Consider the following 72,089-nt stretch of genomic DNA (forward strand, 5'->3'; position numbering starts at 1 on the left):
CCCACGGCGCCGTGGAAAAGTCCCCCACTGCGCCGTGGAGGACTTTTGCGGCCAGGAGAGAGAAAAGGTCCCTCCCTATAAATAGGAGGGTCCCCTCCCACATTTCTCAAGGAATTTTGGGTAGAGAGACCCTCCCCAAGTGATTCCTAGCATCTTTTTTCCCTTTTCACCCTCATTTCTCCTCCTTCTCTCATGAGTGTGTGAGTATGTGAGGTTTCCCTGGGGTGGACAGATCCTTCGATTGTTCCTCTGAGTATAGAGCGCTTTGGCTCCTTAGCTTTGGTATCTCGTCTGTGCACGGATAACCATCGAAACTCCCTTATTACAGACGTTATTCTGTCTGTTTACTCTTTTCCAAATCACTCGAAAGAGCCGTTACTCTGCCGAGAAAGAAGCAGCGTCGGTCCATTCGTCCATCTCCCCTGAGCCAGGGGCATACAACCATACAGGTATAATTATTGCATTTTGTCGATCCAATGTAGTCCTTTCATATTTTACCGCTTTAATCTGCACTTTCCACATATATAATGTAGTTTATTGTACTTTAGTTTAATTCATAGCACCTGAATGTAGTTCATAATATCCCCCATCCCCGTAATAAGAGAGAAACAACATTCGTCCTTACGTAACATCTAACACAAAGAGACCGGCTTCGGCCGGGCGAGGTGGGTGCCTAACACGTTCCCATACTCGTAACCTGACCCCTTACCCGAACCTTTGGTTGGACCATATGGAGTCACGTAGCCCGATTCCGCTCACCACGGGTAGGGCTACACTTAATGGGTCCTAGGCCCTAACCCTAGGTGGCGACTTCTCATTAGGTTAACATATTTTAATGCATGATCCCAATCCCCTATTTATCATATATTGACAATGTTATCCACATCCATACACACACACATGTATCTCCCAAAACCCTATGTCACCAATACACTAGCAAGAAGGGCTGAGGAAACCTTCATCCCGGAGGACCGCCGTACTTACAATGGCAACTCCACTCGGGAAATGGTGGGCAAATGTCCACCCGAGGTCAAACTCTCTAAATAGGTGCTATCAATAAATGACAGAATATTCTCTCTAAACTTTTATAGAAAGAAAAAAAAATATGATTAAAAAAAAAAATGCAAAACAAAATACAAAAAAATAAATAAATGAATAAATAAATACCATGATATATTTGTCTGGCTAACCTTTGTGTGTACTAACCGCATCATGCATAGTGCTCGAAGTGAAATCAAACGGCGAGGGTACTCCCTGTCGTGCCTTTACCCCCGGGGAGGTGAGGCACGTCATACTAAGTACTCTGAGATTGGATGATAGCCGCTTCCTGTACCACTCTCTTGCACACATACACTGCATGGGAACTCCTCTTACCCTCGTAGTTAGTCGTTGGACCCCATGAGTAGTCATGGGTAATTCACGGCGAAGCTACAGCCCTTGATATTTACTGTACGAGTTTAGAATCACCAGCAAGGGTATTCACTAGTGTTCTGTGGAGTGCTCTGCCACTCAAAAAAGGCACTAGCTCGATTACTCTGAGTTTGTGTGACCTATTCTCCAGGTATATCAAAAGAACCACGTGCCTACAATTCGCGACCACGAGCGATAGGTATATCGGTTCTGTCAAGGGTGGCCTTGTTCTGTCCTATGAAAGCCTACCCATTACATGCATCATGTAGGAAAATAGACCACATATGATTAGGGTACGACACATACTAACCTTTGTTAGCTGTAAGAAAGACCGAGTTTAGGATCATTTGACGATTAACCTGGTTTTGATATGAGATACCGCCAAAGATAAGGAATTCCATAGTCCCACGATGGTCCCTCAAAGAAAAATGGAAATCCACTTCCATATAATGGAACCTTACATGTCCCTCGAGAAAAAAAAAAAAAGAAGGCATCTCATCTTGACTCCAGACATAATCATCAATGACCCGGTAACTAGGATCTTTCTTTTGTTTGTTTTTTGTTGTGTTCGAAAATGCTTGGGCAATGACGGCATTCGAAGTCTGGTCTCAGAAGGAGTCTGCTGAAACTCTGATGACCACTCCGATTACTTGAGTCGAATAAAATAATAAAATGAAACAAATATTATAAAATACAAAAAATCACAAACGAAAAAAAAAAGATAAATAAAATAAAATTCTTGTTTAGCCTTCTTAGGGTCTAAACTAGGTATTCTTCTCTCTTTCGTAGAAGCACGATTCCATCCTTATCCATCTGGGTCCGACGCGACGGAAGGTTGACTCGAGCCAACCCACCATTCTCCTCAAGATCCCTGATTCCTTCTCATTCTTCTAGTTCATCTTCTGAGATATCACTTGTGAGTAACATGAATCCTCCGGAGGATCATTTGTCTGAAAGTCACGTCGAAGATCGAGTGGATAGGCTGCAAGTAGACATGGCCAAAATGCGACAACTCATGGCACAACTAGTTCAGTCGGTCAATGAACTATCTAGGGGCGGATCCATAGCTGGACCAGCAGAGCAAGAAGTCCGAAAAACTAACCCCGCAACCCTTAAGACTCCAATCATCATACCAGTAGAAGAAGGGGAAGATAGCCACCCTATGGACCCTCCTGAGACTGAAAGGGAGAAGAAAATGAGAGAAAAAGTGGCCGAGTTGGAAGTGGTTGTCAAGGGCAAAGTCAAAGAAAAAGATGAAGAAGACCTGGTGTTCTTTCCCGAAGGGAAAATCCCCGAAGATTTCAAATGGAAATGGGATAAGTTCGACGGATCGGGAGATCCTAGGGCTCATCTCAAGATTTTTGCCACCATTGCCAGATCATAGGGACTTTCTGAAAACCAAATGGGACAGGCGTTCTTATATTCTTTGGCCGAATCTGCTTTGAGATGGTTAACCCAGCTTGATCACACCCAAACCCAGTCATGGGCCTCTGTGGTTAAAGCCTTCACTAAGCAATATTTATACAACACTGAGATGGACATTACTCGAAGAGAATTGGAAACCTTGAGGCAAGAACCAAGTGAAGAGTTCTCAAACTACATCATGCGGTTCAGGGAGAAGGCCGCGAAAATGTGGAACCGCCCTACTGAGGAGGAACAGGTCGAGATATTGTTAGAAAATTTGTATGGGGAGTACCGTGAGAAGATATACTACCAGCACATCAAAACATTTGATGCTCTTATGACAATCGGGAAGAAGATTGAAGATAAGATCTTTAAAGAAAGGCAGAATCAGGGTATGACCCGTGAAGCATCAGGAAGCTATTCGGCAAGGAAAAGCCCAAGAGCCAAAGGAGGAAATGCTGTAGGGACAAGCAGCCAGGCGGCAGAAGTCCAGGTGGTAGCCACAGGATCCACCCCTCTCGTGATCCAAACTGAATCTGAAGCACCCAGGAGGAATTTCAACTTTGAAGGAATGATGCCCTTGTTGTTATTCACCAAGCTCAAGAAACAGGGAATGATCAATTCCGTTCCTCCTAAGCCTGTGGATTTGAACAATCCACCTACCTGGTATAAGCCCAATCTGTACTGTCATTACCACGACCAACAAGGCCATCACACGGATAGATGCCTAGCTCTTAAGCATGCGATCCAGGACTTGATTGATGAGGGTAAAATTGAACTTCAGAAGAAGCAGCTGCCAAATGTTACCACAAATCCTCTACCTAACCATGGAGTGAATATGCTTCAAGAGGGTGCCGAGCAAGCAGATCCTACTACCTTGATTCATCCAGTTGGGAAGAGGAAGCTAATGAAGGCACACGTCTATATAGCAATGTTGACCAAGAAACTCATGGAGCAAAAAGAACCACAAATTCGACAAGAGGTGTCTCAGGAAGTGGATCGACCCGATTCCCCTTTCTATCATCCAAAGTCAGAAGGTGCCACATGGGTAGAATACCAGATACCTACATGGAAAATCTCACAACCACTGGTGAAGGGGACCTATTCCCCAGAGTCGTCTACGGGATCAGTGAACATGCTGCAGGAAGAGACACCATTCCAAGATCCTACCACATTGATCCAACCCATCCTGTGGTATTCAGGAAGAGATGAGCAGTCACGGCAAGCACGGGCAGGATGGATGCAGATTTGCGTTTATTGCGCCCGAACCAACTGTGACGGGAATATTCGAACAGGCGGGCAACCATGTGACCAAGGTAGAGGTATAGCATCCATCAACCGGCTTCGAAAGTTGGATTTCTTGGAGTATGGATTAGAGGGTCTCAAGATAATGACACCATTGTGCAAGTATGGTTTCTCATCATCTGAAATATCTCACCTGGTTCCTGAAGAAGAAGGAGGGACTGAAATCACCAGAGTCATGCCTCAGCTCCTTAAAGCAGTTTCAGCACTAGCTATTGGACAAGCTCTGACCAAAGAAGTCTCTCTTGCCCATATAGGGGGAGATATTGACAACAGCTCAGATGAGGAAGATGACCAAGATATCCACGAGGGATGGATAGAGTATGCCGAGCAAAGTCCAACGATGGAGGATGAAGGAGTAGAAGCGATGGATTGGGTAAATAACATCGGAAGCGATGATGATAATGACCCTACCAGCCTTATTCAACCCATATCATCAGATGAGTATGAAAGCAGAGATGATGAGGAGATATCATCTCCAGAGGTTCCTAGAGGCGACTAGACGGTGTCCAGAGAAGATTTCGAGCGTTGGAACATGAGCGCCTTCTATCAGGTCGCAGATATACTCGATGTTTCCACCCATACTTAAGAGATTCTGTACAAGGCTACTTCTCTATTTCCAGATCTGGTGTGTAGTAACTTCGCAGCACGTTGTGAGAGCTTGGTGATGCCAAATGAGAGCGATGAACTCGCTCGAACCCTCCATGAGCTGAAAAATATGACTTGGTTAGTCAATGCTTTGGCCTGTGATTTGTTCGGAACTCCTCCAGAAGACCTGGTCTTGTATTCAGATTCATTCTCCTATCCAGATCCACCCCGAAGAAGTGAAACATGGGACGCATGGATCAATGATATTAGCCTCGGGGAATTTCAGATTGACCCCACCAGAGGTATCTTTCCTATGGACATCGATGATGAAGGGGAAGAGCCGTTGGAAGAAGAACAATCATCTGAAGAAGATGAAAGTGAGCAAGAATCTGCATTAGAGGAATCCAATGTTGAAGTGTCTGAAGGGGAAGAAGAAATGGAGGATGAGGAACCTTGGCAACCAAGGACACGTCTGGAGAAGTATGAGAACATTTGTGGACCCGCACCATGGGAATTATCATTCTGGGTGAACAAGATCCACCGGGACGTAGATAAAATCCAGGAAACACTCATGAGGACGGTGGTCTTGGATGATAAGTACCAGGAGGAGCTTCAACAGCTGGAATCTGTTAGAGAACAGTGGGCGCTCCCTCAAGCAATTCGCCATTTGGAAAACTCTGTAAAGTTAACTTCGGCCTTGACACAAGACCTGTGTGGGACTCCTCCCTCGTCTTCGTATTAAGGTGACAGAGAATACCGCGCATGGGCAAGAGCACATGATGATTTCTATATGTGTCATGTCAATGAGGGAGAAGTAGTAAATGACCCAACAGGGAATATCCACCCAATTATTTCAACCCCAAAAAAGAGGTCTGAAAGTTTAGTTTCTCAAGGAGAAAAGAAGGATCACAGCTTCTATGAGTCATTGACGGAAGCAAGGAAGATGTACCAAGCGGCTTCGGAAGCCTTTCATGCCATTGGCCAATTGATACCAGAAGAACCCCATACAATCCAGCAGGTTGCTGAAAAGTGAGAAACCCTGTCAGGAATCCTAAATCAAGCCCGAAAGTCTATCGTGGCCTTGTCTGATGAAGGAGGTAAAACCTGAATTTGTCCCAAGGGTCCTCTCATCATCACTGATAGTGATGAAGAAGATGGGGACCTTTGCCCAGTCCGGTTGGTCATTAAAGAAAGAGAGTCAGAGGTGGCGGAAACCAGGAGTGGCCGAAACTTCAAGAATAAAGAGTTGACAGTGGAAAAATATCGGTCTAGCCAGTCCACGGCAGTTGTTGAGCTAGAAAACCGGGTACTAGACCAATTGAAGAAAGCCCAAGCCAACATCTCAATCTGGGGTTTATTAATGGCATCACCAACCCACCGAGAAGCTGTTCTGAAAGCTCTTACCAAGGTTCAAGTGCCCATAGAAATGGGGCCTAAAGAATTATCTCACATAGTGGGGGCCACTTATGCCATTCAGTCACTCTTTTTCTCAGAAGAGGATTTACCCCCAGGAGGAAAGAATCACAACCGGGCACTTTACATTACGGTGGAATGTAACAAGAATCAGGTCCCCCAGGTTCTGATAGACAATGGGTCCGCCCTTAATGTGATGCCCCTCAAAGCAGCCAGATGCATGGGTTTATCTCTAGACAAAATGAAGTCGTCCAGTCAAACCATCAGGGCATACGACAATTCCAGAAGGGAGGTGATTGGGATTCTTACCACCAGTGTCAAGATTGGACCAGCCTACTTTACCATAGACTTCCAAGTCATCGACATTCAAGCATCCTTCAATATGTTGCTTGGAAGACCATGGTTACATTCAACGGGAGCCCTAGCATCAAGTCTTCATCAAAAGCTGAAGTTCATATATGATCAGAAAATGATTACCATTTTTGGAGACCCAGAAATGGTACACATTTTGACCAACATTGAAGTAGGTGGTTCATCCTCGCAAGAAGTGCAGCTGGGTGGGTTTGAAATCGGCCACATTTGTACTACCTCTGCGAGTGAAGAAGACCAGAGTCTAGGGAAATTCCTGACAATATGGAGCGAAGCCTCTGTAAAGATTATGAGAAAGATGAAATATTTCCCTGGATTGGGATTGGGTAAAAACCAACAGGGGGTACCGGCGTTCCCGAAGATACCAGCCAATGCCAACCATTGTGGATTAGGGTTTAACCTGAAGAACCCAAGGAAGAAAACCACAAGACAGAAGAATAGTACGACAAATGGTGAGCCATATTTCAAGACTCTGAATGGGTACTTCGTGAAAGAGGGAGAAAACTTCCCTTACTATGGAAATCCAGAACCATGGTTCAATCAAGAACAGGGCGAACGTCTACCAGGACTTGAAATATTCTTTAAGAATGAAGTAGACTGGATAGCCATGGAATTGGATCAAGCCAGCAAGAAAGAAGTCACAGGGGATCAAGGGATCGGCAAACTGTTCGAAGTAGCAGTGATCATTGAAGAAGAAGAAGAAGGACCGGCACCACATCTTCTCATACAACCTCTCCAAGGATCCGTAGAGAATTGGGCAAGAATGATGGAGGATTTCCATATTGATGAATCTGAAGTTGTAACTAGCTCTAGCATAGTCCTGTCTAAGTCTGTATCTGAGTCTGTATCTGAGTCTGTATCTGAGTCCGGTGGAAATGTCCAGTCCATTGGGTCTGTCTGTACTCTTCCCTTTATCATGAATGAAATTACTGATTCTGAGTATGTTTCTTCTTCTTCTTCCTATTCTTCTGATGATGATAATGTCTTAGAACATCGTAATCTGTTAGAACAATTGGAGCAAAGAAGAGCTCAACCCGTTCGAGAGGATACCCACCCCGTAAATATAGGGACCGATCAATGCCCTCGAATAATCAAAATTGGTTCTTCCCTCAACAATAACGAAACATCCCAAATGATCTCTCTCCTCAAGGAATTTGAGGAAGTCTTCGCCTGGTCCTATAAGGATATGCCTGGCATCGATCCAAAGATTGTGCAACATGAATTACCAACATATCCGGAGGCTCGCCCAGTCAAGCAGAAGTTAAGAAGGATGCGGCCGGAATGGAGTGAGAAGATCAGGGAAGAAGTAATCAAACAATGGAATGCAGGATTTCTTCAAGTAACTCAGTACCCTCAATGGTTGTCCAATATTGTCCCAGTCCCTAAGAAAGATGGGAAGGTCAGACTGTGTGTGGATTTTCGTGACCTAAACAGGGTCAGCCCGAAGGATGATTTTCTGTTACCCCACATTGACATTTTGGTAGACAACACTGCAGGCCATGCTCTACTGTCCTTCATGGATGGTTTCTCAGGATATAACCAAATTAGTATGTGCCCGGAGGACAGGGAGAAAACTGCCTTCACCACACCCTGGGGCACGTTTTGTTACAAAGTAATGCCTTTTGGGTTGAAAAATCTTTGGGGCAACATATCAAAGAGCGCCACGGCTATCCTACACGACATGATACACAAAGAAGTAGAGGTATATGTCGATGATATGATAGTCAAATCTATTGACCGACAAGGCCATGTTGCAGCTCTCAGAAAGTTCTTTGAAAGAATCAAAGAATACAAGCTAAGGCTGAACCCTCAGAAGTGTGTGTTTGGGGCCAAAGCAGGAAAATTACTGGGATTTCTTGTCAGCGAAAGAGGGATAGAAGTGGACCCTGACAAGATAAAAGCCATCACGGAAATGCCACCACCCCGGACAGAAAAAGAGGTACGAGGGTTTTTGGGCCGCATCCAGTACATCAGCAGATTCATATCTCGGTTGACATCCACTTGTGAACCTATCTTCAAACTCCTAAGGAAGAAAGAGCCGAAAGAATGGAACGAGAAATGTCAAGATGCCTTTATGAAAATCAAAGAGTATCTACTTTCTCCTCCTATACTTGTCCCTCCAGTGTTCGGTGAACCTTTGCTCCTATATTTGTCAGCAGGAGAAACAGCGGTCGGATCAATGATGGCCCAAGTTGGCAAGGCGGATGGAGAAGAGCATGCAATCTACTATGTGAGCAGGAAATTCATCGAGTATGAAACTCGATATGCCCCAGTAGAAAAGACATGTACATCTCTGGTTTGGGTAACTAAGTGCCTGAGGCACTATATGGTGTCACATCCCGTCAGGTTGATCTCTCGTATGGATCCCATTAAGTACCTCTTCGAGAAACCAGCATTGACAGGAAGGATGGCTAGGTGGTTGTTGCTATTATCAGAATTCGACATAACTTATGTCAGTAAAAAGTCTGTGAAAGGGCGAGCAATCTCTGACCATCTAGCAGCATTTCCCTCAGAGCATGATTCCCGAGCAACAGAGGACCTCTTCCCAGATGAAGATTTGTACTCTGCGGAAGCCGGACCAACTAAGGGGTGGCAACTATACTTTGATGGAGCCGCCAATCAAAAAGGATTTGGCGCAGGGGTGTTATTGATAACCCCAGAAGACTTTTACTTGTCGATGGCCTTCAGATTGGAATTTAGTTGTACCAATAACATAGCAGAGTATGAAGCTTGTGCTATTGGGTTAGAAATGGCTCTGTCTGTAGGAGTTGACAAAATTAAAGTTTACGGGGATTCCTCTGTGGTGATCTGTCAAACACAAGGAAAGTGGAAGACTAAGGATGAGAAGTTGAAGCCCTACCAAGTCTATCTGGAACAACTGACGCAATGCTTCAAGGAAGTTTCTTTTGAGTATCTGCCCAGGGATAGCAATCAGTTCGCCGATGCTTTAGCCACTTTGGCGTCCATGGTGGAATGTGATACTCGAGACAAGATCCAGCCCTTCCTAATAGAAAGAAGGACTTGCCCAGCATATGGAGAACCAGTCAACATGCTCACCGAGGATGGAAGACCTTGGTATGCTGCAGTGGTCGACTACATCAAGGAAAGGAGATATCCTGAAGAGTTTTCAGAAAGAGAGAAGAGGCATTTACGAAAATATGCCACTCAGTTCATCCTCCAAGGAAACTTGTTGTATAAGAGGTCTTATGATGGTATCCAACTATTATGTGTGGATGAGGATCAAGCTCAAATCATTATGGAAGAAATCCATCAAGGAATATGTGGACCACACATGAATGCAAGGATGCTGGCCAAGAAAATTCTCAGGATGGGATACTATTGGGCCACTATGGAAGCTGAGTGTGCTACATTCGTAAGGCGATGTCATAAATGCCAGATATTTGCCAACATCATTCATATTCCTCCGACAGAGTTGCACTCATTAAATGCCCCTTGGCCATTTTCTACCTGGGGAATTGATGTGGTTGGAAAAATAACTCCAAAGGCTTCAAATGGACATCAATTCGTGTTAGTCGCCATCGACTATTTCACAAAATGGGTAGAGGCTCAATCTTATGCAGTCCTAACTTCTGCCAAGGTGGCAAAGTTCATAAAAGAGAATCTCATCTGCAGATACGGGGTGCCGCAACAGTTGATTTCAGATCAAGGCCTGCATTTCAGGGGAAAAGTGGAAGAACTCTGCAACCAATTTGGCATTAAGAGGCATAAGTCTACTACTTACCGACCACAGACTAATGGAGCAGTAGAAGTAGCCAACAAGAATATGAAGGTCATATTGCAAAAGATGGTAGATACACACAATGACTGGGCAGAGAAACTTCCACTAGCTTTATGGGCATATCGGACATCTATCCGAACCTCTACCAGAGCTACCCCGTATTCTCTGGTGTATGGGATGGAAGCCGTATTACCGGTAGAAATTCAGGTCCCTTCTCTTCGAGTCTTACTCGATAGTCAATTGCCAGAAGGAGAATGGGTAAGGGCCAGGTACGAAGAGCTCAATCTCCTGGATGAGAAAAGGATGAAGGCCATGGATAATCTCAAGAAATATCAACAAAGAATGGCTAGGGCATTCAATAAAGGTGTCCGCACTTGGAGCATTGAGGAAGGAGATTTGGTCCTTAGAGAGCAGCGAGCTCCGATCCACGACCCAAGAGGAAAATTCCGACCCAATTGGAGTGGACCCTACAAAGTTAAGACCATATTGCCAGGACAGGCGGTCCAACTCTCTGATCTTGATGGAGAAGATCTTCGGGGTCTGGTCAATATGGACCAACTAAAGAAGTATTTTGTCTGAGATATGTGAAGCAATTTGAACTACGTTCGACCTGATTCCTTCGAAGGGATACGTAGGCAACTCGATGTATTCGGGTACGGTCTCAAAAAAAATAAAAGAAAAAAAAAGAAAAAAAAAGAAAAAAAAAAGAGAAAAAAAAACAGAGAAGGCATTGTATCGGTTTCCTCCCATAAATTCCGCCAGCCGGCGTCCCTTGCACATATGGGTAAATCTTACCATTTGGCCTTCCATTCCTTGACCTAGCTTAGAAGTAAAAGTCATCTAGAGCTGGTTATTAACAAAGGATTTATGCATTCTGTGTCGCAAAATACTAACCCCATCCTTGATACAGGTAGCATGAGAGGATCAAAGAAAGAAGGACTCGACGAACAGTTGCGTCAGTGGACTCTCCGGATGAATGTGGACGAGCCTACACTCCTAGAGGATCACCATCTTATAGTATTGGGAAGGATCGGTTGTTTCAAGCTCCATCATGATTTACTAGGGGAAGTGTCAAAGTGCTGGAACCCCCAATTGCACGCGTTTCACTTCAAAAAAGTCTGGCTGGCTCCGACCATTGAAGAATTCCGGGCTTGCATGATGTCACCCCCTCGAGGAAAGTCGTTCCTCCCAACTATGAAGAAAGAACAGCTCTTCAAAAATTTGGGAGATTTCTTTGCCATGAATAAGAAGGAGTTAAAGCAAGTTCTCAATTATGACAAGGTGGATGCGTTGAAAGTTGTGAAGATCTTCAACAATGGATTTGAAGAAGAAAGACAGATCCGACGCAAAAGGTGGGCATACTTATTCTGTATGATTGGAAGGTACTTGTTAGCATCTCCAGGAAAAGGCATGTCCCCAATAATTGCGGAAGTGGTGAGGCAAATTGAAGAAGGATGCGACATCGCTCCTACCATTTTAGCAGAAACATTCAAAGGGTTTGATACCATGAGTCAGTCTCGAAATACGGTGCATGATTTCCTTCATGGATCTCCGGCGGTATTCCAAATGTGGTTGATGGAAAAACTAAAATTGGTCGCACCAATTCCGTGTCCTCATCTCCGGCCTATGCATTATCAAATACAAAGGGAAAAGTCAGAATTCCACAAGGTCCAAGACTAGAAGAAATATTTGGAGGAGAGAGATGTCCAAGAAATCCAGTGGAACTGCCCTTGGATGAAGGCCGAGAGAGAAAAATCAGAAACATCAGGGAACAATTATGTGAGATTCATGGGTTTAACTCACATCAGTTTTTATATCACTTCCTTAGTATCTCCAAGGCAGGAACAACCTAAGATGGAAAATTTCAGAACCTCAGAGATGTGACACAAGAAGTGGTGATGCTATTATCCGAAAAATGTTACAAATAAGTGATATCAATTGGATGTTCCTATCTTTACTTGTCTGTCTTTCTTTTCTCAATTTCTCTGTCCTTGCTCATATAATGGAACCATTTACCAATGGAATTTATGCTTCTAAGGAAAGCGATGGAGCCTCATGTGCATTTCAAAGAAAGAAATATCCAATGAATTCATAGATAATTCGTTTGTGTACAAAAAAAAAAAGAGAAGAAAAGTGTACATAAAAATTGCACCAGTATCCATACCAAAGTGTATAAACAAAAAAGATAAGGGAAGGAAAATAAATGTACATAAGTGTAACAATATCTCCAAATAAAAAAAAATATAAAAGAAAAAAAAAAGAGGAGCGGTCATGACTCAGGGGAATAATCGTCAACGTCCAAGCCTCCCCCCTCTCCGCTTTGGGACGCTATCAAGGCATCCCTCTCGACCTCAGCACGCGTAAGGTTGAACTGCAGCTGATCATTTGCAAGCCTGAGTCTCTCAATCTCTCTCCGACAATGGTCGAGCTCAACCCTCTAAAAAAGGAGAGAGAAAGAGAGAGAGAGGAAAATCAAAAGATAAGCAAGAAATAACAATAAAAAAAATTGAAATAAAAAAAAAAGAGAAAGAAAGAAAAGAAAGAAGAAAGGGGGGGGAAGAGACAAAGTATTACCATACTATGGCCCGCGTCCACACGCGAGATGATCATCTCATCCATGCTCGCCATCATGCGCCTCATATCGGTGTATCGGCTCACATCCACCTAAACATGATAACCACCCAAGATGTCAAGAGTTTGAAAAATAATGGATGAAGTTAGGAAAGTCGGATGTGCTTACCCCGTCATAAGGAAGAGGGAGGCCTAGGTCCGTATCCGCAGCCCGAGGGGGTGGTAAGATGACCTCAACCATCCCAGGCTCGTGGTGGCGAATGAACCATGAATGATACCCTGGAATGTGGTCATCTGGACCAGCAATCCGCAGGGCTGGAACCTCTCCAGAAGGCCCAACACCTTACTCCACCTCCCCTACTCGGGAGGCGCGAGAAGAACTCCCACCACCATAGACCCCTGGAATCATGGGGCGACCTGGAAACTGTCAAGAGGAGAAACACATCAGAATAAAAGATAGATTAACAATCTCAGAAGTAGAGGGGGAAATGGAGAAGATCTTACCTGAGGACCCTCGGGGGTGAGGGGGACGCAGACTGTCTCTCAAAGAAGGAAGTCGGTGTAGTCCGTCTTGGCTAGCACCAACCCAATCGCGGGCTCACCAACCCTCCAGTGCCTGATCTCATCTCGATCCATCAAGGCTGACTAATGGACCCGAGCAGGAGGAGGGCAGGGCACCAATCGACCCTCAGACCACTGCAGGGACACTCGCTCTCCCAAGTAAAAAGCAAACCCCCATAGGCCCTCAAAAAGGACCCTGCGAGTGGAGAGAGCTAAGGCCCTGTTAAACATGTCTGGCTCTAAAATCACCTCCCCCAAATAAGGACGGAGAGAAGCCTGTCAAGAGAGACATCAGATCAATGCAAAAATAAAAAGGAAGAGGAGAAAAGAGAAAATAAGATAAACAATCACTTTAAATTTACCTCGGTCGGCTGCAGCTCGTTCAGGAGGCCACAAATGGACCCAAGGTCCTTATGGCAACCGCTCCTGAGCAAGTGGGACTTACGCCATCGCGTAGTCCAAGGAAAGGTGGTTCCGGGGTCATCCCCAGGTCTGAAAGTAGGGACCCAAAACCGAAGGATCTCATAGCTCCACGTCTGCAATAGGCAATCATAAATGAGCTCAAAAAAGTAAGAATAAAATGAAAACAAAAAAAGAGAGGGAAAAGAGAAAAAGGCAAAGTTGAGAGAACTCACCCATAAGACATAGCAGCATCCGATCAGGTTCGATGACCCCACAACTAGATAATCTAACATATCCAGGAAGTAGGCGTATGCCGAGCCCCCCCCCAATCGTAGCCCGTGGCCACGTCAAAATGCTCAAAGAAGCGAACATATGCGGCATCGGCTATCACCGTACACGTCATATCGGCCAAGATCACCTCCGCCAAGAAGAATAGGAGGAAGCATCGAGCCTCGCGATCCTCGAAGGACGGACGGCGACCGGGTCTCAGAACAACCCTCTCATCCCAGCTACCCCTCGGGACCGACACGGGGATCTCTCTCCCGTAACGGCAATCCCTAATCGCGCCTGTAGTACTCCAGCGCTCGATGCTCGCGAGGCTATAATCCTCTCCTCCGGAGTCAGTGTCACAGGTAATCCACCAAAGGGGAGTCCCGTGATCATGTAAAAATCTAAGGGGGTGACCGTCTCCTCACCAAAGGGAAGGTGAAATGTATGGGTGCTCGGCCACCACCTCTCTATCGAGCTCTCACAATGGATCGTCAACTCGCGAGCCAGGGACGAGGCGATGTGCCCCACGGTCCGAACAACCCGCGATCGTACCTGGGCAAAGTGTGCGGTACCACTGAAAGCACCTCCACCCACAATATTTCTTGGGCGAAGGAAGGGAGCTGCCCTACAAAGAAAAATAAGGCAAATGGTTAGCCGAGATAGTGAGGACAACAATTAAACAATTAAATAAAAAAATAAAAAAAAAAGAGAGAAAGAGGGAGAGGCTGTAAAAGGGGGCGTCACCCAGATTTGCGTACCAAAGGACACTTAGGGTAGTGTCCGATGACCTCGCTTTAATTTGCGTGCCACTATGTGCCTAAGAGGGTATCTAGAGGCATTATCTAGATTCGCATGCCAAAGGACACTTAGGGTAGTGTCTGATGGCCTCGCTTTGATTTGCGTGCCACTAGGTGCCTAGGAGGGTATCTAGAGGTGTTACCTTGATTGGCGTGCTAAAGGACACTTAAGGTAGTGTCTGATGACCTCACTTTAATTTGCGTGCCACTAGGTGCCTAGGAGGATATCTAGAGGCGTTACCTAGATTCGCGTGCCAAAAGACACTTAGGGTAGTGTCTGATGGCCTCGCTTTGATTTGCGTGCCACTAGGTGCCTAGGAGGGTATCTAGAGGCATTACCTAGATTCGCATGCCAAAGGACACTTAAGGTGGTGTCTGATGGCCTCGCTTAAATTTGTGTGCTACTAGGTGCCTAGGGTGATATCTGGGGGTATTACCTACATTCGCGTGCCATTAGGAGCTTGGGGCAGAATCTAGGACCATTACCTCTAATCTATGTGGTGAGGTATGAAGCTAATATAAATAAATGCATAAATTGAAAGGGAAAGAGTAAGAATACTGACCTGGCCCCATATGGAGCGACAACTGTGGCGGGCCGTGTCGGCCAGAGTGACCCCTGAAAGATACCATACAGCCCGTGCGTCGTGAGCAGTGGTACCGAGTAGTGGCTCCCGGTGAGACTGGCGTCCTCGTCGACGGAAAGACATGGTGTGAGTAAATAAAAAGGGATTTGAAGTCAAAAATCAAAAACGGCAGAGCTTCGCAGCAGAAATGAGAGTGAAGGAATGAGGGAGGGAGCCCTCTATTTATAAATTTTCTATTGCGCCCACGGCGCAGTGGAATTCTCCACGGTCCCGTGGAACAGCGGCCCACGGCGCCGTGGAGGATTGCCCACGGAGCCGTGAAGGCTGGCACGGAGCCGTGCACACGGGGCTGCCCATACACGGGGCCGTGCGGACCCCCACACGGCGTCGTGGGCCAAAAAAAAAAAAATAATAATAATAATATATATATATATATATATATATGTATATATATAAAATATCCCCAATGAAATCCCTCAATACTAACTTTCGGTCGAGTGGTGCCTTATCACCCTCAGATTGGGTCTTCGGGCCGAATGGTGCCTCATCTAGATCTTCGGTCGAGTGGTGCCTTATCACCCTCCAAACTTGATGGTTTCGGTCGAGTGGAACCTTATAACCATCCAAGTTTGACTTTTGGTTGAGTGGTGCCTTATCACCCTCAAATTGGATCTTCGGGCCGAGTGGTGCCTTATCTAGATCTTCGGTCGAGTGGTGCCTTATCACCCTCCAAACTTGATGGTTTCGGTCGAGTGGAACCTTATAACCATCCAAGTTTGACTTTTGGTTGAGTGGTGCCTTATCACCCTCAAATTGGATCTTTGGGCCGAGTGGTGCCTTATCTAGATCTTTGGTCGAGTGGTGCCTTATCACCCTCCAAACTTGATGGTTTCGGTCGAGTGGAACCTTATAACCATCCAAGTTTGACTTTTGGTTGAGTGGTGCCTTATCACCCTCAAATTGGATCTTCGGGCTGAGTGGTGCCTTATCTAGATCTTCGGTCGAGTGGTGCCTTATCACTCTCCAAACTTGATGGTTTCGGTCGAGTGGAACCTTATAACCATCCAAGTTTGACTTTTGGTTGAGTGGTGCCTAATCACCCTCAAATTGGATCTTCGGGCCGAGTGGTGCCTTATCTAGATCTTTGGTCGAGTGGTGCCTTATCACCCTCCAAACTTGATGGTTTCGGTCGAGTGGAACCTTATAACCATCCAAGTTTGACTTTTGGTTGAGTGGTGCCTTATCACCCTCAAATTGGATCTTCGGGCCAAGTGGTGCTTATTTAGATCTTCGGCTAAATGGTGCCTTATCACCCCCAAAATTTTATCCCAGTGGAGCCCCTCATATTCGATCTGGTGGGCCGAGTGGTGCCTTACCTAGGTCTTTGGTCGAGCGGTGCCTTATCACCCTCAAAAATTGTTTGAGCAATGCTCACAAGATAAAGATTTGGTTCTTCCGAGTTTTTCTTTTGAGGATTATCAAAAGATTTCATCGCGATTAACCGCCTGTTTTTAGCAACTCTGCCGCCTTTGAGCAAAGCGTCAGCAGTACATGCTCTTGGTGACAAAATTAGTTGGTCTTTTGTCTTTACCCTTTGGCTGTTGGCACAGGCCTCGGCCAAAGAGGGGCAAACTGTAGACGCCGATTTTTGTCACCCCCTAATTGGCGATGATGACAACAGGACATGGACGATGGACTACGCACCCCCCCTCTTTTCAGACCCAAAGATATCTTGCCCATAAGACCAAGAACCATGCTGAACACAAAATGACCCATTTTAGGCCCAAAAACAAGGAAAAATGGCACTGCGAGCCCACGGCGCCGTGGACTCTTCCCACGGCACCGTGGGTACCTTCCCACGGCACTGTGGGGAGGTGTACCGGATTTCCATGGCGCCATGAGGGGGTCTGACATCAGCCTGCTGACGTCACCCACGGTGCCGTGGAAAAGTCCCCCACGACGCAGTGGAGGACTTTTGCGGCCAAGAGAGAGAAAAGGTCCCTCCCTATAAATAGGAGGGTCCCCTCCCACATTTCCCAAGGAATTTTGGGTAGAGAGACCCTCCCCAAGTGATTCCTAGCATCTTTTCTCCCTTTTCACCCTCATTTCTCCTCCTTCTCTCATGAGTGTGTGAGTATGTGAGGTTTCCCTGGGGTGGACAGATCCTTCGATTGTCCCTCTGAGTATAGAGCGCTTTGGCTCCTTAGCTTTGGTATCCCGTCTGTGCACAGATAACCATCGAAACTCCCTTGTTACAGACATTATTCTGTCTGTTTACTCTTTTCCAAATCACTCGAAAGAGCCGTTACTCTGCCGAGAAAGAAGCAGCGTCGGTCCATTCGTCCATCTCCCCTGAGCCAGGGGCATACAACCATACAGGTATAATTATTGCATTTTGTCGATCCAATGTAGTCCTTTCATATTTTACCGCTTTAATCTGCACTTTCCACATATATAATGTAGTTTATTGTACTTTAGTTTAATTTATAGCACCTGAATGTAGTTCATAATATCCCCCATCCCCGTAATAAGAGAGAAACAACATTCGTCCTTACGTAGCATCTAACACAGAGAGACCGGCTTAGGCCGGGCGAGGTGGGTGCCTAACACCTTCCCACACTCGTAACCTGACCCCTTACCCGAACCTTTGGTTGAACCATATGGAGTCACGTAGCCCGATTCCGCTCACCACGGGTAAGGCTACACTTAATGGGTCCTAGGCCCTAACCCTAGGTGGTGACTTCTCATTAGGTTAACATATTTTAATGCATGATCCCAATCCCTTATTTATCATATATTGACAATGTTATCCACATCCATACATACACACATGTATCTCCCAAAACCCTATGTCACCAATACACTAGCAAGAAGGGCTGAGAAAACCTTCGTCCCGGAGGACCGCCGTACTTACAGATTGCGACATTCGGGACACTCACTATACAAAGAATACTCCAGCTAGAAAATACGGTAGCAGACACATTGTCAAGGTTATCTAATGATGACTTATCCTAAATGAGCTGAGTAGTCTACCTGGAAAGCTTGACCAAGCCGACCTACGAAGAGAAGGAGAACGAGGTTGCCCAATTTGATACTATGCCAAGTTGGATGGACGCGATAGTAAGTTATCTCCGTGATGACGTGCTTCCAGAGGATCGAGTGGAAGCCAAAAAAATCAGAAGAACTGCGGTCAGGTACACAATGATCAAAGGATAATTATACAAAAGATCGGTTACCGTACCCCTACTCAAGTGCCTAACACCGAGTCGCGCTCAATACGCCCTGGCCGAAGTTCATGAAGGAATATGTGGAAGTCATATGGGGGCGTGCCTTAGCATATAAGGTACTTCGCCTGGGCTTTTATTGGCCATAAATGCAATAGGACGCGATTCAGTACGTCAAGACGTGTGAGTGGTGTCAAAAGTTTGCGCTAATTCCTCATCAGCCCATGACACAACTAACTTCCATCCTCAGCCCCATACCATTTGCTATGTGGAGGATGGACATACTCGGTGACTTCACCGCAGCCTCAGGGGGAAGAAAATACCTGGTAGTTGTGATAGATTACTTTACAAAGTGGGTAGAAGCTGAGCCCTTGGCAAAAATCACAAAAAAACAAATGGAGAAGTTCTTTAGGGACAAGGTTATCTATCGGTTTGAGTTACCTCAAGTGCTCATCACCGACAATGGGACACAATTCAATAACCCTGAGTTCAGGCAATTTTGTGCGCACTACCATATAGATTTCAGACCCGTTGTAGTAGCCTACCCCTAGGTGAATGGGCAAGTCGAAGTCACGAACCACACTCTTCTGGCAGGAATATACGCAAGTTAACTGAGGCTAAAGGAAAGTGGGTGGACGAGCTATTGAGTGTATTATGGTCGTATCGAACCATAGTTCGTACACCCACAGGGGAGAGCCCATTCTAATTAACATATGGAACAGAGGCCTTGGCACCAGTAGAAGTATTGGCCGAGTCTCACAGAGTTATCAACTTCAATGAGAGAACTTACCAAGACGGGCTACGAGCAAATCTAGATTTTTTGTATGAAGTCAGGCAGAGCGCCCTCATGAGGAATGTGGCCTATCAATAGAGAACGGCCCACTACTTCAACTCAAAGGTGAACGAACGGGTGTTCAAAGCCGGAGACTTGGTCCTAAGAAAAGCACGAGCTTCATAACCACAAAAAGGGGGCAAACTGTCTGCCAACTGGGAAGGTCCATATGTGGTCTCCAAGCAAATATGACTAGGAACATACCGCTTGAAGACCCCAGGGGGCAAGAAAATACCCCGACCTTAGAACTAGAGAATTTGAAGAAATTTCATCAATGAAAGTTCGTGCTCACGCCTTTTAGCCGAGTTTGTGTTCGTAGCTTTTAACTTATGTATGAGTTCATATTCGTACCTTCTTATCCAATGTATGTTGTAGAATATGATTTGGAATATTTACAATAAAGTCTCAAGTCTCATGATCTTATGTTCACGTTTCTCAAGCGAAATCCCCCTATTTACAAGCTACGAGTTTAGAAACTCAGATAAAAACCGACCTTGTAAGTCGGCAATAAAATCCCCAAGGGGCACACGAGACCGCCCTCGTAAGTCGACACAAAAGTCCCCAAGGGACATGGAAGACCGACCTCATAAGTCGGCATAAAAGCTCCCAGGGGGCACAAAAGACCAACCTCACAAGTCGGCATAAAAGTCCCCACAGGACACAAAGACCGACCTCAAAAGTTGGCACTAAAATCCCTACGAGGAGCCACACAAAAGACCGACCTCAAAAGTTGACATTAAAATCCCTATGAGGCATCACGCGAAGGACCGACCTCAAAAGTTCGCACAAAAATCCCTATGAAGCACTAAAGAACAGTTTTACAAGAGGAAAAAGATCAAGAACACAAGAACGAGACAAATAAAGAGCTTCATTAAGAATAGTTTTACAAGGCCTGAAGGCCGGTTCGTCACTACAAAAAAAAGCGAAGAAAAGAAGAGACAAAGAAATGTCATGGGTCGGCAACGCAATCCTAATCTTGAGCAATGGGGACGACCACACTGGTAAGAGCCAGGGCAGGAGACTTCGTTGGAGGAGGGACGTACGCATTGAAATTGTCGAATTTGAATTTGGGGTACTCACCAAGGATGAACTCAACGGTGTCACTAACACCGTAGTCAATCACCTCCTACGACTTCCCCTCGACAAATTCCTCAAGCTTAGAAAACTTCTTGAAATCCTCCACAACTTGAGCTCGGATCGCATCATTGCTCACTCGAAGCTCTTCCAATTCTTTCTCCAAAGCCTCAATTTTTTTGGTCGCGGTGGCGGCCTCCTCCTCCAAAGTATCCTTCCTTTTAGTTGGGGTGGAGAATGTTCCCTCATAGTCTCGAACCTTGGCCTCCAACAAGGTGTAGTCCTTGGAAAGATCCAGCAGCTGGGCGTCAGCAGCCTTGCAAAACTTCTTCTCCTCATGGTACAAGTTGTGATACTTCTCCAGTTGTTAGACAATATCAATAACCTTAGCAACGACCTGAAAGGATGACCACATGATGTCAGAACACGGTGAAAAAAAAAAACAAAAAAAGAGAAAGGAAAAAGGAGAAGAGGGGTGTGAGGGGAACCCACCAAGGCCACGTCCAAGCCGAGGGAATTAAGGAAGTGCTTCTCGGTCAAATGCCCGATGGCGACTTCAACCATTCCCGCATGACCTGCAGGTCCTCAAAGGTAGAATCGCCCTTATAAATCTCCCACCTGGGGACCAGGCGAGGTCTCTTCTAGGGAGGGTCTTTCCCTTGCCCCCCGGTCTTGCCATCCAAAAGGGATCACCTCCCAGCTTGTGTTGGCGGCATGAGCACCCTTCTTGAGGTGCTATTGAAGAAGGGGGGCTTCCTTTTGCGGCTCTCCTCCGTCGAAGATGCCTGAGGAGCACACGAGGTGACACGCCCCTTGTCTTTAGATGGGGCTTACGGAGGCCCTTCCACGATAGTCAGGCCCGTAGCGGCCTTGTCACAGTTAGCTTGCTCCTCTGCCAACTTCCTCTTCCGCTCAACTGCGTCAGATCTAAATGCCTTGCAATCCAGTCGAATGTCCACCAAAAATCAGATGAACACAGGTCAGAATCGAAACAAAAATAACATGAAGGGGCATCTACCTAGGCTGAGGACACTCACCCTGAGCCGAGTTCAAACCATAGTGGGCTAGCAGGTCTTCCCTTTTCAACTTTCGTACCTCAAAAGGTCTGTCGTCCAGGCACACGTTGATGGATTCTTGGTCGTATGGGCTCAGCTTGGGCAAGTGATTCATGACCTCAAGGCAGATTTCCCTCCACTCCAATCGAAAAGGATTTCCCAGCATCCGAGCGAAGAGGAAGCAATCTTTCCACTTCCTGGCCAACCGGGGCATGTGGCTAATAAGCTTAATGGACTTTAGCGACCCCTTCTGTCACGCACCCATCCCAATGTAGTATATATTGCCATAATAGGGGGTGACTGGGACAACCCGTGTCATCCCAATACCTACTAGGATCATAGATACAGTGTCCCAAGCCACAATCCACCCTGTCACCATATCGTGATAACAGAGAGGAACGTACCAAGGTGAAATAAAATGTTCCAAATCACAGAGTTAGCAGAAGCGAAATCAAATTAAATCATGTGAAATTATAGAGCATTGATTCTCTAATGATAACACATAGTACAGTTTCAATATAAGTAACCATTCATTACTCTCCCTATAATTAAGCATACAATTTATACATGGTTGTGGAATGAATACAGAAAATTAAATAATAAAATAATCGCCACAAGGGCACAAATCTTGGGTGTACATCTATATCCAAGTTACAGCCACCGACTCCACTTAATTCGCATCCAACGGTGCTCATCAAAGTAGTACCTCCTGCATACCAACTAAAAAGGGGTTACGCAACAGGGTTAGCTACACCAGCTAGTGAGGGAGCAAAGGGGAATGCACATATATTAGATAATCAATATCAAACAGAATGATGCATGCTAATGTTAGATTCTTTTTCCACCTAACACACAATTCTATCGGTCAAGTGTATGCTACTGTGATAACTCGGGAGACACTGAAGGTCACTTGACTTATCGCCCCAGTGAAACCTCAATTATCACATAGGAACCTATGCCAGTAGAAACCTTTCGGTTACCCAGTGGCAGACTCCGATAGCCATCACTACCCGTAACCTGGCCTCTCCCACCTCCACAGACCACAGGTGCTCAGACTATCCAACACATAAACCCTTGTTGGCAAAGGTCGTAGAATAAGGGAACAAGCATCCTAGCCACAGATATACTATATGCAGGTCCTATCGTCCTAAGACGTATTCCGAATGCATTAACGTCCCATTCCATCTAATACCTGGCTACCAGCATGACATGGCACATACAGATCAGGATGGCATATTATAGTTTTTATAATTAAATAAATTGGGGTTCCGGCATCGGCACACCCGGCACCGTCACTCGATACAATGGTGATCATAATATCACATTCATAACAGTTCACAATTGAGATAACCAATGCAATGTGCACAATGCTTATATTTATATAATAGCTTGCTTAAAATTGCATATTATATATATTCAAACCCAACAAAGTCACCCAGAACCCACTCACCTAAATCGGGTGTCACCTGGCGTGATTGATATGAATCTCACTGATGCACCAGCTATCCATCAAGTTGGGTAGCCTAAGAATACAAAAAGCAATCATTAAAGCATGCATAGAAGGGTCTTATGCTAGGCCCCTAAGGTTAAAATCAAGTTTCAACCAAGACAGCACGAGTGAAGGCAAACAGGGTGAGTCCGCCCCTGACTCCGTTAAGGCCAAAAGGTGAAAACAGGGGGAGCAGATCCACGGATGGAACTTCTTACTTGGATTCGATCGTGCATCCGTTCAGCCTCCTGAGACTCATCCAAGAGTGAGCGGATCCACGGGCGGATGTGCTTCCTCGGTCTGCCCCTACATCCGGTCGATTCTTGAGACATGTCCTAGAGTAACTAGAGCACGGGCGAAGACAAACAGAGTGAATCCGTGCCTTCGTCCGCTCAGGCCAAAACACATAGATTATACTGGGCGGATTGGCAGGCAGTACCACGATTGGTGGATCCGATCGTTCATCCGCCGGCAGTCTCTGTCGAGATTTCAAAGGGCTTCTGTTCCAGCTTGAAGCTTGGAGCTCCCTTAGCTCTCAGAGTCATGGAGGGGATGTCTAAGCCTCCCTAGGGTCACTAGATCCTAGGCTCACCTCATGGATCCAAGATCCTACAAGGTTGGGTCTCTAATTTGGTCCCAGAGTTGGGTTTCAAGGTTCAAACCAGGGATTCCACAGCCATGGCTGCAAATGCAGCACATAGAGGTCTAGGTCAGCTCCATTAGAGCTCCCAACTAGGGCCGAGCTTCACCTTGAGTCCCAAATGGAACCCTAGGTTAGCCCTAGCTCAAGGAATCTACCAAATGAAAAGGGAAATGGAGGAGGAGCAAGCTTGGGGTCTTACCTTAGTGAGGTTCTTCCTCCATGGAGAAGCAAAACCCAAGGCTAGGTGAGCCTTCTCTATTCTTTCTTCCTCCCTTCCTTTCCATCTCTTCTCCTTCACCTTCTCCTTCTCCCTTTTTTCGGTCAGCAAGAGGAGGAGATGTGGGGCAGCCAGCCAGCTTGGCATAGCTCCTGTTTCTTCCCTTCCCCTTCTATTCCTCTCCTACTTCCACTTCTTCTTCTTCCTTCTTCCTCCTTCCTCCTCCTTCTCTTGTCTCTTCTCCTCCAAGGTTTGCTTGGGAGGGGGAGATAAGGGAATAAGAGAATTCTCTTATCTTTAAGGGGTAGGAGGGCCTTAGGTCATGTTTGGTTTAGGTACCCCCAAACACTAGTTAACCCCTTAGGCTTAAATGGGTTTTAGTTTGGGTCTTAGGGCATGTTTGGCCCAAGTCTTAGCCATTAGGTCCATTTAGTTAATTAGGGCATGTTTGGGGTGCACCCTAAGTCCATAGGACTTAATTGTCCTCTAGGGTCTGTTTGGTTTTAGTTAGGGTATAAAACCCATTAATTCCTTTAAGTTAAGTGTTGTGGGCCCACTTTTATGGTCCACATAGCCAACTAATGGTAGGGATAGGGGTCCACATAATCCAAGGGTCCAATTATAGTGTCCGAGACATGGGTACGTGGGTCCCACAAGAAATAAATCCAAAAGGACAGGTAACAGTACGGGCGGATCCTCGAACTGATTCAGTTTGAATAAGTCCGTTCGTGACTCCGGTGCTGCTGTTAAGGCCCAAACTTCAAGGAAAGTGACGGGGCTTTGGCCCACAGTCCCAAGACTTCGAGAGGGTTCTTTTAATAATATTTTAAGTCCAAGGTCATCAGTGTTGACCATAGCCACCATGGCATTGTCCTTTGGTAAGGTCTAAATTGCCCTAGGGTATTTGGGTATATTTGGGGTGTAGGTGTAACACCTTCAAGGGGCAAAGAGAGAGATAGTACCACCCCCGACTCTTTTTCAGCATGAAAAAGTTGGCGAAGAGGGCGGCAGTTGTCTCCCTGCCGAGCTGGGCGAAGTACAGGTAAAAGCCAAAAATCTGTCTCCACAAGTTTGCTACCAGCTGCCCTAGAGAGAGAGTGAAGTGGTTGAGGATGTTCACAAAAAAGTGAAGGCCACAGGTAAACGCACCTACATACAGGCACACCTTGTCAAGGGAGCTTGGGGCGCGCATCCAGAGTTCTTTGGGAATTCGGTATTGGCTCCGCAAAGTCGCTAAAGCCCAATCGTTCAGGACACTGTCATAAGAGTTCACCAAGTGATGATCCCACTAGCGTCACCGACATCATAATTGGACTCATCGTTGTCATCCTCCCTGACATCGGCCCCTTCCTCTTCCTGGGCCTCATTCTCTTCCTTATCATGAGTAGGACAAACCTCAGCAGTTCGCTCTTCGAGGGCAAGGGTAGATCTAAGGCTACTTCTCCTTGGTGGGTTGGCAGAGGAGCTTGCCAGGTGGCCATACCGAGCCACAAAGCTCTTGGACCCAAACAAGACAGATTGGTCATCGTGAGTCCTCTCGGAACTCACATCAAGGTCAGAATCTCCACTCATCCTGGCAACATCTCGAGAGTTTGGAATAGGCTCTCAGGAGGAAGAATCAGAAGACATAGAAAAGATTAAGAGGAGAAGGCTTACTGGCTCGAGAAGAAGAGCTAAAGACTCGTGAAGGGAGTGCGAATGGATGCGCAAAGAACGAGCTCAACGAGTTTAGGAATGAGTCGAGAGCAAGAAGACAAAGCAAAGAGAGAGCAAGAAAACCGGGGAAGCATGAGAAGAAATGAAAGGAAGGAATTGCGAATTTATAGGAGCAAGAAGAAGGAGGATCGTCAGGATCCAACGGTCAAGTACAAAAGGCATCAACGGTAGGGAGCGGGCGACGGTAGCCCTGCCCAATGTGCCATAATGACTTGAAGCTACGCGTCGCTCGAGATATAAATCATCACGCAACCATCAACTATCACGTCTTAATGATAACCTCAAAGCGAGAGACCTGGTAGGGAAGTAAAATAAAATAAACTTCCAAGTCTATACTCAATCAAAGAGTTAAAATCCTTTTCTCAAGATGAAAGCTTAATATGAAACCATTGCTTATATAATTAGTTGAATATAATTAAACTCAACAAGGACTGAATAAGTGTTGGTTTTTTTTTTTTTTTTTTTTTTTTTTTTTGTGAGATAAGATGGAGAAGAAGAACAAAGAGATTGCTGAATACTTCTGAATGTCGATTTGCAGGAGCTTTTCTCAGCTTTTCTGTGCAACTCCTCTTTCGTTGATACACCCTCCTTGCAATTGGTTAACAATTTTCAATGAGGTCAATGGGGAGAAAGAATGTGAATTTTTTCCCTGTCCTATTCCCTGCCCAGTACAGTGGTCCAATTCCACTCATAAGGAAGCAAAAATGACGTTTTAACCTCCCTATGGCAGTGTGTTTGGGTAGGGGGTTAGATTATCATTTTCGGCCCTTATGAGTGGAACTGGACCACTGTACCAGGCAGGGAACAGGAGACGATAATGATCTGAAAGAATATTACCAAAAAAATAGGGAGAATGAATAAAAAAAGAGATTGCAGACGAAATCCAATGATAGGTATTTTTCCCTATAAGAGGAATTATCTCCTCTACACCTAACCATTTTCAATGAGGTCAGTGGATAAAAAGAATAAAAAAAGAGATCGTAGAGGAAATCTAGTGATGGCTCCTCTACACCTAGTCACGGTACATCCAAGCAAGGAAATGATTCAAAAGAAATCGTTGATAAATCCATCCAAGGAAAGCACAAGAAGGAAAACGTTGATTTAGACAAAAAGTGAATCAATCCTACGATTTATTCACCTTGCGGTAATTATTCACCTTGGTTTGATTTAGCAACGTTGATTCTAATCTACTTGCTGTAGTTATTCACCTTTTCTTATAATGAATCAGTCACACCATTCACTCGTCTCTCCTCCTTTAAGAGGATTGTTGTGATTGTTGTACAGTGAGGAACATATAGTAATCTTTCTTCATATTCTCAAATAATAAAGAAATACTACAAACCCTAACTGGTGAGAGATGTTCATACATTCTCTCGTTAACCAGAGAGAGCGAGAGTGAGTGAGAACGAGAGCGAGAGAGAAGATGGTGAGGTCATTATTGATCGTTACATCTTATAACTAGAGAGAGCAAGAGCAGAGTAAAAGCCTCGCTATTTACCCAAAAGAGCCATTGTTTTATAATCTTTACGAAAATGACTACTTTGCCCATAAAAGAACTGTTGTTTACCCACGTGCTCATTAAAAGTAGCACGAAATACGATGAGATGTGAATACAATTTTGAAATTGAAAGGACTGTCACCTATTTCGGAATTTCTATTTCAACTGATTTTTATTTCACTGAAATGAAATGCAAAAATCAAACCAAACAATCTTTGAAATAGAAATCGCCCCATGAAATAGAAATAGAAATCAAACCAAATCAGCCCTTCCTACCCGATAACTACCAGCGTACTCTTGTCATCTTCCCTCTATAAATGGGATAAAGCCATCAGGGTTTGGAACGTCATTCTTACAACGCCACTGTGGCGAGCAAAACATCATCTGTGAAGTAGCTTTCACCTTCAACAATTCTTCTGTAAAAGAGGGTTTTGCTGCTTGCTGTCAAATCAGGTATAGATCTCTCTCTCTCTCTCTCTCTCTGTGCGGGTGTGTGTTCCATGCGTAGTACGGTTTGTACTACCGCGTATATTTCTGGATTCGGATACATTAGTCTTCGTTTTATGAAACCCTAGACTTAAAGTCGTCACTTTTGTTGGTATAAAACATATCTTTAACTGCTCTGATTTAGTATGACCTCGCCCAATCTATGTCTGTTGTCCTGTACGATTACGGGTAATTTCTAGGGTTTCTGTTGCAGATATAGAGTTGTTGATTGGAAAAATAACCTTATCTGATCTAGCCGACAGGGTGCATGACCATAGACCTTAACTTTACTCGTCAGTGTAATACTTCCTTAACGCGTGGACCTCTATAGTCTTGCTTTATGTAATATCTATTATTTTCAGTCTTTTGCGTATCTTTACATAAAGCCTGTTTTTATCGATTATTTGTGAAGTGGGTTATTGATTTCATATGCTTGTGTACATTGAAATGAAGAAATATATACTCCTATCCATTTATTTTATGGCAGTTTGTAGGTGGTTAGGAAGTGATGTTGTTATTAATACATATTAGGTAAATCACTGAAAGTCTTCAGTGGTTCCTTTACATATCTATAGTTCCTTATGTGATGCATGATAACAATTTTTTGATAAACTTTAGATATGCATATTATTCGTTTATTTAGTTTTGATAAACTTAGTTTGTAGGTGGTTAGGAAATGATATTGTGATTAATAAATATTAGATAAATGGCTGAAAGCCTTCAGTAGTTTCTTCACATATCTATAGTTCCTTATGTGATGCATGATAACATGTTTTTGATAAACTTTGATATGCATATTATTCGTTTATTTTTTGGGAAATTTACACATACCACCCCTGAGGTTTGACGAAAGGATATTTTCACCCCCCCAGTTTTGGAAAATTCTGCGTACCCCCATGAGGTTTGCAAACGGTAACAAATAAGTCCATTCCGTCAGTTCATGACTAACACTGTTAAAAATTAGACTTGAACTGACGGAATTGCCCTTCTAAGAAGAAACCAAAAAATTAAAAAAAAAAAAAAAAAAAAAAAAAAAACACCAAAACCTGCAACTCATCTTCCCCAAAATCGATTGGGGAAGATGAGTTGCAACCATCCCAGCACCTCATTGATTCATCAATTACCCTTAAAAGAACTCCAAAAAAAAAAGTTTGAAGAATCTGCTCATTCTCCATTGGAGTGTGAGCACAAAGGCACTTGTATTTCACAAAGTTTGAGAACCATTCCTCAGTGTGCTTTGAAATAATCTGTTTTCTGTTGAAAATTCTAGGATATGTTCCTCATGATTCCCAAGAAGAAAGCCAACTCATCTTCCCCTTTTTCAAACCCTAAAAATTTGGGGAAGATGAGGGAAAATCGAATTGCAGCCTCTGGAACCGTCTCAAACAGCTTGAAATCTACAGATTTGGTGTTGCCTAGGTCTGCTGGAACGATCCAAAACACCACAGCTCTAGAAATCAAGTGGTCTTTGGACTACAGATTTCTGAAATTAAAATCAGCGGTAATCACTTTAGGTCTGCCCCAAATGCATATTCCACTTCATGAACTAAACACACAAAAATCAAATCTCCTCATACCATTTCCTTCCTTTTCCTTCACCTCTGCAACTCTTTCTTTCTTCTTTGTCACAACCTCTCTAATACAAAAGAAAAGCCGAAATACAAACATGTTTTTGCAAGTTGTAAGCACAACGTAGACCAGGGCCGATCCTTCTTCTTGATCGTGTTTCCTTCTCTGGGTCTCTCTTCTTCTGTCTTCAAATGCTCCACTCATTTAGTTACAAACCATGTTCTTGCGAGTTGTAACGTCTTCAACTGCTTATTTATTTCATTTATTCAAATTTATTTGTTGTTTTGTGAATAAAAACCTTGAAGACTAGTAGTGATATCAGAAACTTAGGGTTCCAGATGTTTTTATCAATTTGAGAAGGGTTCTATTCTCTGATTCAGAACACTTTGTTGGTTTTGAAAAAGAGAAAAATTTCTCTGGTTGTTTAAAGCCCAAAATCATGGGAGCTCCTTGAACATATTCAGTTTTAAGTGGATCAACGTGGTGTTTTGATTTCATCAATTTTTGTTGTAGATCGGCATTCTCTGGTGAAATATGTGTTTCCGGTTGAGAGATTGCCGAAATGGGTTCAATCGAAGTGTTTTGCAGGGAGGATTGCAAATGGGTTCAATCGAAGGGGTTTGTCCTTTTATTTCTCTTAATCATAATTACAAAAACAAAAGAGAAACCCTTATGGTTTTGAAACCTGCAACTCATCTTCCCCAATTCGATTGGGGAAGATGAGTTGCAGGTTTTTTTTCTTTTTTTCCTTTGTAAGGGTAATTTTGTCCATTCACCTCTTTTTTTTTTTTGGGTTCTTCTTAGAGAAGGGCAATTCCGTCAATTCAAGTCTAATTTTTAACAATGTTAGTCATGAACTGACAGAATGGGCTTATTTGTTACCGTTTGCAAACCTCAGGGGGGTACGCAGAATTTTCCAAAACTGGGGGGTGAAAGTATCCTTTCGTCAAACCTTAGGGGTGGCATGTGTAAATTTCCCTTATTTTTTTTATGTTCCTGTTATGTTATTCAGATTTCTTTTGGAGTTTATCTTTTAGTGATTTTATTCACAATGTGCATTCTTTACACGCGAAGTAATGAGTTGTGTAAATCCATAGGAAGGGGTCTTATAATATCTTATAAATCAATATGGAGAGGTCTTTTGTGCTAGTCTAAGATCTATGGTAGGCTTGTGAACTTTGCATGTGGTTATCATGTGCATTATTTTTGCTAAATAGCTCATTATCGAATTTATAGCAGTTAATTTAACTATTGTGTCCCTCTATTTGATAGGTGCTTTTGTAACAATGTCTCGTGTATATGTTGGGAACTTGGATCCACGAGTGACTGAGCGAGAACTTGAAGATGAATTTCGTGTCTATGGAGTTATTAGAAGGTAAAATGATTCCAAGCATATTTTGGCTATATAACTTGAGTTTCTATACAGAAAAATCAACAGCAAACTTTTAGGCAACTTCGATCATACTTCCTGTATATATCAGAAAAACGATCAATCTTGTAGAAAGGTTTGTTTCTATATTTGATTTTCACTTTGCTGGATTCTAACACACTGCTTCTGAGTAGCTTTATGACTTAGGAACTTGAAATGGAAATTTACGATTTACATAGTCGGCTCAGGGAATTATTTCAATTTTAAAACAATCCACATAAAAAATTAGGAAAAGATGGTTCTATTGGTGCTGCGGAAATGTGCACCTTTATTCTCTCCTCCCCGTCTCGGTTAGTCTCTTACAGACTATCTACTCTTCTTTGGTCAACAATTTATGTTTGAATGAGAACAGTGAGGAAAAGATGTCCAAAATCATTATACGAACTGAAGGTATGAAGAAAAATGAGATACACTAGGAAAATGGTTCTGCTAGTTGACTAAAAATTTATCCTTCTTTCTCTCTCTCTCTCTCTGATTGAAGCTATTGTTGTGTTGTATCTATCTATAGGGTGCAAGGAAGTGAAGCTTTGTAAGTTTCTTTGATGTGTGAATCTAGGAAGACACTTGCTAGAAAATATATCGTGACCCCATTGGAGCATTTATCAGGCTGCATAAAATGATGTGCTTCTGTTTGAACATATTATAATGTTTAGCACCCTTTATTCTGATTGTATCACCCCATTGGAGCATTTATCAGGATACATAAAATGATATGTGCTTCTGTTTGAACATATTATAATGTTTCCCACCCTTTATTCTGATTTGTGTCATGTTTGTTTTATCTACAAGTCGTCTTGGAGGAGTGTTGCCTTTTCTTCTTTTGCTTCTCCTCCCTCTTTGATGCAGGTGCACTGCCTTGGACCGACCCAAACCCATTTGGGTATAAGATGAACCGGGCACATGGGTTTTTAGGTTTAGTAGGATATTTAAATTATTTAGTTATTAGTTATTAGGGTTTTTATTAATTGGGATTTAGCTTGTAATCTTATATTTTAATAGGATAATTAAAGAAAGAGTTGAATTAGAATTTTATTTCAGTTGGGAGTCTCAATTAGGAGTCTTTATGTTAATTTCAGTTTTAGATTAGGGGTCTTAATTGTCTCTTTAATACAAGCTTGTAACTGTCGTTTTACTCAGATTTGAGAATGAATTTTGATTGAGTTGTTTATGGTGGTTGTGTGACCTCTCCTTCCTGTGTGATATTATCTTCTTCTTCCCCTTTACCTTCCTTATTTCTTATTCATCTTCTATATCTTTGCTATTAAACTGATTTTATTTCTTTGCTGTTGTTCCTTCCAGCTTCATCTATTTTTCTGCAACTAATGATAGTACAGCACATACATGACTTATCGATCTCTCTTATATCGTAATCTTTCGACTTGAGAATTGGTGTAGTCATAAACCCTAGGGTGATTTAGGCTGCTGAATCTGGGGCTAAAAGATCACCTGGTTTATGAGTTCCATAGGTAAAATCAGATCTGAACCAGTGATTATCGCCAGGATTAGTTGCAGGTCTTGAACCCTCTTTCCTATTGTTTGGGGCTGTTATTGGACAGTTTCAAGAGGCACGAGTGTTCGATGCCTTACCTGGAATTTCAGGTTGAAAGGAGTTATATCAATTTAGATCTTCTATTCGAGTGAGGTCTGGTTCTGAGGCTTTCTACTGCCCCTGGTTGCCAAAGGTTGAAGAAGACTCCCTCATCCCATGATTCCTTAAACTGCTTTTCTTTATTTTTTTTATTTGGTTTTCCGTCTCTTTTCATGAAAGTTTAGTTTCTCACCCTACTTTCCATAATTTCCCCTTCTCTTACCTTTTATTCCCTCATGTCTCGTACTTATGTTTTACTTCCAAGTTTGCCCTTTTCCCATCATATGTACTATTGATTCTCAGCTTGCCTTCTTTTATTAGCTTGAGTCCCATTATTTACAGTTCTGTGCATTATTCGAGTAGGCCCACAAGCGATCCAATTCGGGTTTTCGAGACCTGGATCTGCATTATTTTGGTATCAAAGCCAAATTTTCCTATTTACGATGGCATTCGACCTTGAATTTATTACTTTTTTGGAGTGTTTTACAAAGGAATATTTGGATGGATTGTCCGATATCAAATTGGGTTCAAGAGCTTATAGAAAATACCAAATGCTTTTGTAATCAAGTGTGCAGCATGCTGGAAGCCTTAGAGGGCGAATTAGTGATGATAGAAAAGGTGGACAACGAGAGTGGCGATCAAGCGGAAGTGCAGGGTTCGATCAAAGTTGCAGTTGAAGGCTTGATTGACAGTCCGATTTCAGTTGTGAAACCCCACAATCAGATTCCCATCTAAGAGATGCCTTCTGCTACTGACCATCAAAAGATTGTGACGGTTGGTTGTGAGATGCAATGGATCATCATCCCATCAAAGCCGATGTTTGTGGATGCCAATCGAGTGGTGCTGATCTTCTCAATTTATAATTCTCATGGTCGAGTTTTTCTCAACACCGGGAGAGTTTGATGCAGGTGCACTGCCTTGGACTGACCCAAACCCACTTGTGTATCCATGTGAAGATGAACCAGGTCCATGGGCTTTTAGGTTCAATAGGATATTTAAATTATTTAGTTATTAAGGTTTTATTTATTGGGATTTATCTTGTAATCTTTTATTTTAGTAGGTTAATTAAAGAAAGAGTTGAATTAGAATTTTATTTTAGTTAGGAGTTTCAATTAGGAGTCTTTATGTTAATTTCAGTGATGCAGATTCATCACCCAAATGGGCTTATTTGTTAGGAAGAAGTCTAGGGCTGGGTTATATACATGTTGGGCTTTTGATCCCTTGGGTTTTTTATGTAATAGGTCACTTTTATAGGCCTAAAATATGGGTAATAAGGTTACATACGGGATTAGTTAGTAGATTTCTTTTTATTTGGTTAATGGTCATGTGACCACTTAAGTGATCATGTGACTATTTAATTGTTATTTAAGTTGGGCTGGATTAAGACTCTATAAGTACAGCCATGTTTTGAGTCTATTTTTTTTGTTATTTCACTTTCCTAGTCAGTTTAAGTTACCTAATAGGTTAAGGATTGAGTTAGGCCCTTCCTTTATAGTGTAGGAGTCTATTTTTGAGTCTTTTATATAAAGTTGTAAGGGGGGCAAGTATTGAACACGAATTTTGATTAATGAAAAGATTTTTTGCTGCTTTTCTTCTCTGTTGAAGATTTTTGACATGTGTTTGATCAAGGCTGATGGAATTGGTGTTTGATCCAATCGACACCTTGCGGTGTGAAGCCCGGGTGGATCGTTTGAAGGGATCAGTGTTTGATCTGATTGACATCTTGTGGTGGGAAGCCCGGGTGGTTCAAATTTGTTATTTGTTTTCTCTATTGCTGTTACGTTCAAGTTTTACATTCAAGTTCTGATTTCAAGAGTTGATTCTACATCATCAAGCACTGTTCAAGTCTACAACGTCACCCCAAGTCTGATCCAATCTGTTCTGCCCAGCCAAATCTAACCGTCTGTACTTGCTAAAATTTTGATTGAATCTTCCTCAAATCCTAAGAGAGACTCGATCCAAATTTCATCACCATCCACCTAGTGGATTGTCTGAAATTACACTTTTACCCCTCTCCTGTCTCTACTAGGAAACCTCCATAACTCTAAATTTAACCATTTGATTGAGCCGTAACTTTCAGCATATATTACCCTCCATCCTACCCACTCAACCTAAATATTAAGCCCATGCAACCACTTGATTTCCTGTTATTATAAACCCTAGATTCCATCATCTTCCACCTTTCAAAACCCTAAACCTAAGTTGCTGTCCATTCAAGTTTACACACATCCATCCTTCAAAACATCTCAGGACCTTCACTGATAGACTCCCCTATACCTGCTTAGCATAACCAACACCTCAAACCCTAACCCTAACCCTAACCCTAACCCTAATTTCACCAAAATCCCTATTTTTGACCTAGCTGATTCACATGTTCCTAACAGTCCTCTATGGCTCTACCAATCTGGGACTGCATTAAGTGGTATTAGAGCCATGGACGAACATGGTCAACCTTTGTTGCCAGCAGCCACTGATCCCATGGCAAAGGTTATTGTGATGCTTCAGCAGTTACAAGCTGATCAAAAGACTATCACTGATAGGTTGCAGTTAATTGAGCAACGATAGGTTACTCCTGTTAGTGACAACAATCTACCCATGGAAGAGGACGGATATCAGGTGCAATCTCAAGTTCACCGACCTCCTAGAAAACACAGGGAAGACAGGGACAGTCACATGGATTACAGAGAAGATAGGGAAAGAAACAGAGAAGACAGACTACAGGGAATGTCAGAGACCGTTAGAGGCGTTTGAGTTGAAGGAATATGGTGGCAGCCATGATCCACATGTATTTTATTATTGGTTAGCTGCTTCAGATAATTATTTTGATTGTTATGATTTATCTGAGCCTAGGAAGATGAGATCAGCTTGCACTAATTTAGTGGGGCCAGCCCTTGAGTGGTGGAGAACTACTGAGAGAAATCTTTAGTATGAAGGCAAAGCGCACCTAATAATTGGGCAGAGATGAATTAGAGTTTTATTTCAGTTAGGAGTCTCAATTAGGAGTCTTTATGTTAATTTCAGTTTTAGATTAGGGGTCTTTATTTTCGCTTTAAAGACAAGCTTGTAACTGTCATTTTACTCAGATTTGAGAAGGGAATTTTGATTGAGTTGTTTATGGTGGTCGTATGACCTCTCTCTCCCCTTTGATATTTTCTTCTTCTTCTTCCCCTCTACTTTCCTTATTTCTTATTCATCTTCTATTTCTTTGCTGCTGTTCCTTCCAACTTCACCTATTTTTCTGCAACTAATGTTAGTACAGCACATAGGTGACTTCATTGATCTCTCTTATACCATATTCTTTCGACTTGAGAATTTGTGTAGTAGTCATAAACCCTAGGGAGATTCAGGCTGCTGAATCTGGGGCTGAAAGACCACCTGGTTTATGAGTTCCATAGGTAAAATTAGATCTGAACCTGTGATTATCGCCATGATTAGTTGCAGGTCTTGGACCCTCTTTCTCTTGTACTGTTCGGGGCTGTTACTGGATGGTTTCAAGAGGCATGAGTGTTCCAAAGCCTTACCTGGAATTTCAGGTTGAAAGGAGTTCTATCGATTGAGACTTCCATTCGAGTGAGGTCTGGTTCTGAGGCTTTTAACAGCCCCTGTTTGCCCAAGGTTGAAGAAGACTCCTTCATCCCACGATTATTTAAACCCCTTTTCTTTATATTTTTTGTTTGGTTTTCCTTCTCTTTTCACGATAGTTTAGGTTACTTTGGATTTATTTACTTTTTAGTCATCATTAGCTTCTCACCCTACATTCCATTTTTACCCCTTCTTTTACCTTTTATTCCCTCATGTCCTTATATTTTACTTCCTAGTTTGCCCTTTTCCCATCATACACACTATTCATTCTCAGCTTACTTTCTTTTATTAGCTTGAGTCCCATTTTTTACAATTCTGCCATCCACTTTGGTTATTTGAGCTGTGCATTATACGAGTGGGCCCACAAGTGATCCAATTCGGGTTTTTGAGCCCTGGGTCTGCATTGCTCTTTTTTTAAGATCAATACTTTTTCTTATATTTTTTTTTTTCCCAATTTTAACTTGTATCATGATATTCTTGTGTAATTGCTCCTTGTGTTTTGTTTGAGAATTGAGATGTTACATGATATGCCTGAGGTATTGGACACACACTTAAATAAATGAACTGTTATATTGTTAATATAAAATTGTTTTTTCATGATTTATGTTCGTTTATTGCGTGTTTGTGATGCAGTATATGGGTCGCAAGAAAGCCACCAGGTTATGCATTTATTGATTTTGATGACCGTAGGGATGCTCAAGATGCAATTCGTGAATTGGATGGTATGTACAACAAATTATTGTATATTTATCATCCATTTGAAATTTAAATAACTATGGCAATTTGATGAGTGCTGACTTATGGAATGTTAATGCCTAATATTTCTATCTTGTTACTTGTTATTGAATTGAAAGGACTCTTTGATATACTTTGTTAAATCTGCTGATGTCACTCAGATAATGGTTGTTATTATCCACTAGGGACAACCAAGGTTGTGTAATAATTATTAGGCCAAAATTTCTCTGTGCCGGGGGCGCAGGCTGCGCCCAGACACATGGGGGTGGGCAAAATGACCACCCTGCCCCCCTGAATGGCAGGCCCATGTGTCTGGGCGCAGGCTGCGCTGCGGGACAGAGAACATCAGCCCTAATTGGTTTGTTAATTGGTTTTTTATATTCATGAAACTGATAGTGCTGCTGGAAATAATTGACTCGTGTATATGAGGATATGAAATAAATCTGTATTACTGCTGGAAATAATTGACTCGTGCGTATGAGGATATGAAATAAATCTGTATTTGGCTATCATGCTTTTAGATCACCGAGTTTTCAGGTATTTTTTAGCTTGATATAATCATATCTCTAGCAACATTTGGATTCTTTCAGTATCTTTATTGATGGGACTTGCAAGCTGATGGTCCAAATGTCTGACTCTGTACTAGTCTAACAAGGGCTCCGGAGAATGTTTAAGGCATGGAATGCAAGCTTACTCTACTAGGGCTATCCTTTGCTCTTGACTTCAATCTTTTGAAGTGATACATTTTTGGGAGAAGCTAGTTGATGCTGGAGAATCTTGGACCTGGCCGACCCAACTGGTACACTACCTTGGACCGACCCAAACTCAGTTGAGTATCCAGACGAAGATGAACCGGGTCCAGTTTGAGTGTTTGGATCTAGTAGGATTTTAGGAATTTATGATATTTGGGACAATAATTTTTTAGTTTATTTTATTCTCTCTTTATTTTAGAAGTTAGCTACTAGGATATTTAGTTTCCTATTGTTTTTAGCTTCCTTATTTGAACAAGTTTCCTAGTTAGATAGTGAGTCTTATTTTTAGGTGTCTTTTATCGAGATATATGATGTAATTCCCCATCATTGGAGACAATGAAGAATTAATTGAAAATTGAGTTTGTGCGTGTGCACTCTCCTCTTTCTTCTACTACTACTACTACTACTACTAGTAGGTTAGACTAAAGGTAATATCCTAGGGAAAAGTTATGTAGACAGACTGGCAGCAGCATGTAAAGATGATTAACATGAAGTTAAAACAGATTGGAATAAACAAAATATTCCATCCTAATTGGAATAAAATACTAAGTAATAAGTAAAAAGTAAAAAGTAAAAATAACAACTTAAGTAAAAATGCCTATGGGTTGATCCGTGGGTCGACCATCAAACCAAATATACCAAATAAATCCAAATAAACCAAATAAAGAACCAAATAAACCAAATAAACCCAAATAAACTAACTAGACTAACTAGGCTGCACTCCATAAAACCAAATAGAACTCCATTGATCCAAGTAAGCAAGTAGGGGCTGAAATCATCGATCAAAGTAAATCATGGGCTGAAATCAGGACAAGAATCAACCATCAACTAGGAATCAGGGGCTGAAATCATCGTCCATCCTCCTAGCAACACGGTAGCCTCTAAGCTCATCATGTAACCATATCTATGTTGCAGTGGGCTGATCTCTACGTCATCGTCTCTGGTACACTGAACTGTCGGCTCAGTGGGCTGATGTCCTCATCAATTCTCCCCGGCTCGAAAGAATTCACCTCCGGTGAATAAAGACTCTGATAGTACTCAAATATGTCCAGATTGAGCCACTGTAGCTCCTCGATAATGATCCATGTGCTGTCAATCTCTGGGCAATCATGCCACTTGACCAAAAACTCACGAGAACCACCCTCTCGTGTTGATACAACCCTCTCATCTAGGGTTTTCTCAACTCTTTCAGCTCTCTTGTCAAATGTAGGCGTAGGTGGTAAAGAAGTAGTAGGAAAGGAAAGGGTTTGGGCAATAGTGTCATCAAGAATAAAAGGAAAATCATCAAGGTCATCCGGATAGAATGAAACAACAATAGGGGTACCGCGGTAGGGAACAAGATCTTCTACATTGAAAATATTGTTGATCCCCATATCAGCTGGCAGGTCAAGGAAATAAGCATTTGCACCTATTCTTTTAAGAAGTTAAGAACTTTGAAAGGACCTGCACTACGAGCATGTTGTTTGCTCTCTTTCCTTTTAGTGAAACGCTATGGTCTGATCCTAACCATCACTATATCTCCCTTTTGAAATTCTTCTAGCTGTCAATGCACATCCGCTCTAGATTTGTATTGGTCATTACTCAATGATGTCCGTTGTCTTATTCTTGCATGTAAATCATATATATATATTGCGCAAAAGATTCGGCCGACGGGGAAAACCCTAGAGTTGGATACAATTGGAAAAAGGTCTATAGGTGCTTTGGGTTGGTAGCCTAAACAAAACTCAAAAGGTGACAGACCAATGGTTCGGTTCTTAGAACTATTGTATATAAATTCAGCTTGGGTAAGGACACGGTCCCAACTAGTAAGGTACTCTCCTATGAGGCAATGTAACAAGTTCCCTAGACTTCTATTGACAACCTCGGTCTGACCATCGATCTGGGGTTAAATAACCGAGGGAAAATGGAGTTTGGTTGCCATCATTCTCCATAGGGTCCTCCAAAAGTGACTAGTAAACTTGACATCCCTGTAGGATACTATGGTCTTAAGCAACCCATGGTACTTGACAACCTCATTAAAATAAAGTTTAGCAACTTTTGATGCATTAGAGGTTTTGGAACAGGGGATGAAGTGTGCCATCTTTGAGAAGTGGTCTACAACCACAAAGACCGAGTCATGTCCTCTGAGGTAGGCCAAGCACGAAGTCCATACTAAGGTCTTGCCATGGATCATGTGGCACATGTAGGGGAGTGTACAACCTAGTGTTTTGCTTTAGGGTTTCCCCGTCGGCCAAATCTTTGGCGCAACATAGATATGATTTATATGTAGATGTTAGACAACAAATATCATTAAGTAATGACCAATACAAATCCAAAGCGGATGTGCATCGACGGCTACAAGAATTTCGAGAGGGAGATATGGTGATGGTTAGGATTAGACCACAACGTTTCACTAAAAGGAAAGCGAGCAAACTACATGCTCGTAGTACATGTCCTTTCAAGGTTCTTAAAAGAATAGGTGCTAATGCTTATGTCCTTGACCCACCGGCTGATATGAGGATCATCAATATTTTCAACGTAGAAGATCTTGTTCCCTAACATGGTAGCCCTATTACTGTTTCATTCTATCCAAATGACTTTGCAAGAAATAATAACCGCAAGCGTACGGATCAATCGTAGCTACGGGTCGAACTCAAGGAGATGTACGCCACTCTATTTTACTCACTTTAAAGCAATGCAAAGTGAACCAAATTAATTAAAGGGTGGAATTAAACTAATGATAATTAAATTAACGTGTCCTAACTCACAAGCATCTGGCGAATTGAATTGGCATCCTAACACATAAGCATATAACCTATCAATACTAACGCGGATTGGAAGGAATAAATTGCAGTCACACACCACAACCATATAAAAAAAAGTAAAAGAAAGAAGAGATTAGAGAGAGAGTGAAACTAAGAGATTAGAGAAGTAAAACCCGAAGGGGCTTGAACCGAATTGAAATTGCTTGCTTCTCACACTTGAAATGACGCTACCAAATTTGAAATTAAAACAAAAATAATTAAATTAAAATCCTACCATAATGCATAATGATAATAGTAACTAAAAAAAATAAGGTCCTAAAAGCATGATTGAATTAGAGAGGTAGAGAATGAGAATGAAAATAAAAATAATGGAGAATGAAAATTCCTAATAGAATGGAGGAATTAATGGAGATGAGAATACTAATAAAATAAAACTAATAGAAGAAGAAAGAGGTAGAGAATAAGAAGAAGAAATTAGAAACTAGAAGAATTAAGAGGTTAAGAAGAAGAAGAACATAAAATAAAAATAAGAACTAATACTCCCTTCTACCAAAGTTGAAAGTGCATGAATTAACTAGGCCTTGCATAAATGTAATTTGATGAAGCTTGAACACTTGATTAATCCTTGCATGGCTTTCTCTTCCAAGTCTCTAACTCTTCTCATTAGAATTAGAAGCTTAGACTAGAAAGTTTTAAAACTAAACTAGAATTAAATTATTACAACCAAATTGAAGACATGAAATTAAAGCATGAATCAAAAGCATTACAATCATGGAATTGAAATCATAAAATCAAACTAGAACTTAGAAAACCAAAATCTAGAAGAAGAAAAGCAGAAATTTCACTAATCAATTGAACATGTTTACAAGAGAAGGCATGGGGTATTTATAGGGGGAAGAGAGGGGAAGGGAGAAGAGGGAGAGGGGTTCCACTGTTTTGGGGCCTCTCTCCTTCTAAAAACGTGGAGGGGAGAGAGAGAGGGAGAGGAAATCCAAAAATAGGAGAAGACAATCTTCTCCTTCCTCATTTACATTCCTTGAATCCCAAGAAAAAAATAGAAACTAAGAGAGATAAGAATCCTAGGTAAATAAACCTTCTATTTTTCAAAAAGTAACTTTCTAATTCTATCTTGTGCTTCCTTTTCTTTGTGGGTGTCTTCTCTAAGCGATGAGATCAAGGCATCTTTGACTTTTCAACCTTCCAAGGATAAGAGAATATTTTTCAAAAGAAATCTATCCATAGTAAAATTTCAAAAGTGCCCTTGGAAAGTTGGAGGAGAGAGAATGATGATGATGACTAGGATTTCCACTCAATCAATTAATACAATGCCCATCATGTCCTCTAAAAATCGTGGAGCCTTGTGTGCTCCCTCTAAAAATCGTAGAGGGTATGTGGGCCTTCAAAAATCATGGAATCTTATGGCAGTGTGGGTCCCCTCATGTGGATAGCAACTCTTCTCTCTCTTCAAGATTGGACCATTGATTAGAAGTTCCTTCCTTGATGCCAAAAATATCCTTGGGAGGTGGCAAAATGGCTATGGGCTTGCATTCCAGCTCTTTTCTGACCCATTATCCTTTTTTGGCCTGAAAAGAATAGTCGACTGCATGGAGGCCTAAACAGATGCTTAACTGAATTCCGTCACGTCCATCTTGCTCAAAATTTAGTCCTGAACACAGCCTTGCAAAAACATTGGGTAACTTTACGTGTAAATTTGGACATGCAGCTCCCGATAGTCCAGAATAGCAATAAATAGCCCAAAAACTTGAAAAGCACAAGAAAGCACCGAGTAACACTATCCAATGTGGTAAAATGCATGTTTTATGCCCTAAGATTTCACACATAAATGTGCTCATCAGATTGGTGTGTTGTGTTGGACTTAATTGGTGAATTTTGTGAAGTTTGATTGTGGCGGTAGTTTGGTTTTTGTGTATTCGTTTCTTTGATTGCGAAGCGAGAGAAAGAGGGAATTAGGTGCCCTAGCATGCGAAATAATAAAAAAATCCCTTTTCAAGGACGGTAATTGGTATGTATCCGGTGAAAGGGACTATGTTGGAAAATATGGGCACTATTTAGTTTGATGGCTAGATTCCTCTATGTGTTTTATGGACCCTTTGATGTTTTGGCTAGTAGTTGGGACCAATTTGTTTATGGTAAGGCGAGGCATGAAAGTGAATTTAAAAAAAAAAAAAAAAGAGAAATAGAAAGGAAAGTGGAATTCCTTGGGACTAGACAGGGCAATGTTGCCTCAGGAAGCAGGGTGACTTGTTCGAAATTCCTTGGAAGGAAACTCAAAAAAACTCTTGCATCAATGTCTTAAAGTCTTTATGGATATATGCAAAAAAGCGAAGCTACCAAGTATTTGGGTGTTTGGTGTATGCTCCACCATGTCATTCAGAGAACAGTAACGAAGTAGAAATAGAGTTTGTGGTTGAGATAAAAAAAAAAAAAAGCTTTTGCCTTAATGCCTGAAAAGAAAGTATGGTAAAAAATACTCAAAACCTAAGTCTTTGGTTCCATCAATGCTATGAATGGTTTACCTGAAGGTGAGTAATGTTCAGAAAATATGAGGAGATCCCTTGATCTTGATGCATGCTTGTTACTTAAATTGATGTGTGGGGTGATAAAATTCAAGTGGGGGGGGAATCTTTCGCTCCTTGATCTTTAGTTGAGCATTCTTAGAGCTTGTGTGCACTATCTTACTTATGCCATGATTAAAACTTGCAGCATTCTTTCTTTTTCTTATTGAATTTTGGGTATATATTCACTGCGAACAACCATGAGACAAAACTCGTCCATTAGGGGTAACCTAGGGGTTCAAAGGCCTGTTGCACATGCTAAGTGCAACCGTGATTCCTACGAAAGTGAGTTCGGATTTTTGCATTCTAGATTAGTTTTTTGTTTTTGTTTACTTGAGGACAAGTAACGTTTAAGTGGGGCGAAATCTGATGAGCACATTTATGTGTGAAATCTTAGGACATAAAGCATGCATTTTACCACATTGGATAGAGTTGCTCGGTGCTTTCTTGTGCTTTTCAGGTTTTTGGACTATTTATTGCTATTCTGGACTATCGGGAGCTGCATGTCCAAATTTACACGTAAAGCTGCCCAATGTTTTTGCATGGCTGTATTCATGGCTAAATTTTGAGCAAGATAGACGTGACGGAATTCAGTTACGCATCCGTTTAGGCCTCCATGCAGTCGATTATTCTTTTCAGGCCAAGAAAGGATAATAGGTCAGAAAAGAGATGGAATGCAAGCCCATAGCCATTTTGCCACTTCCCAAGGATATTTTTGGCATCAAGAAAGGTACTTCTAATCAGTGGTTGAGATCCACTGCAAGTACAGGACCGTTCGACAATTTTCCAATCTTGTAGAGAGAGAAGAGCTGCTATCCACATGGGGGACCCATATTGTCATAAGATTCCATGATTTTTGTAGGCCTACATACCCTCCACGATTTTTAGAGGGAGCACACAAGGCTCCACGAGTTTCAGAGGACATGATGGGCATTGTAGTAATTGATTGAGTGGAAATCCTAGTCATCATCATCACTCTCTCTCTCCTTTAACTTTCCAAGGGCACTTTTGGAATTTTACTATGGATAGATTTCTTTTGAAAAATATTCTCTTATCCTTGGAAGGTTGAAAAGTCAAAGATGCCTTGATCTCATCGTTTAGAGAAGACAGCTACAAAGAAAAGGAAGCACAAGATAGAATTAGAAAGTTACTTTTTGAAAAATAGAAGGTTTATTTACCTAGGATTCTTATCTCTCTTAGTTTCTATTTTTTTCTTGGGATTCAAGGAATGTAAATGAGGAAGGAGAAGATTCTCTTCTCCTATTTTTGGATTTCCTCTCCCTCTCTCTCTCCCCTCCACGTTTTTTAGAAGGAGAGAGGCCCCAAAACCATGGAGCCCCTCTCCCTCTTCTCCCTTCTCCTCTCTTTCCCCTATAAATACCCCATGCCTTCTCTTGTAAACATGTTCAATTGATTAGTGAAATTTCTTCTTTTCTTCTTCTAGTTTTTGGCTTTCTAAGTTCTAGTTTGATTTTATGATTTCAATTCCATGATTGTAATGCTTTTGATTCATACTTTAATTTCATGTCTTCAATTTGGTTATAATAATTTAATTCTAGTTTAGTTTTAAAGCTTTCTAGTCTAGGCTTCTAATTCTAGTGAGAAGAGTTACGAGACTTGGAAGAGAAAGCCATGCAAGGATTAATCAAGTGTTCAAGCTTCATCAAATTACATTAATGCAAGGTTTAGTTAATTCATGCACTTTCAACTTTAGTAGAAGGGAGTTTTAGTTCTTATTTTTTTTTTATGTTCTTCTTCTTCTTAACCTCTTAATTCTTCTAGTTTCTAATTTCTTCTTCTTATTCTTTACCTCTTTCTTCTTTTATTAGTTTTATTTTATTAGTATTCTCATCTCCATATTAATCCCTCCATTTTATTAGGAATTTTCATTCTCCATTATTTTTATTTTCATTCTCATTCTCTACCTCTCTAATTCAATTATGCTTTTAGGACCTTATTTTTTTTAGTTACTATTATCATTATGCATTATGGTAGGATTTTAATTTAATTATTTTTATTTTAATTTCAGATTTGGTAGCGCCATTTCAAGTGTGAGAAGCAAGCAATTTCAATCCGGTTCAAGCCCCTTCATCTCTAATCTCTTAGTCTCATTCTCTCTCTGTAATCTCTTATTTCTTTTACTTTTTTTTTTTTTATGTTGTTGTGGTGTGTGGCTGCGAGTTATTCCTTCCAATCCGCAGTAGTATTGATAGGTTAGATGCTTGTGTGTTAGGACGCTAATTCAATTCGCTAGATGTTTGTGAATTAAGACGCGATAATTTAATTATCATTAGTTTAGTCCACTTTTTAATCAATTTGGTTCACTTTGCATTGCTTTTAAGTTAGTAAAATAGAGTGGCTTACATCTCCTTGAGTTCGACCTGTAGCTACGATTGATCCGTATGCTTGCGGTTAATTATTTCTTGCAAACAATGACCTTGGTGACGCTGTTGCCCAGACCCCTTCCCTTCCTACTACTACTTTACCACATGTGCCTAAGTTTGATAATAGAGCTGAAGAAGTTGAGAAAATCCTAGATGAGAGGGTTGTATCCACACGAGAGGGTGATTCTTGAGAGTTCTTGGTCAAGTGACGTGGACGACCAGAGATTGACAGTACATGGATCGTTACTGAGGAGCTGCAACGGCTCGATCCGGACATGCTTGATTACTACCAGTGTCTTTATTCACTAGTGGTGAATTCTTCCAAGCCGGGGAGAATTGATGAGGACATCAGCCCATTGAGCCTACAGTTCAGAGTTTACCAGAGACGACGACGTAGAGATCAGCCCACTGCAACATAGATATGGATGGATGATGAGTTTAAAGGCTATCGTGTTGCTAGGAGAATGAATGATGATGTCAGCCTTTGATTCCTAGTTCGATGGTTGATTCTTGTCCTGATTTCAGCCCATGATTTACTCGATGATTTCATCCCCTACTTGCTTACTTGTATCAATGGAGTTCTTGTTTGGTTCGATATAGTGCAGTCTAGTTAGTTTATTTGGGTTATTTTGGGTCTATTTTGTTCGATGGACTGACCCATGGGTATTTTCACTTAAGTTAAATCTTTTTTTGGTGCGAACTTAAGTTATTTGTACTTAGTATATTTTATTCCAATTACGATGGAATATTCTATTTAGGGTTAAGTGGTTTATAAAGCCTTGTAAAACCCCAATGATGGATCATCATTGAATTGAAATTAAAAGAAGCAAGCTCGGCTGCTCCCTCTCTTCTCTCTATCGTGGATTGCTTCCCCCCCCCCCCCCCCAAAATGTGGTATTCTTCTTCTTCTTCTTCTTCTTCTTCTTCCTCTCTATCATTCGGCCAGGTAAGGTTCTCTGCTCTTCACTTATTTTCTTCTCCTTTATTTACTGTTGCTATTGTGGACTCCACCCCCCCCCCCCCCTCTGAATTCTCATTCTTCCCCTTTCCCCAGTTTATATTAATCTCTTAACAGCACATTGATGTAGGACTGAACATGAAGAAAAAGAGGCCAAAACACTGTTCACGTTTCTGTTCATGTGAACAGTACTACAACCCCTTGTTTTGCCGTGGTGGAATAATATTAGAAGATCTTGTGGGGCCTAAGACCAGATCATGTGAAGACTTTTTAGAAGGGTCAATTTTGTCTACTGTCTGGGGATTCAGAAGTTTAGTTTAGTTTCTAATTTTAGATTTAGATAGTTGGCTTAAGTTTCTATTTTTAATTAGACTTGGTTTCTATTTTATGTCGCAGGTTAGTTTCTATTTTTTTCTTTTCTAACTTGAGTACAAGTACTGCATTCTTTATAATGTAAAGTAATTTAGTCCTAGATTGGTAGAACAACTAGGAGCTAGTAAACCAGGATCTGTTACGATCAGGTGAATCGGCTAGGTCAAAATAGGTTTATGCTAAAATTAGGGTTCGGGTTTGGTGTTAGGGTTATGTAAAGTCAAGGTGGGGGAGTCTAACGGTGAAGGTGTTGAGATGTTTTAATGGAGGGAAGTATGCTGATTTGAATTAACAACAATTTAGGGTTAGGGTTTTGGGTTTTTGAAAAGTGTAAAATAGGGGAATCTAGGGTTTAGAGGGGGAGGATGGGGATAGGGTTTGGATCGAGTGCTATAGGGGGCAGGGGTGGAGAGTTTGAACTAAAAAAGGAGGGATTTTTCTGGCTGGTTTGGTCTGGGCAGAATTTAGGTTATGGGAATGTGTTGTTCAGTGATGGGGGAATGTTAGGGCTTGGTGGTTTAAAGGATTAGAAGAAGAAAGGTTATGGTTGGGATGTTCCAAACTTACTGGAGTTGTAGAATTATCCTTGGCAGCAGCTTGTTTGATTGATAACTTGAATAAAAAATCGAATCTTGAATTAAAACTTGAAAGAGATCTTCAAAAGAACAAAGAGAACTTGAACGAACCACCTGGGCTTCACACCACAAGGTGTGAATAAGATCAAACACCAATCCCACCAACTAACCACCTGGGCTTCCTACCGCAAGGTGTCAATGTGATCAAACACTGATCCCTCCAGCCTTTATCAAACCCAAGACATAAATCTTTAATGGAGAAGAAGAGCAACAAAAGCTTTTCATTAATATCAAAATTCGTTTTCCGTGTTTGCCTCGCTTACAAACTTATATAAAAGACAAAAAAATAGACTCCTACACCAATAAGGAAAGGCCTAACCCAATCCTTAACCTATCGGCTAATTTAAATTGACTAGGAAACTGAAATAGTTACAAAACAGAGTCCTAATCCAGCCCAACTTAAATACTTAAAAGAAAACTACTAAACTCACTTAAATTAAAACACCAAAATAAAACTATAAAACTAAGTATGGAACTAAAACAACTAATCCCATATGCAAACCTAATTACCCATAATTTAGGCCCATAAAAGTGGCCCAACATGTATAGAACCCAACCCTAGGCTTATTCCTAATAAAACAAGCCTATTTTGGTGATGAATCTGCATCAACTCTCTTCACCACTACTGTAGTGATGAGGGGAAAATAACATGTGGGTTGTAGACTTGACCGTTCCCAAACAAAATTCTGGTTGCTTATAGACTTTATGAATGTAGTCGTCAATGCGTGGAGCTCTCTCTTCAAAGAATCATGGTGGCAGAACAAACTCTATGTGCTCAACCTCTGAATCAATATCAAATGTGTATGTCGTGTTCATAGAGTTTTCAATAGTGTAAGATTTGAGGCGCAAGCTGTGCCTTCAAGAACAACATCTTGAATACCATCAATTTCATATGGAGTGCTCTCAACCACCTCTTCATCTTCTGCTGTTTCAGCTTTGTCTACTTTGTTCTCTTCGATATTGATCTCTTCAGTAGATTCTTCTATGTGGTGACTTTCCATCTTTGAAGCTTCAGGCATTGTCTCTTTCTTTTCATCACAATTCACTTCAGCTTTGTCTTCAACTTGTGCTCTCTCAATTTCCTTCGGCAATGTAAATTTGTATTCAGTTGCTGATTTAACATTGGTGATGTCAGATTTGCAACACTCTTCAATTTGCAAACTAATTCTCTCATGGATGGGGGCTTCAAGTTGTCTTTAGATTTGAAGGACTTTTGTCGAAGGGAATTTAATTTACCTTGCTGTAGACCTTTGAACGTCAGTTGTAAATATTTCTTACTTAAATCTTCATCCCTGCTCTTGTAACGGGTTCTCTACTAAGGGTAGTCAAGATAATTCATGTGGATTCTCCACCAATTATGTGCTCTTCCCACTAGCTTAGTATGTGATAGTCTCATCTTCCTATGCTCAGGCAAATCATACCAATTAAAATAATCATCCAAAGCAAGTAACCAATCATAAAATACTAGTGGATCTGGTCTGCCATCATATTCCCTCAACTCGAATGCCTTTGGAGGTCTAGACTGTTTCCTGTAGTCTCTGTATTCTCTATACCTATCTTCCTTGTGATCTCTGTACCTTTCCCTATCTCTGTCCCTGTCTTCCTTGTGTCTTCTAGGAGGTCGATGGACTTGGGATTGCACCTCATATCTGTCCTTCTCCGTGGGTAGATTGCTGTCCATAACTAGAGTAACTTGTCATTGCTCAATTTACTGTAATTTTTCATTCATAGCTCTCATTTCTCCAACTATAGTTCTCTGTTCAGCAGAGAACTTTTGAAGCATCTCAAGTATTGTAGCCTTAGGATCGGATGCTACCATGTTCACCCATGGCTTTGATACCACTTAATGTAGTCCTAGATTGGTAGAAGACCAAACTAGGAGCCAGTAAACCAGGATCTGTTATGAACAGGTGAATTAGCTAGGTCAAAATAGGTTTTTGGTGAAATTAGGATTAGGGTTTTGTGTTAGGGTTATGTAAAGTCAAGTTAGGGGGTAGGGGAGTCTAACAGTGAAAGTCTTGAGATGTTTTGATGGAGGGAATTAGGATTGCTTTGGCAAATTTGTTTCCTTTCTCAAGTGATTCACATGACTTGAAGGATTGAGAAACTTGGCTGACAGAGTCGAAGCATCTTTATCCCCCTTTCTCCTGTTTTCTTCCGTCTTCCCCTACCTTGCTCGATTCACTGTTGGTGACTGCTGCTGCCTGTGACTGTTGCTGCTTTTGGAGACATCATTTGAAGGCTGTTGTGAATGTCCCTCTACCCAAAATGCTACTTGAGTGTGCTGCTGCTGTTGCTGGTGATCAATATTCAAGGCTGAAGACATCTCCCTCACTGATTATTGCTGATGGGTGATCCTTCGACTGGAGCTGTGCTGCATCTCTGCAATTCTCTTGTCTGCAACCTTCTAATTCCATTACACCTCCAATTCTCCACCAATCCTGCTGGTTTTTGAAACACTGTTTTCCCCCTACCATTCCCTCCACATGATTTTCAATTCCCCCTCATTCCACCCCCATAATTTCACTTCTACCCATCAGAACTTCATCAAACTTGCAGCAGAGCCCTCTCTTTATGGATCTACTCTCGATCTAAGTTTTGATCACCGTCACATGGCTGGTTTGGCCTGCAGAGAATTAGTTTCTATTTTGGGAGTTGGTGTCCTATCTTCCAGCTCAACCATCAGAATCAATTGAAACTCTCAGCAGTGTTTCTACCCTGTACAAGCATCATTCGATCCAAAGCTGGGAGAATTCCTTTGGCTGGTTTGGTTGATTTCATATACTTTCTAATTCTGCCTCTTGTTTCTATTTTGGGTTTGTGGGTTTATCGATCCTACTGTAGAGTGGTTCTTAGTTGAATCCTTTCTACATTACCCATTACTTTGGGGCATTGAATGCACTTCAATTTCCTTTTTTTATTTTTATTTTTATTGCATGAATACCATCCCCAACCTCCACAGTTTCTGTTTTGCTTATTATTCCCCTGTTTATGACTGTAGTTAATTAACCCACTGGTTTAGGGACTGTTTGCATTGATTAGCTTGCTGTCCTATCATTTAGTGGCTGCATGTTAGGGTTTTAATCATAGCACTAAGTATTTTCAGATACTTGAACCTAATTGCACTCAATTAAGGCTCTCTTTGGCATAGTTTATAGTTATATTTAGGGAGAAAGTTCTCTGTTCGGGAGTGTGGCCTAGGCCAGCACTCCCATTGGTCTATCTCTCTCCTCCTTATTTGAAAAGACACCTCTACCCCCTTGTTTTAAGGAGGAGAGAGATAGACACATGGGAGTGCTGGCGTAGGCCACACTCCCGAACAGAAAACTGCTTCCCTTATATTTATGACCTATTTATGAATAATTAATTATGATAATAGGTTATGACCTATAAACAATAATCGTTTGGTTACTACTAGACATAATAGATTATAAAATGAAAAATATATTTGGTATGCTTAAGTGAAGAATATATTATATTTTTTATATTTATTCATATAATATGTATATATTATATAGTACATATTATATGATATATATAGTATAATAAATATTATATATAATATGAAATATGTTAAGAGAGAGGGTGGTGTGGCATTGTTTGAAGTATCGGTATCGTATCACCCGTATTGGGTGATACGTAACGGTTTTACTAGTTTTCGATCCTGATACCGTATCGGTGACACGGTACGGACAAGGGGTAAAACAGTCAAAAATCCTATCCTATTTTTAAGGGAAACCAAGGACAAATTTGTCCAATACGGTTGATCCATGCCATCCGGTATCGATTTTGCAGGTGATTGATACTTGATCCGATACCATGCACTAAAACCATGGGGGTATGGTTGCATGGTTTGAGGTATTGGTATCGTATCACCCGTATTAGGTGATATGTAACAGTTTTACTAGTTTTCGATCTCGATATCATATCGGTGACATGGTACGGGCAAGGGGTAAAATAATCAAAAATCCTATTTTTTAAAAGGGAAATCAGGGGTTAGTTTGTTTGATATGATTGATCCATGCCAATAACGTATCATTGTCGTATCGGTTTTGTAGGTGATTGATACTTGATCCGATACCGTGCACTAAACCCATGTGGGTAGGGTGGCGTGGTTTGAGGTATACGTAACAGTTTTGCTAGTTTCCGATCCTGATATCGTGTCGGTTTTGCAGGTGATTGATACCTGATTCGTGGAGAGAGAGAGAAACCTGGGTGGTTTGTTTGCAACAATAATAAGTTTGAATCATCCTCTCAACACCCATTCTTCTCCAAATCCTTCAAACCACCCCAAAACCCTAATTTTCCCTCCCATCTCCCAAAATTCTTAACAACACCTTCACATAATTGAATACTTGAACCAAGCTGTTTTGCTATTACCCCATTCAAACCACAACATCCCACCTATTTCTGGAGATCGATCCAAACCCTAGCCCCAAATTTCAACAATAACCTATTTTTGCCCTAGCCGATTTCCCGAGGAACTACCTAATGAGTTACCGCAATGCATAATGTTCAGCAGGCAATTGATTTAGTTTCAGGTTCTTCTTTGCCAAATTTACCCCATTACCGTATGAATCCCAAGGAATACATCAAACTTAAACGGCAAGTAGTGAATTACTTCAGAAGGGATTCATTAGGAAGAGTCTTAGCCCCTGTGCGGTACCTGCCTTGCTAATGCCAAAGAAGGATCGCATTTGGCGTCTTTGTGTTGATAGGAGCCATCAATAAAATTATTGTCAAGTATAGATTCCCTATACCTAGACTTGATGACATGCTAGACATGATGGCTCACTCATCGATCTTTTCTAAGATTGATCTCAAATGCGGGTATCACTAAATTCAAGTTAGACCCGAGGACGAATGGAGAAGACAATCTTCAAAACAAAGGATGTCCTTTTCGAATGGTTAATTATGCCTTGCAACCATTCAATGGCAAGTTCTTAGTGGTTTACTTTGATGACATCCTCATCTATAGTAAAACCCCGTCTTCCCATTTAGATCACTTGCGATAAGTCTTTCAAGTACTTAAACGAGAAAAGCTTTACACCAATCTCAAGAAGTGCACCTTTATGAGTGATCAAGTCATTTTCTTAGGATTGTTGTGTTAACACAAGGAGTATCCACTGTTCCTGAGAAAGTACAAGCCATTGTTGAGTGGCTAAAACCGACCAATTTTTATGTGGTATGAAGCTTTCATGGCTTAGCTACTTTCTATAGAGGTTTATTTACCGGTTTAGTTCCATTATGTCTCCTGTCACAGATTGCATGAAAAAGGAGGACTTCCAATGGACTAAAAATCGTGGTGAAGAAGGAGAGGGGGGAGGGGGAAGGGGGAGGGGGGGGGGAATGCACACGCACAAACTCAATTTTCAATTCATTCTTCATTGTCTCTAATTTCATCCTAATACAAGCTATTTAAAAGCAAGAAATCCAACTAACAAAGGAAACCTATCAAACTTGGAAACAAATCTTAACAAGGAAACAATCTCTTGAGATTCCTAACCAACTCTAACACTTGCTAATGTATCCCACTTTCTAAAATTGACTGAATAAAATATTATCTACCTAAATAGAAGATTACTTATCTCTCCCAAAATAAAATAAATCCTAAATGTCCTATTGAATCTAAAAACCCATGGACCTAGTTCGTCTTCATATGGGTACGCAAATGGGTTTGGGTCGGTCCAAGGTAATGCACCAGTTGGTCCAAGATTGTTTAAATCTGATTTATCTTAAAGAAGTTATGTACCTGTCAAACTTAATTTGGTTTGCGTGAATGCTGTCAAAATCGCTTTGAATGAAAATATTTTTTTGGGCGTCAAAACAAATGAATATTTTACTGCACTTTTGGTTTTTAAGCGCAATGTTTTACCATATTAAGAAATGGGAATTTTTAGATTTGAGAAAAACCCCCACATTAGAAAGTTGAAAATTGCACCTACCGCTGAAAATCCTGTATTTGTTCTTGAACTGGGGGTTGAGATTTTTATCCTTTTGCAATTTGAGTTTTTTTAACTATTTTTATTGGATTCAAATAGGGGGGTATTTGTTTATTTATGAATAATATCTCAAGTAAATGAAATACAAATACATTTACTTAAATGATATTAGGCATAATAAGTGTCTGTCTTGGTTTCAAAATCTGATAATGTCATTGTGTTTAAATGGCCCAAAATAGGTTGTGTACCATCTGTCTTGGTTTCCTACTAAGTGAAATTCCCTTCTATTTGGACTTTGATTTTTCAAAATTTGATAGTCATTGTGTTTAAATGGCCCAAAATAGGCTGTGTACCGACTTTCATGACCAAACTAGGTCTATAATCCATCGAAACCAGTCATTGAGTTCAAAAATAAAGAACACAAAAAAAACCCAAACTCGTCGAGATCTTGGCCCAACTCACTTTTTGGCCAGGTCGAAACGTGTAGTACTCGAGAATTTTGGCTCATGGATTTTATACAAGTTGAACGTGGACTCATTGTTGGCATCAATCACACGATTTTGATTCTATTCTTCTAAACTTCGGGATAATTGATGTAGGGGAACCTTGGACCGGGCCGACCCAAACCCAGTTGTGTATCCAGACGGAGATGAACCAGGTCCAGTTTGGGTGTTTGGATCTAGTAGGATTTTAGGAATTTATGTTATTTGGGGAGATAATGTTTTTAGTTTATTTTATTCTCTTTATTTTAGAAGTTAGCTACTAGGGTATTTAGTTTCCAATTGTTTTTAGCTAGGGATGTAAATGGATAACCGAAATCCAAATCCGAATCCGCATTCGTATCCGTTTAGGGACATCCGTATTCGTTTAGAGATATCCAGAAAATAATCCGAATACTCCGATTACAATCCGTCCAAAAAAAAATCCGAATACTTAATATTAAAAAATTAAATAAATAATGATTTTTAAGGTTTTTGAAGATTCAAGAGGTTCTAGTATATTTACCACAAAAAAAAAAAAAAAAAGAGGTTCTAGTATATGATGAAAAGAGAATCATGATCTAAAAGATATGGATTGAGAGTGAATTGTATCCGCTAGGGGAAGGTCTGGGTTACACAAGGCAGAGATGTAAACGGATGGTCGAAAATACGAATCCGATCCGCATCCGAATTTGTTTAGAGGTATCCGTATTTGGCTAGGGAATTTCCGGCTCTGATCACATCCGATCCGTATCCGATCTGAATCCGATCAATTTACATCCCTATAATTAGCTTCCTTGTTTGAATGATGAGTTTCTCAGTTATATAGTGAGTCTTATTTTAGGAGTCTTTTATTTCTCTTTATATATGATGTAATTCCTCATCATTGGAGATAATGAAGAATGAATTGAAAATTGAGTTTGTGTGTGTGCACTCATTATCCCCCCTCTTCTTCTTCTTCTCCATCCCCCTACAACTCTGATTTTTTCCAAGCTTCTCCTTTCTCGTTTCCGGTCCCCCATAACTAGTCGACAGTGTGCATCCTTCTGACTTGATCAATAAGGTGGTTTAGAGTATATTCTTGCTTGTAATTTGGTTGTAATGATGCTCGTGTGATCCTACCACAACCATGAAGTGCATTCAATTGTTTTTATCAATGAAATACATAGGAGTTTAATTTGTGCACAATATCTCATTCTTTGTGCAACATTCCTTGTGCAATTAATCTAAGTTTCTCGTCGTGCTTTTACTAACTGCATGCTAAGGATCTTTGCCACCATTTCATCACTGATATGGAATCTTTGCAACTGTTGTATTTATTCCATTCTTCAAAGGATATGTCTGCGTCTTGTGGTTTTTTTACCTGTTCAAATTGGTCAAGTATTGAGGGCGAGTTTCTTTTTTTTTTTTTTGTTTGAGAAGGGGTTAGGAGTTCATAGAGGAAAATGTGCCCGTCTGGTGAAGGGACAAGTCTGGATTAGTAAGTAGGGTGAATTTTCAGTTAGCAGAGTTTGATTATTAGCCCTTCAAAACTCTATTTCCCCCCCCCCCCCCAACGGCTTCTTTAATGTAGAGCTGAATCACCTAGGACCTAGCCCCAGGCAGGATCTTCTTGAATAAAGTTTAATGCTGATTTGATCTTCAAAATTCTAGGCAAGAATTGAAGAACTTGTAAGCAGACCACACAATGAAATTGATTGAAATAGAAACAAAGAAGAAAATAGAAAAGAAGGATAGGATTTGATCGAGTATCCCACCCTCTCCCGGGTCTCTCATCGTATTTTGGTCTCTCACCAATGGCATCTCACCAGACTCTCTCATATAACAAAGCACGAGGCTATTTTTTCCCCCCCTATTTTTTCTCCCCCTCAATCTTATTAATCAAATTCGTGTACGAGGTAGCCCCTTATAAACTTACATGGAAGACTCAAAAACAGACTTGAAACGCTAAAAGGGAAAGGCCTAACACAATCCTTAAGTAATAAGGTAACAAAAACTGACTAGGAAACCAAAATAAGGAAAGAAACAAACTCAAAACAGGACTCTGGCTAAACTAATGAAGTAATTCACTTTTTCCTACTTTCTACCCATATTTTAGGCTCATTAAATCGCAAATTACAAAGTAAACCCATGGGATAAAAAGCCCAACACCTACATAACCCAACCCAAAGCTTATTTTCAATAAAATAAGCCCTTTAGGTGACTTATCTGCATCATTCTTGCAGACTTGAAACATAATATATCAGGCAATCACTGGATGTGGGAAAACACTGCTAACATGCTTCTATGAATACTCACGGCAGTTTGTTTATTGATTAATTACAGTGTCCTTTGTTTTATGTTGAACCTATTGTTGAACTGGATGATACACTACATTGTGATGCACTTTCTACTCCAGGTCTCACTCCAATGTTGGGAGGGAATCTAATGATGTGGTTTTACTTGGAATAGGTAAGAATGGATGGAGAGTCGAACTATCTCACAACTCCAGGGGTTATGGTGGTGGTGGTGGTGGTGGTGGCCGGGGTGGTGGTCGTGGTCGTTCAGGAGGTTCTGACTTGACGTGCTATGAGTGTGGTGAGCCTGGTCATTTTGCTCGAGAATGCCGCTTGCGTGTTGGTTCTGGAAGGCATCGTAGCCGCAGCCCTAGATTCTGGAGGAGTCCAAGCTATGGTCACAGGTGAATTTGTGGTGTAGCTTTCTACTGTTCTCCCTCGATCATTTGCATTATCAATCCCACTATGTGTAATGGGGGTTTTGTATAATAGATGGAACTTTCAGAGGTAATACGCCAACGATTATTCTGACGAGTTCCATCTTTTGTGCTTTGTTGAGTGGGGTAACAACTATCAGCAGGAGGGGGGGCTCTGAGTCCACTATGTGTAATGTAATGTTGGTCTGTTTTTTGTCTTCTGCTTATAGAAACTAAATTTCAGTTCCTCTGTCAAATGTTTGTGTGTACCACTCTAGGTTGTCATTTTGTGATTTTACTACTTAAACTGGTTGGAGATTTGCTATGTTTGGTTATATTTGCAACTATTGCTTGGGGCAGGAGTTACAGTCCTCGTGGTCGTTCCCCAAGGCGCAGTCTGTCACCTTATCGTGGACATTATAGCAAGTCACCATCTTACCGTGGCAGGGAGGACTCACCATACACAAATGGGTAAAGCCTATAACTGTTGGGTTTGCTACTTCAAACATTGAATCGGACACTCATTTATGTTAGTAGACTGTAAAGATTATCCTCCACCAACAGCCTGATTGTGTGCATCAAGGAAGTTGGATCCTCCATTCAGTGTCCTTGTCTTCTATCAAGGGGAGCAGGGTTTAGATTGAATGGTTGAAGCTATTTCGTGCTAGATCTTCTAATCCCCCTGGGGGGGGGGGGGGGTTCATCAATGTAATCCCCCTGGGTCTTCAAAGTAGGCTATCAATTTGACTTTTGTAATCTGATTCAGTGGATTGTTGGTCCTCCCCCTTACTGTTCCTTATTTTACTACCTATATTGCTATTTCATTGGTGAGGGCGGGCCTCGGCTCAATGGTAAGGTTGCACCATTGTGACTATAGGTCAGATTTGGTATAATTTCTATTTCAATTTCGGATTGATTTCATGAAATAGTCAACAAATATATTTTTGGTCAAGAAATTTAAATTGTTTTGGTTGTATCAATTTGAAATATTTCAAGAAAAAAAAAATCCATTTGGTAGTTCAATTTTTGAGAATAGATTCTCTATATTTCTTTGGATGGTGGTGGTGTAATAACCAACCATTAAGAGGAGAAGGGTGGTGTTTTATTTTAACATGAAATTACTGCTTCACCATCAAATTAACCATGTGCTCATTAAAGAGCAAGAGTAAAATCAATTTCAATTTTAAAACTGAAACAGTTCCTCAGCTATTTCAGATTTGCTATTCTATTTAATTTCTATTTTACTGAAATAAGGTGCAAAACCAAACCAAACAATTTTCGAAATATAAATCATCCCTTGAAATTGAAATAGAAATCATACCAAATCAGGCCTTAAAGGTCAAAGTTTCGAGTCAAGAAACAGCCTCTGCGCGAAGCGGGGGCTAAGGCTGATGCATTATGACCTTCCCTAGACCCCACAGTGGCGGAAGCCTTGGGCACTTGGTGTGCCCTTTTTATTGCTATTTTGTTGGTAGAACTGTATTTTTGTATCATGTAAGAGTATATTTGGTGTCAAGTATTCAACATCTTAACGTACTAAACTCATTGTGTCTGAATTGGTATGCAGCTATGCTATTAGAGACCGACACCGAAGCAGGAGCTGAGTATTGGGAAGGTTGAACTCTGGTGTAGAGAGACAAAATATAGATTATTAATCGGCAAAGGATAACGACTCTTGGACATCATTGCAACTTTTTTGTTGGGCGACGCCCTTGGTCAACTTCTCAGATTTGGTTAAGTTTCTTTCTTACTTTAGTATTGCTTTCGTTATTTCCTTTTATTTGTCTTTGCACTTAGCTAGAATTTGTTGTATATACGGAATGGTCTAGAGGGGAATTGTAATAAGTTGAAAAAAAAGAATGTGACTGAGTTCAATACCTTCTTTTTGTGTGTCGAGGATGCGTGGTCCCGCATGTAGGACTTTGGTAGAGAACCCATGCTGCTTCATCATGCAATGGTTTTCTGCTTCCAGACCCCATGGTTTCATCTGCTGGACCTACCTCTGGGATCTTCTGTTTGATTGATTTTTGGTCTGGTCTACTACATTAGATGCTTCTCTCCATGATTCATTTCCTCCAGCTGTGAAGGTGTCTCCCGCAAACTTCTGATGGTAAATTTTTTTTTTTTTTCTTTCTAATAAAAGGATTAAGGAGCTGCTTCAAGCACTTGCTTGCAGGTATGACTGTTTTCCAACAGTTGGGGGCTTGGTTGTCTCTTGAAATTACTAGGTCTTTGAGGTGTTTTTCTCAAATCAAAATTTTGCTTTACTGAATCTTGAATTACAAGAAAGAGGAACAAATATTCTATGGAATGAGAAAACATAACAGAATAGTTAGTGTCCATAGTTAGTCTCCTTTGCCTGTTTAGCAAGAGTCCCTTGTTACTTTTTTCTTCTTGTTTTGTGGAAACTTGGACTTGTTGGGGGTCTTTTCTCAATTAGTGGTTCTTAATGAATTAGTAAAGGTTTTCAAATGTTAGATCAAATTTTTTATCTCCATTTCTTTGAGGTTGGTCTGGTGTATAGTGTTTTCCAGAACTTTTAGATTTTTGCCCACTTCTAGTATATTTCAGAGGTTACTAACGGCCCCCAAAAGTTTTGAGCATCCTCACCAGCAATGGCTTCTAGTCCCAATCTCAAGAGGATGAGTTGATTAAGCTTCTCTCCACCTCAGATAAGCAGTGTGGTTTCATTTTATCCAAGCTCGTGATCTGGTTTCCCTTGATGGCTTCTGATCTCGATCTTCAGGAGGCTGAATATGCTTCTCTCCACCCCAGATAAACGGTGTGGTTCCATTATGTCCAAGCTCAGGTGAGCTGTGGCTGTGATCTGGTTTCCCTTGATTGATTCTGATCTTGATCTTTTGAGGCTGAATGTGCTCTCTCCAACCCAGATTAATGTAGTAGTGTGGTCCAAGCCTGAGAGAGGTAAGTCATTCATCCCGGTTCTGCTGCCATTTGGGTTTTAGAAGCGAGAAACTGAAAAATGTGTTGAAATTTTATGAAGCCTGCTGTCCTCGGTGATTTGAAACCTGCTATTGCTACATCTACAAGTTGAGAAACTACTGCCTCTCCTTGAGACCTTTGGAAGCCTGGGAAAAAAATTTCATGAGCTCCCTTTACATATTAATTTGTTGCCATTATCACCATGTATTATAGACTGTTTTGTTACAAACTCGTATAGAGTTGGTGTTGCATAATCGTTTTGTAGTGAACTTGTTCTTAAAACCAATCTCAAGCTGCAACGTATTGAAGTCTACATAAATTTAGTTCTCTTAAGAATAGTGTATCAAAAACAACTTAAATCAATGTGAATATGGTAATTGTCTAAAGTACCATGTAAATGATCAAAATTATGTGCCCATTCTGTTATTACTCTCTTGTTCTCTCTTATCCTCGGGCTGTGATTATATCACGGTTGGTAAGGTAGCAATAATGGTTTACAGTTCAGTTAAGCAAATCAGGAAACCTTTACTTGGCTGAAAATTGATATATTCACTGCTTGACCATATTAGAACTACTTATGACTTGTTCACTTTGGCTTCTATTTTTCTTAAGGATGTTAAGGATATAAATGCCAAGTTGATACAAAATATCTTAATTCCTATCGGATTATCATAGCCACCAATTGAATTCAATCTGATATTAGGCAAATATTTTATGATTAATCAAGTTTGTAAAATAAACTAAAGCACAATATCTATGAGGCTCATGGCATAAACCCAAAACGGATATGAAGTACATGCTTGATAATGTTACTGCTGTTTCTGTGCTGAAACTGTGTTGAGAAACAGCATAACAGTTTTTTTTGAAACTATGCTGAGAAACTGTTTTTGACTTGCATGGTAAACCTGTTCTGAAAATTTGTTCCCAAGAGACTCCCTTTGTTGCTTCCCTCTAGAAAAATAGATGTCAAACCAAAAACCAGATTAAAAGATGAGTAATCAAGTGAAGAAAATGACTCAAATATGAATAACAAATAGAGAAAATCGATCCAAGTAAAGTGTAAAAATGATTTTTTTTATTTATTAAAACCCCAAATCTCAAAACCCCAAAACCCATTCACGATTGAAACTCTCCCTCTTCTTCCCTTCGCTTTCAGTTCGGCCTTCCCAATCTCTCCACCTTGTGCCGCTACCGTTTCTTGCAAACCATCCTTAAATCGAAGATGCAAACCAAAGGAGCCCTAGGATACTTGTAATCAACACCAGAGTTGGACACTTGAACTCCAATCTGAGAACCAAACATTCCCAAATCCCAACTTTCTCGCCGGTGTCTCTCTCTCTAATCCCAATTACAGATTTGCAGATTAACAAATAGGGGAATTGTGGCGACTGGTATCTTTCTCTCTAATCACCATTACCCCTCACCCGGATTTGTAGACTAGCACTATCTCTCATGATTCACCTCAAACTTAGAAAAATTTCAACAATTCGAAGCTTTGAGACCGTCCAAACGAGAAGGAGAAAAGAGAAGCTTTTGTTTTTTCCAGAAGAGTTGTAGAGAATAAACGAAGCAATCATTTTGGTGGTGGAGAGCTTGCGATATGGTAGTAGATGGTCGTTAATGGCCTTGCAATTGACTTGGCAAATGAAAATCCATGAGTCCAATCTGCCACGGCATGAACGAGAGAGAGAGAGAGAGAGAGATTCTCTAGACCTTCTCTTTGCAATGATGATCTTCAACTGAGAGAGATACCCCTCAGGGAGTCGCTCGTAGGTCGAGCTTGAGAGCGAGAGAGGGTACCTGTGCTGGCTTCGACGATGGCAGCATCAACTCGACCTCAGTCGTTAGGGTTTTCTTCTCAGAACTTGGTGAAGAGGACAACAGGCTTGTGGTTGTGAAAATGAGGAGGCATGTAGACTTGTCGAAATTATCGGGCACAATTTTTACAATTTCTGCTGAGAAACGACAGAACATGTCCAGTCAAAAGTCTTCCAGGGAGCATAAATTTTAATTTTTTCTATCATGTCCAAATTGTTCTAATGATTTTTTCTCTATCATCATGAATCATTTTTTGGCCTTAGGTCTCTTTATATATATACAGACCTAATTGAGGAGGTAGCAAACCTACGGTCCAGTTCTAACCAAATGGTGTGATCCTACAGGGTAGCACATATGATTATCCTAAATTGCACATAAGGATAATTTATCCAAAATCATAGTAAAGGACGATCCTACAAGGGCGTAACCTGAAAAACCCGTTGCAGTAGGTAATTTTATTACATTTTCTCCCCACACTACTAACACCTATAATGGGCCATTGCAACCATGGAACAAATGTCACCGCCACAATTCCGGTCCATTATAATTTATAACGAGAGTAAGGAGGACTTTGATTGGCCATAAAACTATTTGAAAATTCTTTTTCAAAATACAATTAATTTAATATTAATAAAATAAAATATTTTTTGCAAACACTTTACAAAATACCAAGGCCTTGAATTTGGCACAATCAAATTCGTTCACTCTCTTTTTGGTGTCATCCCTTTACAGGCAGTGGAAACTTTATTGAGCATCACATCCATAACTATTTACATTGTGCACACCAAGCGGTCGATATTTAGTCAGTCCTTTCGATAGACATCAACCATTGACACACCACAAATGTACAGAACATAAATAAAATGGCAAGTGTCTCTCAAGTATAGAGAAAATAACTACCGGAGATTTCCGTTGCAACTACAACTTGACGGTGAATAATTCGGGAATCCCCGTGGATCATGTTCAACACAAAATGTGCCTATATTTATATTTTGGTCCAATAACTATTGTACGAATATAGAATATAGCAACCATAGAACAGATTGCCCAATCTATTTGTAGTTGTGAACAAAACGATTTGAATTGGGCAGATGCAATATACAATTATAGCAAACACATAATTAAATAAAACTAAATTAATTAATTTAATCAAATTAAATTGGGTTTGATGGACACATAAACTTTATATCCAACAATCTCCCACTTGTACATTAAACCCAATGTCCAACAGGTTTTATCCCCATGTTATCAACATGTCTATTCACTACTACTAGAGTAAGTTCCTTGGTTAAGGGGTTGGATAAATTATCTGCAGAATCAACTTTGGCAATTGATACATCCCCTCTTTGTATTATCTCTCGAATGAGATGATACTTGCGCTCCACGTGCTTGTTCTTCTGATTTGTTCTTGGTTCCTTAGCTTGAGCGATGACTCCTTTGTTATCACGTAACAAAGTCATGAGGTCTTTAACGAGGTCAGGTATTATCTCCATGTCGGCGAGTAATTTGCTCAGCCATACCCCTTCCTTAGCTGCTTCACAAGCTATTAAGTATTCAGCCTTAGTTGTGGAATCTGCCATTGACTTCTGCTTTGCACTCTTCCATATGACAGCCCCTCCTCCTAGCATAAATATCATGCCAAAATTCGATTTTCGGTCATCTTTATCTGACTGGAAATCTGAGTCTGTGTACCCTACTACTGATAAGTTATCTGCACCATAAATAAGGAAATAATCCTTTGTTCTTCTCAAGTACTTCATGATGCACTTAACAGCTGTCCAATGTTCCTGTCCAAGGTTTGATTGGAATCGACTGACCATACCAACTGCATGACAAAAATCTGGTCTGGTAGACAGCATTGCATACATGAGGCTTCCAACGGCCGAAGCATATGGAACCCCTTTCATAGTTTCTATGTCCTCAGGGGTCTGTGGACATTATGACTTAGAAAGTGCTATACCATGTCTAAAGGGAATGTTTTCTCTTTAGAATCTTTCATTCTAAACCTCTCCAAAACTTTGTCTATGTAATTACAGACCTAAAATTTTGCGTTTCCTATCTCTGACTATCTTGATGCCTAGTATATACGTGGCATCACCCAGGTCTTTCATCGAGAAGTTGGTGGAAAGCTATTTCTTAACAGAAATGAGCATTCCAACATCGTTCCCAATGAGAACTATGTCATCTACATACAGGACAAGGAAACAGACCGAACGCCCAGTGAATTTCTTGTAGATACATGGCTCATCAACATTCTGATCAAAACCAAACTCTTTGATTGTTTGATCAAACCTGATGTTCCAACTTCTAGATGCTTATTTAAGTCCATAGATTGACTTCAACAATTTGCACACTTTGTTCTCTTCCCAATGGGAAATGAACCCCTCTGCCTGAAACATGTAAATGTCCTCATCAAGACGTCCATTCAGGAAGGCTATCTGGACATTCATCTCCCAGATCTCATAATTGAAGTGTGCTGCTATGGCAAGTAAAATCTGAATGGATTTTAACATTGCGACTGGTGAGAAGGTCTCCTCATTGTCTATGCTTTCTCTTTGGGTATAGCCCTTGGCTACCAGCCTTGCCTTATATCTCCACGCTTGCATTGGCGCCTTTCTTCTTCTTGTAGATCCATTTGCATCCTATAGGCTTAATTCCTTCAGGTGGATCCACTAGAGTTCAAACGTCATTGGAGTACATAGAGTCCATTTCGGCTTTCATAGCATCTAACCATCTAGTTGCATCCACATCTCCTATAGCCTCTTGGTAGGTGCAGGGATCCGTATCCGAAATGTCTGCGACCATGTAGAACTCTTCTATTTTGTTTGATTCCTCGCTAAAGAAAACCAAACGGTCAGGAGCCCTGATTGTTCTCCCACTGTGCCTAGGCTCTATAGGATTCATCACCAGTGGTGAAGTTTCAACGGGTGGTTGCATAGGGACCATCTGAGTATCCATGTTATCCAACTCTTGAATTACAACCGGCTCAGTTCTAGATGCTATTTGGTCATCCTTGAGAAACATGGCGTGTTTACTTATAAACACCTTTTTCTTTATTGGGTTATAGAAATAGTAACCCATAGTGCCTTTGGGGTAGCCTAAGAAATGGCATCTATCAATCCTAGGTTCAAGGTTGTCTGCATGCTGTCGTTTCACATGTGAAACACAACCCCATACCTTAAAGTGTCATAGACTAGGCTTGCGCCCTGTCCACAACTCATATGGTGTCTTGGGCATAGACTTGCTTGGAACCCTGTTTAGAATGTATATAGCCATTTCCAATGCATATCCCCAAAATGACAAGTGCAACTGAGAATAGGTGAGCATGGATCGAACCATGTCTAATAGAGTTTTATTTCTACGCTCTGACACACCGTTTTGTTGTGGTGTGCTTGGTGCCGTCAGCTGTGATAAGATCCCCTTATCTCGTAAGTGGTCCGAGAATTCGTCGGATAAGTATTCACCTCCTCGATCGGATCTAAGGTATTTAATACGCCTATCTAATTGGTTCTCAACCTCGGCTTAGAACTCTTTGAACTTTTCAAAGGTTTTTGATTTGCAATGCATTAGATAAACATTGCCATAACGTGAATAGTCATTGGTGAAAGTGACGAAGTATTGATGTCCCTGCCTAGCAATGATATTCAGTGGTCCTCAAACGTCTGAGTGGATTAAATCTAATATTCCGTTGGCTCTTCCTCCTTTCCTAGGAAAGGGTAACTTGGCCATTTTACCTTGCAGATATGATTCACAGGTTGGAAATGGCAGAACCTCTAGACTTTCAAGAGGTCCATCCTTAATTAACCTGTTTATCCTATCTATCTGTATGTGGCCTAGTCTAAGATGCCACAAATACGTTTGATTATCTGGAGAGTACTTTCTTTTCATTACATTAACATTCATGCTGGAATCACCGGATTCATTCAAGATAGAATTGAGAAAGTAGAGGCCATTCAATTTAAAATCAGAGGCAATAAACTTGCCCTGAAGAGTAATAATCATATCATTATCAAATGAAACCTTATAACCATCATCAATAACTCTTGAAACCGAAACCAAATTCCTACTAAATCCAGGTTCGTAATAACAATTATAAGTTTCAAATAACTAGCATTGCTAAAATAAATGAAAAAAGTTCCTACAGCTAATACTTTAGCTTCATCTCCAATTCCAACTTTGAGGGTGATCTCATTCCCTCTTGTCCTTCTGCTCTCCTGAAACCCCTATAACTTATTGCAAATGTGTGCGGTGGACCCAGAGCCCACACACCACATGTTAGTTGATTCAACCAACATAAGAGATTCAGAAACAACAAAAGATTCAAAAATACCTGTCTCTGGCTTGTCCTTCTTCAAGGAAGCTAGGTACTCTTGGGAGTTTCTCTTCCAGTGTCCAGTCTTGCCACAATGGAAACACTTTCCTTTGTCAGCTTTGGTCTTTTTCTTCTGTACTTCTCCCTCTTTCACACCGGTTGACTTGCCTTTCTTGCTTTTCTTAGTCCTCTTCACTTTCTTATTCTTTGAACCCTGAGAACTCTTCTCAGTAACAAGAGAAACAACCTTATTTTTCTTAATCGTACTTTCTGCTACTATAAGCATGTTGGTAAGCTCAGAAACGTTGTTAACCACTACTTTATTCATGTGGAAGTTCATTATAAAGGAGCTATAGGCGTCAGGAAGTGAGGCAAAGATAATCTCTATCTTGAAGTCCAACTCAAATAGAGTAGCCTTATTCTCCAATTCAGAGAAGAGCTTGGTAAGCTTCATCATATGATCCTGGATTGTGGTACTGTCATGCATCTTTGCAGAGAATAGCGCTAAGGAGATATGTTGGCGTGCAAGACGATCTTGCTTGCCAAAAGTCTGCTCTAAGTGTTCCATCACATCATTGGCGGATTCCTGGTCATCACATGAGCTCTGGAGGTTCTTATCAATGGAGCTAAGAATATAGGCGGTGGCCAGAGCTTCCTTCTCTTTGAAGGTCTCCCAAGCCACATAGTCGTCACTTTCAGTGGTGTGGGGTAAGGGAGATCCATCAGTAGAAATGACATGGTGGATCTTCTCTGCCTTCAGAATGAGTATTAGCTTTTGCTTCCACTCAGGGTAATTAGTCATGGTCAGTATATTGTCATTAAGTAGGAATTGAGGGCGGCGTTGTTGGTCATATTGATGGCAGCTAGGGTCTACAAATAACGTACAAGCAATTAATTAGCAACCATACTATCGAAATAATTTAGGAAACATGCATCACATTCCAATGGTAACTCACAAAATCAACATCCCTCTCAGTCGAAAATGTGAATTGGAGTCTTCTAAACCTTTAATATGCATAGCTTAGCCTTTCGGAGTTCACTATGTATATACTTTGCGGTCAATACCCTAATATAAGGGTTGACCTCCAATATACTTTGGCCACCTAAGTGACAGCTTAGCCTTTCGGAGTTCACTGCAGACTCAAGTCACGTAGGTACTTATCTCCTCAAAACAATTCATGGCTCTTAGGTAATGCTGACACTCAAGCTATACCTATTTACTATGATTGTTTCTATCATGCCGGAGATGGGAGGATGCTACTTATCCATTGATCACTAAGGTTAGCCTTTTGGAGTTCCCAAAGTGGTCTATGGATAGTCCATTCTCATCGAGATAGAAGGCCACAGGATTCTAACCATTAAAGATTCTCGCACTATTACTTGCATTACTTAGTCGAGGGTAATAAGATAATTTTAACATTATTACGCATTAACCATGTTACTCGTAACCATCATACATCACATGCATTTAGTAGCGTGCACAAGTAAATATTACCCTATGTACTAACATGTAACAAACCATATAAAGCAAATAAAGTAAGCAATAATATGGTATGCTCATAGGATTCTCGAAGGACTTCAACTCCTTGAAACTTGAGAAGCTCCCACTCGAAACTTTGTCTTGCTTGAAGTCACATTCCTCCTTTTTCATCTCAAAGATCATTTCATGTTTTCAAGCGGTTACATCCATTGGACTTTAAAATTAAATTACATCTCATGAATTTAAAATAAAGCTTAAAATTTTACAACCATTTAAAAAACCTTGGGACACCAACCCTCCAATTATAGGGCTGCCCAAGGGGGATACAGCCATTTAGAATGGAGTAAGAAGAGAGGGGGGAAATTAAGAAGTGCGCATAAATATAAAACAACCATCACATACTTAATTCCATGACCATTCCATGCTACAAAACAAATGGTTAGATCAATTACTCAAAATCAAAGTGCTAGTACCACATGAATCTCATAATCCCACTTTTAACTCTTTAAAAATGATTCAAGTATCAACTTTAATACCCAACACTTGGATATACAATCTATACATGATAGGTAGCCATGTACTCAAGAAAGCATTGCATTCTCTATATTATCTCATAATAAAATACAATGAGGGCAAAATTATAATTTCACATATACTTGTTTGATTACACAATTTTCAGAACTATTCTGAAATTTCTTTAATTAAACGATGTTAGAATGAAAATGCATTTCGGTTCTCATAAAACTCGATGTCCAATCAATTCTCATTTGATCACACCAAGTGGAACCTTATATTAAAAAATAAAATTTGCATATGTTTCATTTAAAACAAATTTTTTTATTATTTACAATTCAGGTCGGCCCATGGGTCGACCCAAGTAGTCCGATCCACATGGACCGACCCATGGGTCAAACCCATGTGGGTCGGCCCTTGGTTCAACCCAAGGCCGAACCGTGTGGATCCCATAGGTCCAACCCATGTATTAATAAAGTGGGTCCCATGGGTCAATTTGCAATTAAATAGAATCTTATTTCAATTTGGACTTTCCTAATCAAGTTAAGATTCCTATTTAAAATCAATTTCCATTCATGAGAGAAAATAGTTAGAGTTTGATTCCAAATAGGAAATCAGAATCCCACTCCTTTTAAATTCTCATTATATTGTGAGCAACTTAATTAGATTTAGATTCCTATCCAAAATAGGAAATAAATTCAAATACAAGTTTCCTAATCTAATTAGGCAATCTTGCTCACAGATCCAACTTTCCTAATCTAATTAGGAAACTTTGCTAAAAGTCCTATTGTGTTCAAAACACAATTAGAGCATCTTCAAGCAATCTTCATTAAAATAGCTTCAACTAGAACTCCATTAATGGAGGAGCTTACAAGGTGGAATTTGACATGAAGAAGATGAACTTTTTAAATCTACATCACATGCACACATAAAAATTTTCAAAAATCATCATCTTCCCCAATCCCATGGACCCTTTTTTTTTTTTTTTTTTTTTTGAGATGCAAGGGCCACTACCCATGCGGCGCACTGCAGCAGCCCGCAGCCTATGCCCGCCCTGGCCATGGCCTACAGCCGTGCAGCACGCAAGGTTGCTCCTGCGCATGACCGCCCGCTCCACACCTGCTAACAGCTGGCCAGCAGCGGCGCCTGCTTGCCGCGCCTGTCGGCTGGCGGTTCCGACTGGTGTGGCCTCTTCTCCTTCATTTCATATATTTTCAACTTCGAATTTTGTGTATAATACTCAAAATTCAAAAAACTCAAAACACAATAATGGAGGAAGAAGAAGAAGAAGATTTGCAAGTTGATTTTGACATGTGTTTAATGAAGAACCTACATCTGATGCAAATTATTAGTGGCGGCGAAAGTGATGGGATTCTCATGTAATCACAAAATTTTATGAGCATACAAGGATCTCAATAAACACATTAATGTACTAACCTCAAGGGGAGAGGAAGGTCACCTAGAACACCCAAATGGTGTGTTCCTCCAAAGGAATGCAACACTTGAAGAAGATCTCCCAAGCTTGCTTCACCTCCAATGACCAATAGTGCTTGAGGAAGAAAAAGACTCTCTTTTTCTCTCTCTAAGCTCTTTCACAATTTTTTGCACTTGTTCTAATGATTTTTTCTCTATCATCATCAATCATCTTTTGGCTAGGTCTCTTTATATATAGAGAGACCTAATTGAGGAGGTGGCAAACCTACGGTCCAAATCTAACCAAGTGGTGTAATCCTAAAGGATAGCCCATAAGATTATCTTAAATTGCATATAAAGACAAAATTTATCCAAAATCGTATTCATGGATGATCCTACAAGGGCGTAACCTGAGAAACCCCTTACGATAGGTAATTTTATTACATTTTCTCCTCACACTACTGACACCTATAATGAGCCATTGTAACCATGAAATAAATGTCACCGCCACAATTTTGGTCCATTATAATTTATAACAAGAGTAAGGAGGACTTTAATTTGCCATAAAACTCTTTAAAAATTCTTTTCCAAAATACATTTAATTTAATATTAATAAAATAAAATATTCTTTGCAAACACTTTACAAAATACCAAGGCCTTGGATTTGGCACAATCAAATCTGTTCACTCTCTTTTTGGTGTTCTCCCTGTACAGGTAGTGGAAACTCTATTGAGCATCACATCCATAACTATTTATATTGTGCACACTAAGCGGCCAATATTTAGTCAATCCTTTCGGTACACATCAACCATTGACACACCACAAATATACAGAACATAAATAAAATGGCAAGTGTTTCTCAAGTATAGAGAAAATAACTACCGGAGATTCCCGTTGCAACTATAACTTGACGGTGAATAATTCGGGAATCCCCGTGGATCATGTTCAACACGAAATGTGCCTATATTTACATTTTGGTCCAATCACTATTTGTACGAATGTAAAATATAGCAACCATAGAACAGATTGCCGAAATCTATCCGTAGTTGTGAACAAAACGGTTTGAATTGGGCAGATGCAATATACAATTATGACAAGCACATAATTAAATAACACTAAATTAATGAATTTAATCAAATTAAATTAGGTATGATGGACACATAAATGTTACATCCAACAGGGCCCTACATAATTTTCAACTAGATACGACCAGGGACATATCGCTTGAAAACTCCGGGGGGGCTAAGAAGATAGATCGACCATGGAACTCTGAGCATCTAAAGAAGTTCTATAGTGAATGATCAACCACATTCATTTGAGTTTAGTTTAGTTTATTTCCATGTTTCAAAGATTTTTGAAGTTTTTTAAAGATTGAAGATTTTGAAGAAATAAAAGTTCTTAGCTGCACTTCTCCATTGCCGATCAAATTCGTACAAGCACCAAAGCCTTCGGCCACGAGGCTCTATACCACCAAGACCTATAGGTCATAAGGCGTTCATGCCAATCAAGGCCTGTCCGCTACGAGGCGATAATGCCATCAATGCCTGTTGGCCACGAGGCGATAATGCCCCAAGGCCTGTAGGCCACGAGGCGATAATGCCACTAAGGCCTGTTAGCCACAAGACGATAAAGCAATATAAAGCGCAACAGACACAAGAAAAAGGACGAGGACCCAACCACAGAAATTCAAAGAAGAAGAAGATAGCATGGAAGATGTAAAAATAATTACTAGTATATGCCTCAATTTCAACATCCCAAAAAGAAAGCTTTAATACTGTACGATGAACTCAAAAAATATATCAAGGAACAGGGGGAGCAGTAATGACATCGTCTCCGTCGGGGGGCGGTAGATGAAGGAGATGGAACTCTCGACTGAGGGAGAACTATCTCGACACCCTCCTCTGGATGAGCATCTACCACCTCATCCACGTCCGCAGCAGTTGGCGGCACATAACTCAGAAACTCGGAGAAGTTGTAACTAGTAGTCCTTCCAAGGACGTAACCCACAGTGTCGTTTATGCCCATAACATAGACCTCATCATTGTACTCGTAGAGCATATCCTCCCAAGCTCGAGATTCCTGAAACTCCACTACCGCCTACTCGCGAGCCTGGACCAGGTCGACCTCGTGCTGCTGCCTCAAGGCATGTAGCTCCTCCTCAAGCGCTCGAACCCTAGCAAATAAGTCCGAGCTTTGGGCCTCCAAAGCCACCCTATGGGAAGACAAGGCGCTGATCTCCTCCATCATCTTCCTCTCCCAGACGACTCCCTCCTCACAAGTAGCCTTTCGCTCCGAAACGTCCCTCTCCAAGCCCCGCACGCGCTGGACATACTGCACATTTTGGAAGGCATACTTCACGCATCGCAACATTGCCTCAGCAGTGCGGTAAAAGACCTGCAACCAAGATAACATTAGCGAACCACCGATAAATGAAAGTAAGAAGGTGAAATTAAAGAGGTGCAGACTTACATAAGCCATGTCTCCATAGAGAGATCACATCATCCTAGAATCGATCATCCCTCGCATGAACTCATGATCAATGGGAAGCCGACTCTTGTCCATCCACTCCCAGGCGATGTCCTCACTTGTCGTGACGGAATCCCTGTCGTGGATATCCCAAGGAAGGACCAAGGGAGAAGAGGACGGACCCTCACCAACACCCGCAGAAGAGGCCACCTCCTTACCCTTGGAGGAGGGCAGAACCGAAGCACTCGAAGCGGCGGGGGGGAGGAGAGGTAGTAGGAGTCGGTCGAGGAAGCTTGAACACTAAAGAGCCTCTCCCTGTACCTGGAGGGCTAGGACCCGCCTTCCTCTTGGTGCCCACAATAAGAATTATGGTAGGAGGAGAAGTGGGGAGTGGGGGAGTGCCGACATCCCCCACCCCGGTAGAAGAAGCATCCTTGCAAGGATGCACGGCCTTGGAAGCCACCTGTAGAGTTGCATTCTTCTTGGTAGCATTGGCGCGGAAACGCTCGGGATCGGGTCGCAGATTCACTTACAACAACAAACATAGAAAGGAATCAAGTTAGCATCAGATAAATAAAAGGAAAGTCAAAGCACGGATAAAAGACAACGCCAAAGAACATACTAGGAGTCAACTTCCAAAGAAACAGAAAGGTTTTCAAGTCCAATTGGCAAACATCGAACTTGTTGCTTTTCAGGCACCAAGTGAGAGACTCGTTCTCAAAGTCATTCAGGTCAAGAGAATGGTTATCCTCAGGTTGATCGCCTCTCAGTGGGTCCGCAGTAGGCATTGGGGGATCGTGATAAAGAAAAATTGATCTCTCCAATGCTTAACCGAATTGGTGAGCCCCTCGAAGAAGTCGAAGTTGGCAAAGGGACCCTTGAGAGGGCGACGGCAAAAGTGATACCACTCATCTCCCTTAATATGTAGAAATGTGACAACAAAGGAACGGTAGTGACATGACCCAGCTGAGCAAAGAATGCGAAGAAGCCCAGGATGACCCTCCAAGAGTTTGGTAACACCTACCCAGGGGTGAGATGCCAATGGTCTAACACCATCTCAGCG

General features: G+C 41.2%; 2 protein-coding genes across 3 annotated transcripts; one reads left to right on the top strand and one right to left on the bottom strand.

Annotated features, from left to right (window-relative positions):
- The first annotated feature begins 27,514 nt into the window (after nt 1-27,514).
- On the top strand, nt 27,515-57,864 carry LOC122646780 (serine/arginine-rich splicing factor RSZ22-like). 2 transcript variants are annotated; one of them, XM_043840381.1, is made up of 6 exons: nt 27,515-27,611; nt 30,486-30,588; nt 36,446-36,534; nt 55,841-56,069; nt 56,451-56,552; nt 57,649-57,864. In XM_043840381.1, the coding sequence occupies exons 2-6, from the start codon at nt 30,500-30,502 to the stop codon at nt 57,683-57,685; spliced, it is 546 nt and encodes a 181-aa protein (XP_043696316.1). In that variant the 5' UTR covers nt 27,515-27,611; nt 30,486-30,499; the 3' UTR covers nt 57,686-57,864. The 2 variants fall into 2 exon arrangements, with proteins under 2 accessions (XP_043696316.1, XP_043696315.1); XM_043840380.1 differs by having other exon boundaries at nt 27,516-27,611; nt 56,442-56,552.
- Nucleotides 57,865-64,806: 6,942 nt separating this feature from the next.
- LOC122644794 lies at nt 64,807-65,956 on the bottom strand. Its single transcript, XM_043838179.1, has 2 exons — nt 65,323-65,956; nt 64,807-64,826 (listed from the first exon to the last, which is right to left on the bottom strand). The coding sequence occupies exons 1-2, from the start codon at nt 65,954-65,956 to the stop codon at nt 64,807-64,809; spliced, it is 654 nt and encodes a 217-aa protein (XP_043694114.1).
- Nucleotides 65,957-72,089: the final 6,133 nt, after the last annotated feature.

The sequence above is a fragment of the Telopea speciosissima genome, chromosome 11, assembly GCF_018873765.1.
Source record: "Telopea speciosissima isolate NSW1024214 ecotype Mountain lineage chromosome 11, Tspe_v1, whole genome shotgun sequence".
NCBI lineage: Eukaryota > Viridiplantae > Streptophyta > Magnoliopsida > Proteales > Proteaceae > Telopea > Telopea speciosissima.

What these genes read in the sequence shown, in the direction of transcription:
- LOC122646780 (XM_043840380.1), top strand. Translation starts at nt 30,500, where the DNA reads ATGTCTCGTGTATATGTTGGGAACTTGGATCCACGAGTGACTGAGCGA. An exon ending in GTCTATGGAGTTATTAGAAG is followed by an intron (nt 30,589 to 36,445) that starts GTAAAATGATTC and finishes TTTGTGATGCAG; the next exon opens with TATATGGGTCGCAAGAAAGC. An exon ending in TGCAATTCGTGAATTGGATG is followed by an intron (nt 36,535 to 55,840) that starts GTATGTACAACA and finishes TACTTGGAATAG; the next exon opens with GTAAGAATGGATGGAGAGTC.
- LOC122644794 (XM_043838179.1), bottom strand. Translation starts at nt 65,956, where the DNA reads ATGACTAATTACCCTGAGTGGAAGCAAAAGCTAATACTCATTCTGAAG. An exon ending in GACTAAGAAAAGCAAGAAAG is followed by an intron (nt 64,827 to 65,322) that starts GCAAGTCAACCG and finishes ATTACTCTTCAG; the next exon opens with GGCAAGTTTATTGCCTCTGA.